Below are 64,186 nucleotides of genomic sequence, written 5' to 3'. Positions count from 1 at the left end.
GACAACCCCTCCCTCCATCGGCAGTCCTGATCCTGCTTGAGAAACCCACTTGGTTTCTACTCAGAACCGGCCACTCATTAATAAGCAGAAAACTTGTTTTTTTTCCACTTTGGATTCTGCCCGACTCTCCCTTCTTGGGATGATCTCATAATTAACAAATAGGGACACTCTGAGAGTGAAAAGGGCCACTAGTAATAATTACACTGCTGTGGCCTAGAACTTTCCGGGGAGAAGCAGGATGCATGGCCACTCATTTCTCCCACTTTGTGGACAGGACAAGTGTGGCGTTCAGGTTGTCATGAACAGTGGGAAACTGCCTGTGGGCAGGAGAGGGCTGAGCTCAGGCTGTAGGGTGGATTGATGGTGGGGAGAGGCCACCTTTATGGGGCCCAGGCTGCCTGTCTCTGTAAACAGGTTGGGCTGCCCATCCTGTCTTTGGGGCCAGGCTGACCAAGCCCACTTCTTAAGCGTTGTCATCTTATCTGACTAAGGTCAAGCAGCAAAGCCCCTGAGCCAGTGTGTGGGTGACCCCAAGCCCACCACCAAAAGCCTCAAAACCAGCCCTCACTTTCCCGCCCAGAGGCTCAGGGACCCATTTTCCATTTTCTCATTTGACCCTGGGTGGATCTAAAGGGCAGGGAAGAAGGCACATGGAGTGAGGAGGTGGAGAAGACAGTGTGATTAATCACATCAAAGATATGACAGGGCTGCATATGGGAGAGACAGGGACAGTGCTGGCTGGGCAGCAACCAGGATGGCAGGTTTGGAGGAGTACTGCTCAGAGGCGCTCAGGCAGGAGAGCACCAAGGCCACAGAGATGCCTGCCCAGGGGTCACAGCTGGCTGCAAGCAGCAACGGAACGCTTCAGAGAGAGGGTGGGGCCCAGAGGGACCACAGTTTAGGGAAAAATATTTGCAATTAGGAGATTTTCCTGATTACGAAAGTACTATGTATATGTGATAGAAAACTTGGAAAATATCAAGAATAAGTGTTACTTCCCCACAAGCCCTGGCTCCCAGTCTGGTGTTCACGGGCTTCCTGGGACGGACAGGAGGTGGCCTGCGGGGTGGCAACAGGGAGGACTGATCCAGGCCCCTGAACACAAGGGGGTAAAAGTGGGAAGAGCAAGAGCTGGAGGTCTCTGGGAGAGCAGGGCCGAGCTCAGTGCCCCAGCCCACCCCTAATATCACAGGGCCCTTGCGGTGCCTGAGTCAGGGGAGCGCTTTATGAACTGTAAAGTGCTGCCTCACCAAAGGGCCTATATCACTTAGAAATGAGGGCCAGAAAGGGGAAGTGGCATTTTTAAGGACTCAAATGCAAAACCCACCAGGGGTTTCCCACCTGTCAGATGGGTGTGGGGAGGTGGAGGGTGGGGTCCCTGCAGGCCCTTACCTCTGTGTACCCTCCCCCTGCCCAGGACGCCTGGTGGATGCACTGAAGAACTATGAGATCATCTTCTACCTGGCCGGCTCTGAGGTGGCCCTAGCCGGGCTCTTCTTGGCCGTGGCTACCCACTGTGGTCTGCGCTGCTCTCGGGACATCCCGCCTGGCCCGGGTGCTGAGAACGGGGCCAGTGGCACCGAGGATGCTGAGGCTGAAGGGGACTCTGAGGCTGAAAGGGACACCGAGACGCTGCCTGCTGGTGCAGCAGACCCCGGCAGCCTTGAGACCCTGGAGGTGCTGAGCCCCCAGACCAGGCTCGTGGAACCTGAGGCAGAGGTGGGGCCCAGGCTGGAACCTGAGCTGGACGCTGGGCCCGACCCTGAGCCAGACCTTGAGTCAGACCCTAAGCCAGGGCAGCATGCAGCAGAATAACAGAGTGGCCGGGTGACTTCAGGAAAGTGGCTTCCCCTCTCGGAGGGCTTACTGCAGCAGGAGGCTGGTCTAGAGTGACCACCCTGGGGTCCAAGTCGAGGTTCCCATCTGATTCCAGAGAACTCTTCCCTCACTACCCAGTGGGCCATGGTGGCTCTGCTTCCCCCTCAGCGAAGTGAGCTGCAGATGGACAGGGTCGGGCCGTGTAACAACGCTCATAAAGCTCAGCTAAGATACTAGCGTCTCTGTTCCTGCGCCTCCTCTGTGCTCAGCCACACCGACACAGGGTGGGTGGGCAGGAGGGAGTCTGAGAGCCCTCTGGGGCCCTGGGACTGGGGTCTTAAGTCGGGCCGGAGTGAAGGGAGTATCAGGTGCGTGAGGGTTGGGGCTAGAGGTGGGCATGGCTTCTGCCGCAGCTCCACTGCCCCCGAGCTATTCACTGAAGTCTGGGGGCTTGGTGTCCTCCTGAGGTGTTGACAAGGGGTTGGCGGTAACTGCAGCTCAAGGGTGGGAGCTGGTTGGAGGGAGGGGGCCCCAGCAGCCTGTTAGAGAGCACACGGTCCCCAAGTCACAGGTGGGAGTAAACCTGGCCCTGAGCCTGGGTCTCCTGCACACTGGAGGTTGAGTGAACGACTCCATCTTGTGGTGTGCCTAGGGGTGTGGGCCATGCGGCAGTAACGCGTCCACATCCCACCTCTCTGAGAGGACACCCCTCCAGCCAAGCTCCAGGTCTTTTCTGTCTCTAGGGGACAAATCCCCAGTGTGTTGGGAGGGGGTGCTGGGACCTTGGCTGTGGATGCTGCTCCCGTGGACACTGCCGTGTCTCTGTGGGCAGCCTGGTCACCCGCTGGCCCTGGCACCTGCTCTTCCTTGTCAGGGAGTTGCAGGACTGTCTCCACTCTTACATTTTGCTTTTCTGGACCCCCAAGTGCAGGGATTTTCATGTGCAGTTCTGCTCCCTTTATGTATTCTCATCCCACAAAGGTGACAAGCCTTTCTGTCTTCTCCCAAATGTCGTATGTGGGGAGCAGGCCCCAGTGGAGGAAGACGCCTTGCTCCCGCTGACATTCCGCTCCTTCCAGCACGGCTCTGCGGCAGAGCCCGCCCACCGGTGACACCCTCTCCCACCACTCTGGCAGGTGGATCACATCTGCCATCCAGGCCCCAGAGGTGTGGGTGCCCTTGTCAGAGGCCTGACAGGCTCACACTGGATCTGGTTTCCCCGGAGCCACATTTTAGTTAACACTCACAGTGCTTCCTCGGTGGCAGCCACTGCTCTAAGCAAGCCCTTTACAAATGGGAACTCATTTAATCCTGACAGCTCATTGAGGGAGGTACAGTATCTACACTTCGTAGCTAGTGAAACTGAGGCACAGGGCAGTTAGGAACTAGCATATGGTCTGGTCCAAGCTGTGTCCCAACCCTTTCAGAGAAGCAGTATGGTCTGATGGTTTGGAGGGGACCCCTGTAGACTACTGGTGACAGCACCCAGCCCCACACTCCCAATCCTGCCTGTGAACCCCACTTGGTTTCAGCCTGGGACCCGCATGCTCAGAGCGAATAAGCAGAAAACTTGTTTTTTTCAGTTGGGACTCCGCCCACCTCTCACACCTCCCCCTTCTCAGGAAGACAATAGATCACTGTCCAAACAGCGACACTGAGAGTGAGAGGGGCCACCGGGAATAATTACACTGCTGTGGCCTGGAGCTCTCCAGGCAAAGCAGGACGCGTGGCCACCCATTTCTCCCACTTTGCAGACAGGACTGGCATGGTGTCTCAGCTGGGCTTCTCCCCAGAGCCCAGGGCAGAGCAGGTGCAGCTGGAGCAGCTGGGACACCCTTAGCACTTTCCTCCCCTCTAAGACCCCAGGTCCCCTTCCCAGCATCTGGCCTGGTCTCCCCAATAAAGGCCATTTCACAGCCAGCAGCACTGAAGGATCAAAGACGAGGGAGGATATGCACGGGCCCCACAAGGCAGAAAGCTTTGGAGTCAGGCGGAAAAGTCAAGGCCTTTAAACCTATCAGATCTGAGTTCAAATCCCACTTTGTCCCTTGTACCCGGTGTGGCCTGGAGCAAGATACTTCTCTGAGCCTCAGTTTCCCCATCTGTAAAAGGGACAATAGTGCTAACCCTGCAGCGCCACTGTGAGGAACAAGTGACGTGGACGAAGTGAACTGTCCGCAGACTGCTTCCACCCTCCTCCCTCGTGTGTGGAGCAGACGCGGAGGGCAGGTTGAGGGCGGTGGGTCTGAGGCCACTGCAAACAGCTGCTCCATCTGGGTTTGTGTTTATTAAATACAGGCCCAGTGCCCCAGCCCTTCCCCAGAAAAGTGACTGCACTGGGGGAAGAGAATAAATAAAGGCCACCGAGGTGTGTGTGGCCTGGGACAGGAGTAGCCTCGGCAAGGCGAGGGCACACAAGAGACGCTGGCCCCAACCTCAGTGACCCACCTCCATCCTCCCACTCCTGGCAGGCTCTAGGGGGCCAGCAAAAGGTGACCATGAGGACTGATCCTGAACTTTATGCCACCTCCAATCCCTCTTCCTTCTGCCCTCTCCCTCCTAAGGTAGGTCCAGAGACCAGGCTCTCCATCGGGCTGGGAGGTAGGGAAAGAAGGCTGGAGGAGCCAGTGTCCAGGTCCCAGACCATGCCCCGGCCTTCCCTGGCAGGGCAGCAGGCTCGCTGTGCTAGGACAGAGGAGCAGGGAGGCAGGCGCCCCAAGGCAGCAGGCCTTTATGCGCCACCCTGTGGTCCAGCGGCCCCGTCCCGCTCCCCTGCTGTCTTCCTCCCATTCACCCTACCCCCCAGATCCACACCCCATGGGGGCACTCAGGAGCCACACCAGCTTCCATCCTTGTCCAGGGGCCCAGCAGCCCCTCGCGCATCCTGGGACGGTTCCCTGGCTGCCGTGTCCTCATTGTTGTCCTCTTCATCCTCTCCATCGGTGAAGTCCTCCTGACTGAGGCCGTAGGCCAGCGTGGTGTGTGCCAGGTCCACCTCGATGGGGAAGACGTCGGCATCCCGCAGCACAGCGTAGCAGTCATTGTAGTACTTGGACATGGTGGACACAAAGCGCTGCAGCTGGAACACGATGTCCTGGACTGGGGCGGGAGGCAGGGCAGGGCACCGTGGCTGTGGCTGCTAGCCACCCACCAGGCCTGCCCGAGTCCCCCTCCCTTAACCCTGGGACGGGGTGGAGGCAAGGGCTGCCCAGCCAGACATGGCAGCCAGCATGGGAGAACCCAGGTCCCCAGCCCCCAAGCCAGGGGACCAAGGAGCCCTACAGTGTGTGTGGACTATGGGCTTCATCTCATAGAGCCCAAGGGGTAGGGACCCGTCCCTCACCTTTCACTCCCAGCTCTGCCAGGGCCCAGGACTTCGGGTAAGTGGCTTTATCCCTCAGGGCCTCAGTTTCCCCATCTCTGAAGTGGGGAGCCCACCCCGCCATATCAAGGATGGTGTGAGAACCGACTGAGGTAGCAGGGCCAGCCCGCCCGGTGCCCAGGCCAGCTGCTCACCATGCTTCTGATCCAGCAGCTCCATCTTCTCCAGCACGTCCTTGCGCATCTGGGAGAAGCGGGCGCGGGCCTCCTGGCGGCAGCGCAGGATCAGACGGTACTCGTAGTTGCCTGTGCTCACTCGGTACAGGGGCTCCCCTAAGGCCTGGAGGGTAGGGGGGAACACATCAGTGACCCCAGGTAGGGAAGGGAGGTCCTGCTCAGGGACAGATGGGGGCAGGGACCAGGCAGGCTGCAGAGCCACCCCACCAGCTCATACCCTCCACCACGCTGGACCTCTCAAAGATACCCCTGGCTCCTGGGTTCTGAGAGGCCAGCAACTATTAGAGGTACCTAGCAATACCTTTGCAGGAAGGAAAAAGAAAACACCAAACAACCCAAACCCCTGCCACCTTAAATCAACGAACATTTAGTCATAAGGTGCAGCCTAATACCAAAAATATTAAAAATAAAGGAAAAGCACCTCTGAGGAGTGAGGAAATTCAGAGTTTTCCCTGCAAGAGCCTCCCAAGGTCTGGGGGTGGTGGGGGAGCACCCAAGGCCAGCAGGGCTGGCACGAAGCCTGGGGATGGAGGCCCTGAGTCTCCAGGGACAAGGGTCCAGCCAAGCCCCCAGCCTCTCCCTGGCTGGCCTGACCCACCTGGGGTCCCTGGCAGGCTCAGGACACTCTGGGGGCTCTGCAAGACAGGGGGCGGGAGGGGCGTGCCTTTCCCTACCAGGGCCACGCCCCCCACAGCCTGCGTGACACTCACCACACAGCTGTATTCCTCGTCGTCCATCTCCTTCACCTTCAGGCAGTAGGACTGTAGCAGGCGAGGCCAGGCTGTCAGAGTGGCTGCGGCCTCCTAGACGCCCACCCTGACAGCCCCAAACTGTACCCCAGGCCACCCCAGAATGCTGGGCCCACCAAGGGGAGTAAACAGGCCAGGCCTCCTGGACCTGCAGATACCCAGATGGAACAGGCTAAGATGAGTCGGGGAGGGGTGGGTGGAGCACCTCACTCACACTGGCCCTGCTCTGGGGACCCTGGGAGGGAGCAGCAGCAGGCAGGGGGGCAATCATCCGGGAGGGTAGGCAGGGGCCTGAGGCCTGAGCGTTTGCCAAACTCAAGTCCCAAGAGATGCTCTGAAGAAAAGAGCTCCAGGGTCAGAGGCGTTTGGGAAGACCTTGAAGACGCACGCTGCGCACAGGCCTATCAAAGGCTCTGAGAAGGCCTGCAGCAAAGGAGCCTTGGCTTGTTTAGTGGAGCATTTTTTCTCAACTCCTTTGACCACATCTACCCATAAACATCCCTCGGCACTCAATTTTCCACCACTCACCTATTCTAAGCCTGTTGTTCAAGGTGATAGGAAAAATCTCAAGGGTCAGAGAGGTCCAAATGAAAGCACCTACCCACCCTGGCGCTCAGCCTCCTGGAGGCTCCTCAGAGTATCGGGGCAGGGCCTACACTGCAGCCTGAGTCCCTGGGCACCTTCCAAGTCTTAGTCCCACATCCTTGGATGAGACAGAGCCTTGCCCATCTTGTTGGCCAGGTGCCGCCAACCAGGCAGGCTAAATCCCCCAGGGTGAGCTCAGACCCGCAGGCCAGACCCCATCCTCCCAGAGGCCCACAGACCACTCACCAGGTATTCAAACTTCACGTCCAGGTACTTCTTGATGGTTAGGCGAGTGTCCGGGATGGCTTTGTTGAGGTACGTGTTCAGGTCTGTCAACATCTGGGAGGGGGTGTGTGGATACTAAGCCCCCATGGCCGGGCTGGGCCAGGGTGACAAAGGATGACTCTGTTGTGTCATCCCTCCCAGGGGACTCAGACTGTCAGAGCCGAACGGCACTACAGATAGCCTTGACCATTTCAATACCAGGCCATGGGTGAACTGTGACTCAGGGGTGAAGCCAGGCCAGCAGCCAGCCTGGAGCTTACACCGAGGCCCAAAGAGGCGGGTGGCTTGCCCAGATCAGCCGTGGTCAGTGGGTGACTGACTCCAACACAGACTCCTGTAGGCCACGCTGTCCCCTCTCCACTCTCACACGCTGGACCTACACATGCTCAACGTCACCTACCGGCTTGATGGTTTTCAACAGCCGGATGCCAAACTTCTCAATGCTGCGGTGGGCGTCGGCAAACTTCACAAAAGCCTCACTGGCGGCTGGCTGGGGCTCCCGTACCCCGATCACAGAGAACACGTCCCCAAAGGCTGTGCGACAAGTCTTCCTTGAAGACCACCCCTACTGGACACCCTAATAGAGATGCCAGGGGCTTACGGGGGAGAGGAGGGAGCAGCAGGGCTGGGGGCCTGGCAGGCTAGAGGCCAAGGTCTGCGTGGGGTCCACACCCCAAGGGAACAGGGTTGACACCCCGAGGGAGCAGGTCTACACCCATAAGGTGGCTGGGGCTATGACCCTGAGGGAGCTGGGTTTACACCCCAAAGAAGCTGGATCTACAACCCATGCAAGTTAGGCCTACACCCCAAGGGGCAGGGTCAATGCCCCGAGGTAGCTGGGTCTACACCCCAGAGTGGGATGGCCTTCACTCCCCAGAGTGACCAAACCATGGAGAAGGCTAGGTCAAGGTTGGAGGAGGCAGCCTTGTCTGAGGACAGAGCACTGGTCTGAGAACCTGGACATGAGTTCTACCGCCAGCCCCGCCCCTTAGGGGCTGTGTAATCATCTCTTCTGTTTGGCAAGTGGGGTGGATAGTGCCTGTCCTGCCCAGGTAAGGCCTTGTGGGGAGTGAGATCACAGACAGGGACGTGCCTCACACACTACCAATGGCAGTGCACGTAGACAGGATGGGCCAGATGCGCAGCTGGGCCCCAAGAAGACCATCTGGACTAGATGTTCCTCATGGTTCCTGTTTGTCACTATGTCCCCTGCATCTAGAACAGTGCCCAGGGCATGCTGTGGGATGGAGGGGGTTGGGTGGATGACTGTACCACAGAGCCAGCTCCCATGTAGTGCACCCCCAGGGGCACCACCTGCGCTGGTTGTGGCCTATGGGAATCAACTCCGTACCTGGATGTGGGCCAGGCTTGTGTGAGCCCCAGGGGCCCAGCTCAGGGCTAAGCCCACAATAGGCCCTCCCTGAAGGACTGGGTGTGAACGACTGGCACGGAGGAGCAAGAGCACAGAGGCCAGGGACCCCCATGTAAGACAGGGGCCCAAAACAGCCACAGTCAGCCACACATGGGCATGAAAAGACCTGAGAGGAGCCGGACCACGCTCTCACTGGACAGGGTGTGTTGGGCCCAGAGGCGCGAGGGTCGTCTGGGCTCACCCAGCAGGTCTGAGGGAGATGGAGCAGGGAAGGGGACGCCTTACCCCGATGTGTCTGCGACAGCTCATAGAAGGCCCGCAGGAGGTTCTTGGTGTGTTCCGTCATCCCTGCAGAGAAACCCAGCTGTGGGGGCCGCAGGCACCACCCCCAGCTCCCCAACCCCTCACCTGAGGCCCTCACCGGCTCTGGGTTCCCTGATTTGTCCCATGATCCCACCAGGGTCTATGGCTGAAGGCTCAGCTGCAGCCCTGGCCCCACCTAAGTAGCCCTAATGGAGAGGGCGCCAGGACGGTGAAGCCACGGCAGGTGATCAAGGCAGCACAGACTTTGTCTATGGAGGGGAGGGGAGTCCTGGGGACTCGTCACATTTGTATATACTATTACTTGAATTTTCATCAGTATGTAGTACTTCCAAAATCAGAAAAAGGGTATACCTTAAAGAATTTCTAACAGCCATGGTCCTACAACGTTGCAGGCTGGCATTCCTGCTCCCCACTGCCACCATCTTTACACCAGGGCTCCCCAGGACCAGGACACTTTCTGGACCAGGACACCTGCCCCTTGCCCCCCAGGGCTGCCAGCTGTAGGCGCCATCCTCCCACCTTTGTACAGCTCAGCCGTCCGCTCCAGCTCCTCCAGCCTCTTGACGAGCCCATCTGTGGGGACACAGAGAGAAGTGGTCAGTTGAATTCAGCAAGCCATGGGGGAGAAAAGGCGGCCCAGGGGGCCAGGGCCAAGTGTGGGCAGGGAAAGGTGGCCCCCCATGAGACTGGGTCCCAGGGAGGGGGTGATGGCAACTCAGGGTCAGCGGTTTCAGAGGTATTTTGTAAACAGCCCAGCACACCCAAACAAGAGGCAAGTGGGAGACACACAGGGCTGCCCTCAGGGCCCCGAGATGAGGCCCCACCCAGCAGGCTGAGGCAAACCGAGGGGGCAGATGACTGTCAATGAATCAGGTACTTGCAAAGATCGTGAGTGAAAAACCCCAAGACCAAAACTCATGGGTCTCCCTGAGACCAGCAGAACGAAGCCCTTTGCCTGGCAGTCAAGGCTCCCCCCATTTCTAACACAAACCTGGCCAACAGCCAAGGAGGAGGCAGTCAGACAGAAATAGAAAGGATAAGCCAGAGGAGACGTCGCTAACGCAGCCACATACAGTCCCTACCGCAGAAGCTACCGTGAGTGAAGCCTCAGGAGAAGGGATGGCACAATTTGGGAAGGAGAAAGAGAAATTCAGGGCTTCGAGGAAGCACTCACACTGGAGGGAGGCCTTGATGACCGCATTTGCGTTGCAGGTGTTTACTGAACATCTACTGTGCGACGGAGCCCATGGTAGGCCCGGAGAATGAGGGGGCGGGCTAATAAGACAAGCCAGGCCCAGGACCCTCGGGCTGCCCCTGCACTCTGTAGGGGGCCTCTGTCTTGTTGAGGGCGAGGTGCCACCCACCTCCCCACAGGAGCACCGGAGCAGGTGAGGGGCACGTCAGTGGCTTCCTCACCAGATGACTCGTCTTAGTCCTCAACAGCAGTCGGCGGGGCAGGGACCACCCTCCGACTCCCGTTCACAGAGAAGGCCAAGGAGCAGAGAATAACACAACCTGCCTGAAGCCACAAAGCTAGGCACTGTCAGCACAAGTGCTCTCTGTCACATAGTCCCTTGTGCTGACCTCGCTGGGGATTTCCGACCAGGAGAGAAGGGGAGTAAGGAGGTTGAGTCTGGGTCTGGGCTCTGGGCAGGGGAGGTGGCTTGGGTGACAAGGCTCTGGGGGAGAAAGGCTTGGGCTCTGACGGAATCAAGGGGGCACCTTGGGGTCTTCAGGAGGCTTCGGCCACCCCAGCTGGCCTCAAGGCCCCGGCTCACCCGCGCCCAGGCGCCGGGCCAGCCTGCAAGGCCAGAGCCACGTAAGCGCTGTGCTGTTGTTTTTAGCTGGGTCATGGGACATCATGACAGCTTCAATTTTAGAAATCCTATTTAAGGCTGGGGAAATTGCAAGGTTTGGGGGAAAAATACAACAACCAGTTCTAATTTCATCTCCACGCATGGTAACTACAGTACCAGGGATTTATAGGCCCTGAGAGGCTGAAAATAGCAGCCACCACTTTTGTACCATTTGGAACACGCTCAGGCCCCACCCCTACGTCCCCAGCCAGTAAAGTGCTGGTGTGTGTGCCCAGCTGAGCCGACACTTCACATAGGTATTTATATCGAGGCCCCCCACGCACAGCAAGACTGCTATTTATAAATTAGGCTGGCGATGGTGGGAGCAGGACTGTGTTTTACTGGCCACCCAGGGTGACATGTGAGTGTGTGTGTGCATGCGTGTGTGCACATGTGAGTATATAGTTTTTCCCCTGCTGCAAGGTGGGCAGCCACTTAGGGAGCCCTGGGCAGAGCTGCTGGTACGAGAACAGCAGCGCCACCTCCTGGAGAAAGACAGGATTGTAGCGGGCGGCCCAGGAGCAGTGTGGGTGCTGGGGTGAGGGGTTGGATGGGCACACAGAGATGGTGGGGCTGTGGCCTGGTAAGGTGAGAGCAGCTGAGGGCACTGGGGTAGAAAGCCCGGTCTCGCAGCCTGGCCCCGGCTCTGCCTTCACTGGCTCAGGGGGCTGGAAGAAGGCCCCCCCCACTCCTCATCTGTTTTCCTCATTTGTGACCTGGGCATATTAATTTCCAGGGGGCACAGCTGACAGCTATGGATACTCTCTGGGGCGCTAAGAGATGGTGACTACTGGCCCCACAGGCAGAGGCCAAGGCCAAGCCCGGGGAGCCACTTGGGCTTGGTGGGTAGCCACGGTGCTTGAGTGGCCAGGGCCCAGCCTAAGCGGGATGAGGGGACTCACCATTGCACAGGATGGCCCGGCTCAGGCCCAGGGCATCTGCAGTCCCCGAACTCATGTTCTCCACCAGCCGGTGCTTTACCTTCTTCAGCACTGGGGCCAGGAGAGAAGGAGCCACAGGGTCAACTCTGCAGCTGGGCCCCGGCTCATCAGGATACACTGGGAGCAACCACTGGGGCAGAAGAGGCTGAAGTGGAGCTTAGTACTTGGGTGAGCCATGATGCAATGGGGTACCCCCAAGAGGGCGGTACTGGGCCCCCTGCCCCTCTCATTATCTGCCTCATAGAAGTGGGTGAGGACAAAAGGAGGTAAAAACATCAAGGCCTTCACCAGGTCTGGTATGCGTGTCTGCTCCCGGCTATCACAGATGCCCAGAGCAGCCCGGGCTCAGCACAGCCAACAGCTCCCTGGGAGTCTCTTCCCCTTCACTCTCCATGTTCTAGCCTGGGGCGCCCAAGTACGAGGGGAGCGGGGGGAATGGTCAGTCTCTGGCTGGTCAAAGTAATGGGCACAGCGACAAGTGACTCGGACCCAGACTCAGCTTTGGCATGGGACCAGCAGAGTCCCTGGAAGGGCACAGGGCTGGGACCAGAGGGCTTGGGAGGAAGAATCTCCAGGACAGAGTCAATGTGCTCTTACAAACCAGGAGGCAGCTCTGACTCTAGGGTGTTGGCAAGGCCACTGGGCTCCAGAGGCAAGAGTCTGGGGGGCGTGTCTCATCTGGGGGCGCAGGACCCTTGGGGCCTCTGCCCTTATTGTAAGGCCAGGTGGCTGGCTCAGAGGCCTGTGAAACTACTGCCCAGCCCAAATCTTCAAATTTTTCCACAACCTGGGCCCGGCGCCTCCAGCAGAAGGCATCCTGCCCCTGCCCCACGCAGAGGGTGTGCTAGAGGCAGAGGACTGGCCTGTGACCCCTGCCCAGGCCCAAGCTCCAGATCAGCCCCTCAGCCCTCCTGGGAGCCACCGGGCAGAAGAGGCCAAGGAGGGATGCTGGTGGGTCGGAGGTGTTCAGCCGGGGTCAGGCCACCCTCCCTTTCTAAAGTGCAAGGACCCGGGCCTGGAGAGGCCAAGGGGCTAGCCAACAAAGGACAACCCTAGAAAGCAAGTTTCCAGAGGAAGGAACCCGGCGGGGGGTGGAGGGGGGGTGGCAGTGAAGCACACACTGTGAGAAATGAGGGGCAGCTCCCTGGAAACCATTGGAGGGACAGCACCCCAGTCCTCCCGGGCCTTTCAGATCTTCTTGGTCAGAAAAAGTCAAAGAACTCAGCCCCGTAACTATCAATGCTTGTTACAAAGCGGCAGAGCAGAGGCCGGGCTTTCCTCTGGGCTGGGGGCTGGCGGGGCGCGGGCCCGCTTACCGATGTCCAGGGACATGCCCTGCTTGGGGTCCGCCTGCAGCTTGTTGTAGTGGATGGTCACCTCCCCCTGGAAGAGGACAGAGTTGTGACGGAATCTCCTGGACCCCGAGCCCCACAACGGTGGGACCTGTTGGCCCCAGAATCTGTGGGTCATGACAGAATCCTGGGTTCTGGTAAGGGGCCAGAGCAATGATGCATTCGGCCCCAGCAGGCGGAGGGCTGTGACAGGGCCCTGCATGTAACCCATCTGCTCCCAGGTCCCTCCCTTCTCCACTCTACATGCCGGGTGCAGGGGAACCAGCGGGAATGAGGGTGGATGGGGGTCCCAGGCCTCATGAAGCACACGGTCTAATGGTCTCTGATGGCCTGTGCTCCAGTCAGCCTGGGCGCTCCTGCCCTCCCCAGACCACACTGCAAGCCTCTGCTGCACCATTCCCCTACAACAGCCTCTTCCCTGCTCTAAACCCTTTGCGACTCTCTCCACTCATTCAACAGGCATTTCTGAGGATCTTCTCTGTGCCTGGTGCTGCGGTGCGAAGGAGAAGGGGCAGGGCAGCCCCAGCCGCGGGCTTAAGCCCGGCAGGGAGGCCAAGTTCCTCCCAGAGACTGTACAGAAGAGGGCTTTGAGGGGAGTGCCACCTGCCCTGAGAAGCCTTCCCCGGCCACGTGTGGCCACCATGGTCACTCTCTCGCCTGCAATCCTAGGCCCTTGATCTTGGGACTGAATCCATTCAAATATAAAACAGGACTTAATTAAGTTAGCCCTGAAGGGAAACCAAAACTACCTGACGCAGGCTCTGTCCCGGAGAAAGCTCTGAGTTGGAAGTGGGATGCCAAACGCTTCCCCAGACTGCAATACAGAGTGTACTGGGGGGGCACCCGGAGAGCAGCTGAGGGGTAAAGCAGAGCACTGCAGTGGGGGTCTGGCCTGGACTCTGAATCACCTCCTCCCTCAGGACACCAATCCCCAGGGACGCTGAGCCCTGGCGGAGCTGGGAACTCCCTTTGTCAATAGTGTCATGGCTGTGGACAAACACGGGGAGTTCTTGTCCTCGTGAGCAACAGGGGGCCATGATGTAAGGAGGGACAGTGGGAGACAGGCCTGGGAGGACAGGGAGGGGGCCGATGAGCAGAGATGGGGGGATGGTGAGGAGGCAGAGCTAGAGGAAGGGGGCCCACAGAACCCCTGCTGAGAATCTTCATTTCTAACAAGTTCCCAGGCAATGCTAATACTGCTGGTTAGGGACCAGCTCTGAGAACCATTAGCAGAGCAGTGGTGAGAGTAGGGTGGATGGATGGGACCAAGGAACTAAAGCACTCAGCCAAGTTCAATTTATAAGCAGTGAATCCCAGCTTGATTCTCAGACTTTTAAATCATCCTGTGGCTTTGTACCTCCTTCACGCTGGTTCTTTCACAGTATTGGTTTCCCAGGAACCAGTAGCTGCAAAATCTCTAGGAAACGGCAAGAGGGCTGCATGCCTGCTTCTGGGAGTAGGTGCTAGGGTGCTGCCTGCCAGTCTGGGAGGGCTCTAGGGAGAGAGGCCCTGGCCTGGAGCAGTGGGGTGGGGCAGGTGGGCGAGCAGGTGGCAGGGCTGCAGAAGAGAAGGCCAGCAGCGTAACTGGGAGCTGCCCTGGAGCCCAGAGGGGTCCCTGATCTGAAAGTTCCTACAGGGAAGGGAAGCGGGGGGTCCCCTTTCCCTCTCACCCACTTCCAGGCTCAGCATGGCCTGGCCAACATTGACTGAGTGTCTACTGACGCAGGTGGGTTCACCTTGGCCTTCTAGCTTCAGCTCCAGCCCTGACTGAGGACAAGATGGCTGGCCCTGAGGCAAGGTTCAAGTCTGTCAGCTCCCCTGGGAGCCTGAGGAGGACAGAGGCCTGGGGGTCTTGTTGCCCACTCTCTTGCCAGGGCCCAGGACGAGTCCTGGAGCACAATCGTATTTACTGACTGGACAAGGGATAAACTGAGCAAGGCTAGTGTGTGGCCTGGACCCTGATGTGCTGATGCGGGGAGCAGTGCGAGGGCTGGACCCCCTCCCAGGCCTGCGGGGCCTTACCTTCACCTCCTGAATCATCTTCGCCACCTCCACCTTAGTTTTTCCTTTGATCGACCTGCCATTGACACCAGTGATCTCATCTCCAGCTGCCACAGTGCCGTCCAAGGCTGCCGGGGTGTTGTCAAACACCTTGGGGAACATCAGGAAGGTGCGGATGGGGTGAGAAAGGAGAACTGAGGGGAAACTAGTGCAGGCAGATATGTCATTCCCTCCACCCCAACCAGTACCTGGCTCTGCCCTGATCTCTCCTCCAGTCTCTAAGTGGTGCTCAAGAAGGGCAGGGGTCAAGAGCTCCTAAACAGACATCCTTAGGGGGAGGGGAAGGAGGCAGAACCTAAACACAAATTGATGAGACCTGCCTTCTCTAACACCAAATACACCAAACCTTGCACACCCAGTGACTGTTTGTTCCACCAAGGTCATTTCTTTGATAGATTTTTCCAACCAAGCTGACTCAGAGGCTCAGAGAATCTCTGGTCAATTCCTCCATCTCACCTTAGGTCCCAAAGAGCAGCCCAGGGCTGCCCTGAGCATGCCCACATGCGTGCCAGTCCTTTTCCCCCGGGGACTCCTTCAGTGGGTCAGCACTCATTGCCTGTGAGATTGGGTATGTTTGACAAGGGTCAACCACATGAGTCGTGCTTATGATAAGGGGAGTAGAACTGACGCCGCTGAATTGTGGTGTTGACGAAGAATATTGAATATACCATGGACTGCCAGAAGAACGAACAAATATTGTATTGGAAGAAGTACAGCCAGAATGCTCGTTAGAAGCAAGGACTTTGTCTCACATACTTTGGACACGTTATCAGCAGGGATCCGTCTCTGGAGAAGGACATTATGCTTGGTAAGGTAGAGGTTCAGCAAAAAAGAGGAAGACCCTTGATGAGATGGATTGACAGAGTGGCTGCAACAATGGGCTCAAGTATAACAATGTTTGTGAGGATGGTGCAGGATCAGGCAGGGTTGTGTTCTGCTGTACATAGGGTCACTATGAGTTAGAATCGACTCGACGGCCGTGAACAACAACAAAAGGCTGCGTAAGTGTATACAGAGATAGGCACAGAATATTAAAAAAATATATGTAGAAAAAAAGACCACTGGGAGAGAGACCAAGATTATTTGCAGTGGTTATCTGGCATTGCCTGCCCTCTATCTTATTTTTAGTTTCTAAACTTTCCAAAGTATGTAGACAGAACAGTTTATAATAAAGGAGAAAATATAATAAATAAGCATTCTTTCTGTTACAGTCCAAAATCACACTAAAAAAATAAATAAATAAAGGTTTAAAAAAAAAAGTACAGGAGAGGAGACCACCACAGCAGAGGAGACCATTACAGGAGAGGAGACCACCACAGCAGAGGAGACCACCACCGCAGAGGAGACCATTACAGGAGAGGAGACCACCACAGGAGAGGAGCCACCACAGCAGAGGAGACCATTACAGGAGAGGAGACCACCACAGCAGAGGAGACCACCACAGGAGAGGAGACCACCACCGCAGAGGAGACCATTATAGGAGAGGAGACCACCACCGCAGAGGAGACCACCACAGCAGAGGAGACCATTACAGGAGAGGAGACCACCACCGCAGAGGAGACCACCACAGCAGAGGAGACCACCACAGCAGAGGAGACCATTACAGGAGAGGAGACCACCACCGCAGAGGAGACCACCACAGCAGAGGAGACCACCACAGCAGAGGAGACCATTACAGGAGAGGAGACCACCACAGGAGAGGAGACCACCACAGCAGAGGAGACCATTACAGGAGAGGAGACCACCACAGCAGAGGAGACCACCACAGGAGAGGAGACCACCACAGGAGAGGAGACCACCACCGCAGAGGAGACCATTATAGGAGAGGAGACCACCACCGCAGAGGAGACCACCACAGCAGAGGAGACCATTACAGGAGAGGAGACCACCACCGCAGAGGAGACCACCACAGCAGAGGAGACCACCACAGCAGAGGAGACCATTACAGGAGAGGAGACCACCACCGCAGAGGAGACCACCACAGCAGAGGAGACCATTACAGGAGAGGAGGCCACCACAGCAGAGGAAACCACCACAGTAAAGGAGCCCACCACAGCAGAGGAGACCATTACAGGAGAGGAGACCACCACAGGAGAGGAGACCACCACCGCAGAGGAGACCACCACCGCAGAGGAGACCACCACCGGAGAGGAGACCACCACCGCAGAGGAGACCACCACCGCAGAGGAGACCACCACCGCAGAGGAGACCACCACCGCAGAGGAGACCACCACCGCAGAGGAGACCACCACCGCAGAGGAGACCATTACAGGAGAGGAGACCACCACCGCAGAGGAGACCACCACCGCAGAGGAGACCATTACAGGAGAGGAGACCACCACCGCAGAGGAGACCACCACAGCAGAGGAGACCATTACAGGAGAGGAGACCACCACAGCAGAGGAAACCACCACAGTAAAGGAGCCCACCACAGCAGAGGAGACCATTACAGGAGAGGAGACCACCACAGGAGAGGAGACCACCACCGCAGAGGAGACCACCACCGCAGAGGAGACCACCACCGCAGAGGAGACCACCACCGCAGAGGAGACCACCACCGCAGAGGAGACCACCACCGCAGAGGAGACCATTACAGGAGAGGAGACCACCACAGCAGAGGAGACCACCACAGTAAAGGAGCCCACCACAGCAGAGGAGACCGTTACAGGAGAGGAGACCACCACAGAGGAGACCACCACAGCAGAGGAGACCGTTACAGGAGAGGAGACCACCACAGCAGAGGAGACCATTACAGGAGAGGAGACCACCACAGCAGAGGAGACCACCACAGTAAAGGAGCCCACCACAGCAGAGGAGACCATTACAGGAGAGGAGACCACCACAGAGGAGACCACCACAGCAGAGGAGACCGTTACAGGAGAGGAGACCACCACAGCAGAGGAGACCATTACAGGAGAGGAGACCACCACAGGAGAGGAGACCACCACAGCAGAGGAGACCACCACCGCAGAGGAGACCACCACCGCAGAGGAGACCATTACAGGAGAGGAGACCACCACCGCAGAGGAGACCACCACCGCAGAGGAGACCACCACCGCAGAGGAGACCACCACCGCAGAGGAGACCACCACAGCAGAGGAGACCACCACAGCAGAGGAGACCATTACAGGACAGGAGACCACCACAGTAAAGGAGCCCACCACAGCAGAGGAGACCATTACAGGAGAGGAGACCACCACAGGAGAGGAGACCACCACAGCAGAGGAGACCATTACAGGAGAGGAGACCACCACAGCAGAGGAGACCACCACAGCAGAGGAGACCATTACAGGAGAGGAGACCACCACAGCAGAGGAGACCACCACAGCAGAGGAGACCACCACAGGAGAGGAGACCACCACCGCAGAGGAGACCACCACCGCAGAGGAGACCACCACCGCAGAGGAGACCACCACCGCAGAGGAGACCACCACCGCAGAGGAGACCACCACCGCAGAGGAGACCACCACCGCAGAGGAGACCACCACCGCAGAGGAGACCACCACAGCAGAGGAGATCACCACAGCAGAGGAGACCACCACAAGCGAGAGATGTCTGAATGACTTTGGAAGACAGGGCAGTGGTGGCAGAAGAGTCAGCAGCATGAAGGACGCGGGACTCCAAGAGCCTGCGGGAGGGGCTCACCGAGAAGAGCCAATCTTTGCTGGAAATTGCCAGAAGGTCAGGAAGTGGCCCTCTGGAAACAGCCACAGGTGGATGGGAATCAAGGTGTAGAAACCGGAGGGATGCACTCAGCTCCCCCACACCCCAGCAGAGCCCGGCACCTCCACTACCCCTTCTGGTTCGGGCAGGGGAAGAGGTGGGAGATTTATCCTCTAGGGAAGCTCTCAACAATGGGGCCTGGGGACAGAGGCAGCAGGGGTAAGGCACTGGATGGAAGAAATTGGGGGCCAGAGGATGTTTACGCACTGAAGGGTGCGTCCCAAAGCCTCCCAAAGCCCAGCAGCCCCCAGAATGCTGGCACCAGGCTCACTGCCTTCCTGAGGACACCGAGCCACCACAGGAAAGGCTTTGAGACTCAGACACCTGGAAAGTCCCCAACATAGCTGGTCTGCTGCCCGACCACCCCCACAGGAAAAGCCACCAGTTAACAAGGCCTACCTACACACAGAACTTCAAACCCTATTTAGGGTTTCACTCTTAAATATCGAGACAGACAAGGTTTATGGGGCATCTGAGGGAAGCTTCCCACAGGAAAGACGCCCAAACATGTAAACAAACAAAAAAAGGACCGCAGGAAACTAAACCTCGCAGTTAACATTTTCAAAGTGATTAGAGAAATAAGAACAGGATGATGTCAAAAGGATCAATCAGGAAATAAGAAAGCTCTTGGAAATGCAAAATATAAATTAAAAATTCCAAAGAAGCTATGGAAACCAAGCAGAGGAAAGTGAAAAAGAGATGGACAATGGGGGAGGGAGGAGGGAGAAGGTCAATCCAGGAAGCCTAACAAATAACCAAGAGGCGTTTCACAAAGAGAGAAGAGAAAACATGGAGGGCAGAGAGTCATCAAAGAGAAGCTTTCACGGAAGAAAGACAAGATGCCTATCACTAAAAGTGCCTCTGAAGACCCAGCACAACAACCAAATAAAGGCCCATGCCAAGAGTCACCATCATGACACTTCAGAATACCAGCGATAAAAAGAAGTACCTCAAAGTCCTGAGTGCAGTCCTGGTGGTGAATGGTTAAGAGCTCGGCTGCTAACCAAAAGGTCGACAGTTTGAATCCACCAGCTACTCCTTGGAAACACTATGGGGCAGTTCTACTCTGGCCTGCAGGGTAGCTATGCGTAGGAATCCACTCAACGGCGATGGGTTGGGTTTTTTTGGGTTTTGTTTACCCGAAGGCCTTGGTCACCAGACTGTCTAACAATGTGACTTGTAACAGGGGCCACATGGTATTTACTCTACCTCAGGAGGGGCTGGGGACTAAATGTTAGCCATGTGGTATCAGTTCTACCTCCAGAGGTGTTGGAGATCAAATGTAGCAGCTCTACTGCCAGAGGACCCGGAGACTAAAGATCAGTTGTGCAGGCAGCCAACTGTGGGGCCCCGATAAAACTCTGGACGCCAAGGCTTGAGTGAGCTTCCCTGGTTGGCAATACTCCATGAGCACTCTCACACATTGTTGCTGGGAGGCATTAACACTGTCCATGACTCTACAGGGACAGGACAACTGGAAACTCCGTGTCTGGAACTCGCCTAGACTCTGCCTCATGTGTCTCTTCCCTTGGCTGATTTTAATCTGTATCCTTTCCCTGTAATAAACCGTAACCGTGAGTACAAAAGCCTTCAGTGAGTTCTGTGAATCCTTCGAGCAAATGATCAAATCTAAGGGTGCTCCTGGACACCTCGAACATGCAATTGGTATTAGAAGCGAAGGCAGTCTTGTAAACTATGCTCCCTCTAACTCTGCACCATCAAAATTTAAGTGAAAGTTATTTTCAAACTTGATTTTCATTCTAGAATTTGACCAGCTGAATGTGAAAGAGAATATGGGAATAACAACAACAACAACAAAAGACAGAATAATGGTATTTTCAGAGATAAAAGGTCTCAAAAAACTTACTTCTCATGTGCCCTTTCTCAGAAAGCTAAAGGAGGGTGTGCTCCACCAAGATGAGGAAGTAAACCAAGAAAGGGGGATTCCAGAGATGAGCGATTCCAACAGAGGAGAGAAATGATGGGAATTCTCTGAAAGGATAGTTATGCAGGAAGGGGGAGCAGTCAAGGAAGAAAAACCACAGGGGGAAAGAGATTGACAGAGAAGGGGAAATGTTTGATTGTGGAAAAATTTTTAAAGTACAAGAACAATACGAAAAAAAAAAGAAAATTTTAAAAAAGAGAAAAAGTTGAATTAAGAAAAGAAGCATAATCATAGAAGGTCACTAAGTTTGGTGGAGACCAGTCTGTAAAAGAGTCAGTATATTAATATTCCACTAGCGTGAGAGCTCTGGAAGGGCAGGGTCTTCGTCTTCTTCACTGCCCTATCCCTACTGCCTACCACAGAGCCTGGCCCAATGTAGACACTCAGAAAACAGTTCCTGAACGAAATATTTGTTGCATTAATATTGATTTAACCAAAAAAGTACAATAAACTATGTTGGGAAGATGGGGTGAGAAGAAACAGTGATTTTAGAAGACAGCTAAAGTTTCATCCGCTGGACTAAGAAAATGCAACAGGTAACATTCTCAGTCGATAGGTCCAAGTGTAACAGAAGCGCCTTAATGAGAAAAACGGAAGTCCACACTAGAACAAACAGCCAACATGGCAAAAGTGGTGTTGCTGCTGGGACTGGGGGACCCGAAGGGGAACAAGCAGTGGATGGCTATCATTTCACATAAGACTTTTAGTATTCTTGACTTGTTAAAGCAACTCAAATAATACTTCGATAAAAATAAAACCTAGTATTCAAAAATCAATTCTATTCCTTTATAATCACAGCGGCGGGAGAGGCTGAGGATGCTCATGGCAAAGATGCCAGGCTTAGGGGAGGCCTCCCTAATACCTTCTGGGTCACAGGAAGTCAAATCATTCATGAAGTCAGAACCCCAAGCAGAGGCAAGACCGGATTCTAGAAATCTGTCTTCAAAGCCTAGAAGTGACTCCTTAACACCTTTCCAAGACTCACAGAGAGACCACAGTTTTCCCACCTTCTACCATCGGGCAAATCTGCTGCAAAAGACCTCTTTAAAGTGTTGAAAAGCAAAGATGTCACCTTGAAGGCTAAGGTGCGCCTGACACAAGCCATGGTATTTTCAATCGCCACATACGCACGTGAAAGCTGTACGAGGAATAAGGAAGACTGAAGAAGAATTGAGGCCTTTGAACAGTGGCGCTGGAGAGGAATATTGAATATACCGCAAACTGCCAAAAGAGCAAACAAATTTGTTTTGGAAGAAGTACGACCAGAATGCTCCCTAGAAGCAAGATGGTGAGACTACGTCTCACATACTTTGAACATCTTATCAGGAGGGACCAGACCCTGAAGAAAGACATCATGCTTGATAAAGTAGAAGATCAGAGAAAAAGAGGAAGACCCTCAACAAGATGGACTGACACAGTGGCTGCAACAATGGGCTTAAGCATAACAATTGTGAGGATGGCACAGGACCGGGCAGCATTTTGTTCTGTTGTGCATAGTGTTGCTATGAGTTGGAACTGACTTGACAGCACCTAACACCACCACCAATGGCTACCTAGCTGAGAGAGTTAGCACACGGTAGAATCAAGGACAAGCATACAAGCATGTTTGAGGTGGGACGCTTCCTTTCAGGGCTGTAGAAAGATTGCTGACCCCTCTGGGGTCTAAAAAGCCTGTGAGTGGCCATCTAGGATACTCCACTGGTCTCCCCCCTTCGGGGGCAAGGAAGAATGAAGAAAACGAAAGACACAAGAGAAATTTGTCCAAAGGACTAATGGACCACATCTACCATGGCCTCCACCAGACTGAATCCAGTAAAACTAGATGGTGCCCATGTACCATCACTGACTGCTCTGACAGGGATCACAACAGAGGGTCCCAGACAGAGCTGGAGAAAAATGTACAGCAAAATTCTAACTCAGAAAGAAAGACCAGACTTGCTGGCCTGACAGAGGCTGGAGAAACCCTGAGAGTATGGACACCCTTTCAGCTCAGGAATCAGGTCACTCCTGAGGTTCACCCTTCAGCCAAAGACTGAACAGGCCCATGGCACAAAACAAGACTAAAGGTGCACACCAGCCGTGGGGCAGGGACTGGAAGGCAGGTGGGAACAGGAAAGCTTGTAATAGGGAACCCAGGGTTGAGAAGGGAGAACCCCATGTCATGGAACAACGTGTGTACTATTAGATGAGAAACTAGTTTGTTCTATAAACCTTCATCTAAAGTACAATAAAAAATAAATAAAGCATTTAAAAAAAAAGAAAGAAAGATTGCTGACTCTGACCAGCCATGGGGTCAAGGACGCCTCCCAGCAGGCATATCCCCAACTCCTGAGTCACAGCTGACAATGGCAACATCAGGGCACCCTTCTCTACAAGGAACCACAAAGTTGTCCCTTACCCCTGGCAGAGCATCTGGGAAAATGGACAACGACTATCAAAATAACAGTGCCTACTGTCTAGTGAATGCTTACTAAGTGCCAGGCATTATGCTCCGTCATTTTATTTAACCTCACAACTCAAAGATACATATACGTATTTTACATTCCCATCTTTCAGGTGAGGAAACTGAGGGACAGACAGGCTAACCAACTTGCTAGTAAGCAGAGGAGCTTACATTAGAACTCAGGCCATTCTTATTTCAAGATCTATCCACTACACTTCGCTTGAGTTCGTACCCAAGGCCAAAGGTTTCATAGATTCATTAAAGCCATTTTTATTGCATGTCCACTGCATTAGGTGCTGACCACAGCAAACGAGCAACACAGGGACCCTGTCTTCATACTGCAAAGACTCTGGAGAACAGCCAGGTCTAGAACAAGTGGCAAACCAACCCATGATTACAGACAGTGATAAATGCTGACAAAAAAAAAGCACAGATGGCAAAGATAGAGAAAAACAAGGGCAGACCTACTGAGAGGGCAGGCCTCTCTAAGGAGGACACTTTTCATTTATTCACTTGTTCAAGCCCGCTACCTGAAGACTGAGGAGCCAGCTATGTATGCAGGGTGCAGAAATGAACCTGCCTCCATCATAGCCAAGCAAGGAGGTACTCACCCTTTCCAGGACCTCGCCCCACCTCCAAAGTGCCCAATACCTGGACGATATAGAGGCAGGGGCAGTACTGGGCCCCTCCTCCAATGCTGATCCCGATGAGGTTCTGGGCATCCTTCTGCAGGGTCACCTTCCCAGGCACGGTAGGGATTCCACTGGAAAAAGAAGAGCAAGGCTGCATCTCCTGGAAGAAGGATGACTGGAAGACACAGGGCAGGGGGTGGGTCCTCCAAAACCCCCGAGAGGCTCCAACTGTTACATAACCTTTGCTCTGCCTCACTTGACCAGAAAGGCAGCATTTTGTTTTGGAAAGTGCACAGCTTTTGGAGTCATGCCGATGTGCAATGAAATCATAGATGTACCATTTATCAGCTATGTGATATGGGTAAGTCACCCTCTCTGCATCTCAGTTTCCTCATCCATAAAATGGGAATAAGACCACCTTATTATCAGAGTTATTGTGAAGAAGTGCATGGAAGATACTTAACCCCAACCCAGCACATAGCAGGCACCCCATAAAAAGTGGTTCCCCTTCCCATTTCTTCATTCTCTGAGATTTTACTCAGACTCTGTCCTTGTCACCTTCCTAGGCACATATGGGACAGTATGGCCACCTCCTCTGGGAAGCCCTCCCCTGTTCAACCACCCACTTCCCATCTGCTCAATTACTCTACATCTCAGTTTTTACTATATATTAGCACTTATTTATGTTTCATGGTAAATATTCTCATTTATTCACCTATTCATTCAAAAACATTTGCTAACGCCCTATGATGTCAAGCACCTTACTAAGTACTGAGCAGTGGCATCACTAGGGTGGTGCAGGAGGTGCAGACCACACTGGGTAACACTGTCAGAGGGGGTGACACCAAAATGACTGTCTATAAAATTGTTATGCAGTGTTTCAGCAGAAACTTATTACGTTTTATAAAAATATCCCTGCAGTTACAACAACAAAAACCTTTTTTCGTAGGCCCAGCTTCCATGTATCGATATACCCATAAGGCTAAAACTCTATGCTAATTCATTTTTTGAACTGTCTAGTGCCCTGCGGTCAGAGCTGTCATTATTACCCAATTACAATGACACTCTGAACCACGTGGTTTTGTCTGCATGCGCTACAAGAACGCGCTGTTGTTTTTGTTGCTACTGGTGTTTTTACAGTCACTGATATTGTCAAGTTTTCTGGTGTTCTAGCTACAATATTGTGGTAATTACTATTTGTGAACCTATTATCAGTAACTTTTTTTGAGAATGAAGTAGTAATTAAAGGAAAAGAAAGAGTGATATACGGAAATCACAATTTAGGAGTAACATCAGTACAAAAAAACATTGCTAAGGATTCTGTATGGACTGGTATGGGAGAAGGTCCATGGAGGGGTGACATCATGAGTTACCGCACTGGGTGACACCAACCCTAGTGATGCCACTGGGGCTGAGGACACAGAAAGGCATTAATTGGGCCCAGCCCTTGCTCTCATGGAGTATATATTCTAATGCAGAGACAAACCTAAGTTTTAAAACTCTGTCCCACTAATTGTCTAGATTGGGAAGGAAGGTATGGCTATGACATTTCTATTTATTCTTCAAAACTCAGCTCAAGCCTCCGTAAAGCCTTCCCTGAACACCCCGGCAGAAACACTGCTCCATCCGCACGGCTCTCCTCGAAGCCAGGTCACTCTCCATCAGGGCCCTTTCAGCCCTGAGCTGTAGCTGCCAATGTGTCCACAGACCCCTACAGATGGTGAGCTCCTGGAGGGCAGGGTCTGTTTCTGTTTCAGCACAAGTCCTGACCCACCGCAGGGGAGCAAGAATTTGTGGAACCGAGAAGTCCAGGAATCTGAGGGACCCGCCGCTCCCTCAGAGCACTCCCAGGACTTGGGGGAACAAAATACTCACAGTTTATCCTCCTCGATGTCATAATCCAAGTCTGCAAACATGGTTCCGAGAGTTGGGATGGGCTGGCTAACTGCAAACCTCGGTAGGGGAAAAGGAAACTGGATCCGGGAGAGAAAGGAGGGTAGGGTTTAAGGAACCGAAGTGCCTGCATGCCAAACCCAGCCCCGCAGATTTGGGAGACCTGGGAGAGCCTCACGATGGAGGGTCCTGGCTGGGGGTGGCGGTGATTCTTACTAGGTACAGAGAGGAGCTCCAGGCCAGGATGAAAGGCTCAAATTCCAAAGCCCGCCCAACGGGTCTCCAGGGCCTTGGGGGCCGCCTCTGTCGCTCACCGAAAGCGTCGGTCCCACAGCCGGGACCCTGCCAGGCTGGCACCTGAACCTACCTGCCGTTCCACCTGTCGGCGGCCGCGACTGTCGCGTCACTTCCGGTGAGACGCGGAAGTCCCGCCTTCCCTCTCCCTGAGGTACTCGCCCCAATCCCTGCAGGCAGCCTTTCCGTCTCTGGCTCCAGGGGCTTCCAGAACCAGGAAAGAGAACAAGTATGGACGGGAGCTCGATGTTGGTTTGAAGAAGCGGAACAGAGAAAAGGTCTGGAGGAGCTGACTGCGCTTAGCCCCGCCCCCTGCCCTGTCGCCGCCGCCATCTTGGTAAGGGCAGGGTTCTTCCCAGGTTCCTCAGCGGAACGCAGGGGACCACGCTGTCCGGACGGTTGCCGTGGCAACGAAAGCATCTCTGGGCGGGGGCTCTCGGACGAAGTTCAGTGCACTACAAACCCTGAGACCCTCCTTTTCACATTTTCAGCACCCGGGCCTAGACCAAGCCTGGTGACGCCTTTACTCGAGTGTCAACTGGAAGGACGCTTTGAAATCTCAGCTCTACTTTCACAGCAGGAAACTGAGTTCCAGAGAGGGGAAGTGATTTTGTTCAGTGCCACCCAAAGGTGAACTTGAGCCTGAGACACCAGCCGCCCAGTCCAGTGTCCTTTAAGAACGAGACACTAAACTGGGAGTCAGGAGACCTGTATTCAGCGGGTCTGCTATTAAGGACAAATCAGACAAGTTAAGTTACCTTCCCTTTACATGCCTCAGTTTCCCCATATATAAACTAAGGACATGGAGGTAGAGGCTTTCTATCATCCTCTCCAGTTCCAGACCATGGTATTTGGTGAAAGACTCCTCATACCCTCATCTCCTTCCTTAGTGCTGAGGAGCAGTTCCCTGGGGGCCCAGCGAGGGTCACAGCCCCCATTTACCTGTGGATCAGGAAACGCCATCAGTACTTCCCAGCTGAGGAGTCCGAATCTCATGTCCCTGCCAACCTCTTCTGCCACTGCTGTTGTGTAAAACGAGTTTCCTGGAGGAGGTTGGCTCTCCCAGCCCTGGCGTCCACCTCATTCAAGGAGCATGGGGGCCAGGCCTGCCCACCTTCCTTCCCTAGCTGTCCCAGGGGCTGTGGAGGAAGGGGAGATGGAGGAGGATGATTACCCATGTACCCCAAGCCTGGTGGAAGTCCCGGCCTCTCCCTCCTTGGGGAGCTAATGCAGGTCTCAGCAGATCTGTGCCTCTCTGCAGTTCAGATCCCTTTCACAGGACTTTAAGTTTAAAGTTCCCTGCGCCCCTGGGAGGGGAGAACAAGTATTGTCAACCACAGTTTTCAGGTAAAGAAACTGAGGCTCAGAGAAGCAGCTACCCCTCTTGAAACAGGTGGCTAATGGCAGGGCTGGGGCTGGAACACTGGGCTCCCTCCACAGGGCTGGAACCACTGAGCCCTGTGTTTAGGCCAGAATTTCTATTTTCAAAAAAGCAGCATCTTCCACCCCAGATGCTTTAACATGCATTGTGGCTCTTCCACCCCAGGACAACCTGAGCTCAAGCTTGGGCTCTGCCGTTTTGTAGCTGGGAATCTTGGGCAAGTCGCCCTTTGCCTCTGAGCCTCAGGTGTCCGTAGAGCGAGGCTAATGGTCCCTCCCACGATGGTATTTATAAAGATGAAGAGAAAAAAGAGAAACGGGGGTGAAAGAGTTGCGTGAGTGGTTCACATGGCACAGATGGTTGCGGTTGCTACTGTCTGTCTTAGTCATCTAGTGCTGCTGTAACAGAAGTGCCACAAGTGGATGGCTTTAACAAAGACAAGTTTATTCTCTCACAGTCCAGTAGGCTAGAAGTCCAACTTCAGGCCACTGGCTCTAGGAGAAGGCTTTCTCTCTCTGTCGGCTCAGGAGGAATATCCTTTCCTTCCCCGGGTCTGGGAGCATCTTGGTGCAGGAACCTCAGGTCCAAAGGATGCGTTCTGCTCCCAGCGCTTCTCTCTTGGTGGTGTAAGGCACTCCTGTCTCTCTGCTCACTTCTCTCTTTTATATCTCAAAAAAGATTGGCTTAAGACACTAATCCTGTAGACCTCATCAGTATAACTGCCGCTAATCATCTTATTACATCATAATGATAGGATTTACAACATATAGGAAAATCACATAAAATGGTGGCAATCACACAATACTGAGAATCATGGCCCAGCTAAGTTGACGGATATTTGGGGGAGACACAACTCAATCCATGACACTGTCATTTTTCATTTTCATTATTTTGCCCAACCACTTCCGAAGGCAAAGCCCATGGCACGGTTTGAGGGCCTTAGTGTGCTGGGGCCCCTGCCTCAGACACATCTGAAGGCATCTTTAATGCAGATTCCCAGACTCCCTCTCAGACCTATTGGAGCAGTCTCTGGAGATGGGACTTTGGAGGAGGCTGTGTTTTCACAAAGCTCTAAAGGTGACTTCATGCCCCCTGCAGGCTGAGGACCTCTGTGTCCGGGGCCCAGAGGTACAGTGTGCAGACTCAGGGTGGGTCTATTTGAGCGCCCCAAGAATCCTTCCCCAGGGTCCTCACTGTCCAGGAGGGTGTCCAGCGTGTTGTGTGGGCCCAGAGGTGGGCTCCTGCCCAGGCCAAAGGCCAGAGAAGGCTTCCTGGAAGAAGTGACATCTCAGCTACTGGTACACGGGCCAAGAAGAGGGGAAGGGAGACAGAGGCAGAGGGCACAGCTGGTGCAAAGACTTCCCGTGACAGGCAGTGGGGGTTTGGGGGGGACAAAGCATAGTCTCTGTCCTCAGGGGATCACAGTTTGCAGAGCTGACAGGCATGGTTGAAGACTAACAAGTGGCTGGTGGGAGAGAGTGAACCACCACCTCAGCCAGAGTCACCGGTCAGGAGGGGCCTCAGAGAGGACTGTTTGAGCACTTTCCTCAGGATGGGTAGGATTCTGGGGGGTCAAAGTTGGGGTGACAACATTCCAGAAGGCTCTGGCTAGTCCTCAAACCTTCAATCTCCGAGCTTGATTTTCCTTCTCCCCTGCTGCTGCTCTGGAGCCTGTCCAAGGCAGGCAGGTGACCTCACAGGAAGCCCAGGCCCTGCCACTGGAAGCTGTGTGGCCCAGGCAAGTCCTAGCTGTGCCCCCACTGGGCCTGGGTCCTTTCAGAGAGTTCCGCTCTCAGTCTCACAGTCAACGCTGAAAATGCTTTCCCAGCCTCTTATTTCCGGGGAAGTGCTGCCACCCAGTGGTCATTGGGAGAAGCCTCTCCTAGAATCCCAGAACAGCAAGGCGAGTCCCGCCCTTTGCACTCCTGTCACTATCTCGTCCCCTCCCAGCTTGGGGCTGGTTGAGGAGACCATGAGTCTTTGCAGGCTGTGGGCGGTGGGTGAGGCTGGTCATGTGCATACCACACTGTGACTGACCTGCCTGCCCTCAGCCGCTGCTGCAACCCCAGCACAGGGCCTGAAATACTACTTGAGTCACTGTCTGGCATCAAAGGCCCCTGTAAAGGTCAAGAGACCAAGGGTGGGATGATGGAATTTGGTTCAATTCATCATCAGCAGAGAAGTTTAGAGCATGGGCTTTAAAGTCAAGAGATCGTCATGAGAGTCTATAGAAGAATCCAGATCAAAAGGGGGAAATTTTAGAACAGGATTTCAAATTCTTATGGAATCTAGACTTTCTGGAGCCATGGAGGCTGGATGAATTCCTGAAACTATTCCCCGGAGATAATCTTTAAACCTTAAACCAAAAATATCCCCTGAAGTCTTCTTCAAACCAAACAATAATTTAGCTTAACTAGTAAAGAATGTCTGCCTTGGGCCTTATGCTCGTTAAAGATCTATCTATATGGGATCTAATTGACAACAACAACATGAAAGATTAGACAGGAACCTCAGGGGGGCAGTGAGTTTATGTTAATGGGGGAGGAACAACTCAGAGAAGGAGAACAAGAATGGTTGCACAAGTCGGAGAATGTCATCAGTGTCGCTGAATTGTACATGTAGAAACGGTTGAATTGGTGTATGTTTTGCTGGGCATATTCTCAACAACAACAAAATAAATAAAAATTTTCAAAGAGTTCGTAACGATGACAATAATAGCAGGTAACACTTATGGAGCAATTACTATATACCAGGCAATGTGTTAAGCAGTTTCCATTCATTACCTCAGGTAGACTTCACAACAGCCCTCACAGGTGGGTCCTGTTCATTCACTTATTCAGTCATCGATAAATATTTATTGAGCCCCTACTATATCTGGGCCATGAGCACAGCAGGGAACAAGACGGGCAAAGTTCTACCCTCACAGAGCTTGTGACTGGGAGGAGGTAGGCAATAAGCTGGGAAACAAAGAAATGGGCGACTTTCAGCTGGTAACGAGAATTATGAATACGTAAAGGGGGGTAAGAAGGTGATGGGACTAGGGGGCTTTTAGATGTGGTGGTCAGAAAGGGCTTCTCTGACCAGGTGACCAGAGACCTCTGTGAGAACACCAGCTTACAAAGACCTGGGAAGTGTGTTCCTTCAGCAGGTATGACCTGACACCTTCATACCTTCCAGGAAAGGCCGGGCTGGCTGGAGCACACCGAGGAGGTGGAGGGGGCTGCGAGAAGAGGTCAGCAGGGGCCAAATCATGTGTCATCATTACCCCTACTTCACAGATGAGGAGACTGAGGCTCTGAAAGTTCTGCAACATCTCCCAGCAAATTCATGGGAGGGCCAGATTTTGGACCTGAGGTGTCTGACCCAGACCCCACCCTCGGACCCCTATGCCTTCTGGTCTGTGGTCGTGAACAAGTGAGCCAGCCTTCTTATCTGCCCAAGCAGGCTAACTCCCCCACTTCAAAGCATTGAGTAAGAGCCCAGTGGGAAAGCTCACGATTGTGAACTCATGGGGAGCTCATAGGGTCGCTGGACAGAGCATTGGCTCAGGTGGCAGCTGGACCCACCAGCTGTGTGACCCTGGGAACATCGACCTCTCCGAGCCTTGGTCTCTGTGTAAAATGAGTATCCTAAAAGCCCAAGAGCTTGTTTTAAAGTGTAACTCAGGTCATGACATTCCCCTAAAGTCCTCCAAGAGCTCAGCCTGATTCCTCCTTTAGCCCGTTCACTTTCTGTTTCAGGGCCTCTTACTGGTCCTAGAACATGCCAGAATGTTCCCACCTCTGGGCCTTTACTCTTGCAGTTCCCTCCGCCTGGAACACTCTTCCCCAGCTATGCTCACTCTCTCACCTCACCCAAATCTCTACTCCAGTATCACCTCCTTGGAGAAGGCCTCTCTGAGCCCCCAACTAAGGTGAGGCCCTTGGCTATGTCTCCATAACACCCTATTTCCTTCCTGGCCCACAGCATAGTTTGTGGTTGAGCGGTTGTATGCTTGCTTGTTAACCAGCTTCTTGTCTCTCTCTCCCCACCAGGCTGCAGGCTCCCAAAGAGCAGGAACCTGGCCTGTTCGGGTCACATCCCTGTCCCCAGCACCTAGCACAGTGCCTGGCATATACTAACACTCAGTGCATATTTGTTGAATGAAGTAATGACTGTGCCATTGAGAGCAGGTGGCCGGAGAGTAGGCAGTAGTCAGAGAGAGTGGAGCCCTCAAATGCTGGAATAAGGACCTGTGGCTCTCAACTGCCTGGCACTGGGGAACCATGGGAGGCTCTAAAGTAGAGGAGGGATAGAACAGTCAGATCTGTGCGTTGGTTGAAGCTCATGGGGCAGACCAGAAAGGCCTGTTTGTGGAGGTGAAGGGCCCTGGTACACCATAAGTATATGGGCCCAGGTCCCCTTAAGGACAAGAAAGCATCTCTCACCAGCCTGGCAGTGAGTGGATGGAGGCCAGGGAGAGGGCTTAGTGTTACTCAGGGGCATTTTTTTGTTAGATGCCGAAACCAAGCTTTGATGGAGTGGAGGACCACACTGCCCTTGGAGTACAGAGTGACTCTCTCCTCCTCTCTTCCCCACGCCTCCTCCAGTCCCTGCCTCTGGCCAGAGGTGGGTGTGGGCTTCCGTGAAGGCTTAGTCCCCCCAACAGCCTCCAAAGCAGCTCTATTCCTGGCTCTGCTTAGCATGTAATGGGCTGACCCCCTGACCTTACCTCCTCCCCCCACCTCCAGCGCTCTGCCCCCAGGATTAGGTCAGTGATGAAAGCCTAGGGAGCCTAGGGGGGTGGGCTCCAGCTTGGGGAGGAGAGGGACAGTGCCTGATTGTTCCTGTCCCCTGGCAGCACAACGAGAGCGACTGGCTCCTCTCTCTCTCCTTTCTCCTCTCTTTTTTTTTTTCTCCCTCTCTCTTCCCTCCCTTTTCTCTTCTCCTTTCCACTTCTCCGTTTCCTTCTCCTTCTTCTTCTCTTGTTCTAACTCTCTCTTTCTCTCTGTCAGGGGTTCTCAAACTCAACTGGAAAGTTATTACTCACTCCGCCTCCAGAGATTTTAAGCCAGCCAGTTCAGCACAGGACCCTTGATTCAGACAAGGGGCGGGGGTGCTGGGGGCTGAGGGGCTGGGGGCTGGGGGAAGATCACTTTGGAAAGAACCAATGATCAGAGCCAGAAGACCTCGGGCATCTGGACCTCGATGACCTCAAGCATGAAATGGAGTCTTGGGATGCTGCAAGCAAGGCAGCCCACAGGAAGGTCATGAGGACGGCACATGAAGACAGATGTGAATGTGTCTTGTCCCTCCTTTCCCCTGTGATCTGCCGTGCCCCCTCCCATCAATATTCACATGTTCATGGATCTCTGTTCTGTCCCATGCTCTAGGTGTCCATCTCTGCACCAGTAAACACCATACTGACCTAGTTCCTGTAGCTTTACAGAAATGCCTTACACCAGGCTTCACAATTATCACTCACGGCCGCTCCGTTTCAGCCATCTAAACTCCGTTTCAGCCATAGCCCTGTCCAATCCCCCCAGCCCTGCCACAGTCCTCATTATTACAAATACTGTCCGTAAAGTAAATTTGGGGTGTCTTCTTTAATGTCTTCCAATTATGTTTTTGTTTAGCTTTTATTTTGAAATAATTATACATTCACAGGAGGTTGCAAAAATAGTACAGAAATGTCCCATGTACCCTTCACCCTGCTTCCCCCAATGGTAACATCTTACATAACTAAAGCTCTTTATCAAAACCAGGAAATTGACAATGGTACAATCCATAAGCTTTAGTTAGATTTTACTAGTTTAACATGCATTTATTTGTATGTGTGTGTGTTTGTGTGTGTGTAGTTCTACATAATTTTATCACATGTGTAGATTTTTTTATAGATTCATGTATCACTGTCACCAAGGTGCAGAACTGTTCCGTCACCACAAAGATCCCTCGTCACACCTATCTCCCTCCCCTCTCCCCAAACCCTAGCAACCATTAATCTGTTCTCCACCTCTATGATTCTGTCATTAGAGAATACATATAAATGGAATCACACAGTATGTAGCTTTTCAAGATAGATTTTTTTCATCCAGCGTAATTCCCTTGAGATTCATTCAAATTGTTACGTGTATCAATAATCCGTTCCTTTTCATTGCTGAGTAGTATTCCGTGGTATGGATGTACTAGTTTGTTTATCCATTCTACTGAAGAGCATTTCAGTTATTTACAATTTTTGGCAATTACAAATAAAGCTGCTGTGAACAATTGTGTACAATTGTTTTTGTGTGGATATAGGTTTTCATTTCTCGGGGATAAATGCCCGGGGGCGTGACTGCTGGGTCATATAGTGTTTAGTTTTTTTTTTTTTTTTGTATGTTTGTTTTGTTTTTTTAATTGCCAAACTATTTTCCAGGGTGTCTGTACCTCAATCACGTTTTGCACTTTTCTCTGTAAATATTTTATTAGATTTAATTTTTGCTATCACTGTAAATGGAGATTTTTTTTTTAATTAGATTTTGTTTGCTGCTGATGTTTATAAATGCAATTACTTTTTGATTAAGGTATAATTCATATACCATAAAATTCATCCTTTTAAAGTGTACAGTTCAGTGGGTTTTAGTATATTCACAAGGTTGTACAACCATTACCATGATCTAATCCCAGAACATTTCATCACCCCCAAGAGAAACCTGTGCTAATTAGCAGCCAGTCCCCATCTTCCGCTCCCCCGGCCCCTGGCAGAAACCCTGGTGGCGTTGTGGTTAAGAGCTACGGCTGCTAACCAAAAGGTCTGCAGGGCAGTTCGTGTGACCAGTAATCTATTGTCTTGTCTCTATGCGCTTGCCTATTTTGGACACTTCATATAAATGGAATCCTATAATGTGTGGCTTTTTGTGTCTGGCTTCTTTCACCTAACGTAGTATTTTCAAGATTCATTGGTTGTAGCTGCAATTACTTTTTAATATTTATTTGATGTAGGAATATCCTGTCAGTTAAATTCCTTTTGTAGTTCTAACGGTTTGCCTGTACAGTCTTTTGTGGCTTCTGTGTAGAAAATCATCTCATCTGCAAACAACGCCAGTTTTGCTTCTTCCTTTCCAATCCCTACACCTTGTTCTGTTTTGTTCATGTCCCACTTTCCTGATGAGGACCTCAGGTATGACGTTGAATTGAATCACGAAGGAGACTCAAACTCATTTTGTACCTGATTTTTTTTCCTATAATTTATTTTGTTGTTGTTGTTGTTGAGGATATGCACACCAAAAACACAGACCAGTTCATGTTTCTGTATTACAATTCAGTGATATTGACCACATTTTTGAGTCGTACAACCGTTCTCACCCTCTTTTTCTGAGTTGTTCCTCCCCCATTCGCATAAACTCACTGTCCCCTGAGGTTTCTATCCAATCTTTCGAGTTGTTGTTGTCACTTTTATCCCATACACCAAAAAAGAAAAAAAAAACAAACTTGTTGCCATGGAGTCAATTCCAACTCATAGTGACCCTATAAAGCAGTGTAGAACTGCCCCATAGGGTTTCCAAGGAGTACCTGGTGGATTTGAACTTGCTGACCTTTTGGTTAGCAGCCGAGTTCTTAACCACTGCGCCACCAGGGCTCCTTAGTCCTCATAGATAGATCTTAAAAGAGCACACTGCTCAGGGCAGACATTCTTTACTAGATAACCGAGACTGTTGCTTGGTTTTAAGAAGCCTTCAGAGGATATTTTTGGTTTAAGGTTTAAAGATTACCTTAGGTTGTCCCTGATTTTAAGGAACGTACCCATTCCCCCCTAGAGAACAATGTGCGTGCTGGTTTGGGTGGAGAATCAAATGTGCCAGTTCAAGGAAATTTCTTTCTACCCCAAGTTTGCCGAAACGTTTTTATCATAAATAGATGCTGCCATTTATTGTAAGTGCCGAGATGATCGTATGGCTTTTCTCCCTGAATTTATTAATGTGATGAATTAGATTAATAGATTTTTAAATGTTAAACCTTGCATTTCTAGAATGAGCTCAATTAGGTCATGATATACATATACATATGCATATTACATATATATAACATATGCGTGTGTGATATACATATACATATCACATATATGTAACATATGCGTGTGTATATAGAATTATAATAACATATAGTTGTTGCTGGATTAGCTGAATCTGTTGCTGAATATTTTATTTTGGATCCTGGCATCTAATTTCAATGGTCCTTTTGAATGTGCTTTTATAAATGGGAAAAAGCCGTCTGGAGTCTATAGCATCTTTCTTCTTGTGTCTTTCTCAGGATCTCTTTGGCTGTCTCAGTCTCTTTCTCAGGGTCTCTCGCTGTCTCTCCGTCCCCCCCCCCCCCCCCCGCCACATACTGCTTTGACCGGCGGCGTAGGGGGAGGTTGGCAGAGGGCTGCTGCTGCGGGTGGCAGAACCTGTGATCTGGAGAACGTGGGACCCTAGGCTTCAGAAGGGCTGTGACTCGCCAAGCCAGCTGAGGGGTCTCACTCCTGAGCCCCTCCCTGAAGAGACAGAAACCCTCCCCTCCCTTCTCCTTCTTGCCTCCCCTACCCCCAGCCCTCCAGAGGAAGTGGCTAAAAAGGGGCCCGGTCAGGGGTTAATGACCCCTTTGTGCTGGGCTGACTGATGGCCTAGCCTGTCAGGGGTGGTGGCAGAGCATTAGCAGCCCCAGGGAGGCCCCCTCCACTCCCCTCCAGTCGTCATTCCAGGCCTTTGATAACTGTTGGGGCCCCGCCGTCCCACTATGGAGATGCCAAACCAGCCTCTGTAGTGGGGCCTCATCTGCTGAGACCCCAGATATAGCTTTCCATCTCCTCTGCTCCCCACCCACCCCCATTCTCTACCCCCACCGGGTGCTGCAAGTGGCCACAGCCAGGGTTCTGGTCCAGGGGGCTGGCCACGCTTCTGGCCCTTCCCATCTTGGGCACCTGGCACAGGGCGTGCCATGCCAGCCCTGCCCATCCTCTGGACTGTCATGACTGGTCCTCAGAAGTAATAAGATGAAGACCAATTCTGCCACTTTTTTGGATGGGAAAACTGAGGGCTAGGACTTGGTCAAGGCTCCACTCAGGAACAAGGCCAGGAATAAAGCCAGGTTCTATGACTTCCTGCTCAAATGTGCCAGGACTGAGACCAGGGCTGGAGAGGCCGAGGTAATCAGAAGAAGTCTCTCCTTCGAGGGGCTCACAGGCTAGTGGGGATGGGGAGAGTCAGCATGTGAACAGAAAATGATAGCCAGTGTGGTAAATCATCCACGCAGAGGATTATGGGTGCCAGAGAAGGAACCCCAAACCCAGCCAGGAGGTCAGGGACGCTTCCAAAAGGAGACGATACTGGGGCTGATTCCTAAATGGCAAGTAGAAGTTAGACCAAAAAGCGAAAGTGGAACAGCAGGGAAAGGCATTCCAGCAGAGGGAACAGTATAAGCAAAGGCCCAGAGTAAAACCAGCATCATATGTACAAGAGACCCAGCAGTTCAGTGGTGAGAGATGAAGCCAAGGAGGTCTGCCAGGGCCAGGTTCTCCAGGGTCACACATGCCATGTTAAGGAGTTTAGACTTGGCAGTTTGTCACTGGGTGGGAAAAGAGTCAAGAGCCAAGATCAAACACGGCCTCTGTTCATCTAGTCGTTCATTCTTTTTTTTTTTTTTTCCACTCATTCATTCTTCGGTCATTCAACTCATTCAGCAACGAGATGACCTTGGGCAGGTCACCTTCTCATACCTCATTGAACAGCTTCTCACAAGCAGGTCCTGCACTGGACTGTCTGTTTCCAGACCCCAAATGAAACCTGGAAGCTCTGGGCTGGATGAACAGACACACCGCCACCTGGGGTTCTCTGTCTGTCTTAACATCCTGAGGCTGGGGCAGGGCAGGGAACTGCATGAACTGATCCCTCCACCCCAGAACGTTGAAAAATGGGGTGGTGGAGAACAGAAGCTTAAAAGAGATGGTTTCAGGGTGGACAACATGAAGGTTTCTTTTCAACACCAGGAAGCAAAATTTACAGGACTATTTCTGCAGCAGACGCTGCCATTACCTTCCCAGTATCCATCTTCCTTGCCTTCCCAGATGCCCTTGCATCTAGCAGCAACAAATGTCCCAGCTTTGACTGATGCGGTGTCGGCAGATGCCTGATAGGGATTTCTTTTTGCTCTCCTAAACACCATCTGGAGCCCTGGTGGCGAAGTGGTTAAGAGCTCAGGCTGCTAACCAAAAGGTCGGCTGTTTGTTTCCACCAGCTGCTCCTTGGAAACCCTATGGGGGCAGTTCTGCTCTGTCCTATAGGGTTGCTACGGAACGACTCAACAGCACACAACGACAAACACCACCTATACCTCCTCCTTTTGACACTCATTTGACACCTTTTTTTTTTTTTTTTCTGCAATAACTCCCATTCTACCCTCCCTCCAGTCCTTGGCAACCACTAACTAACTTTGTCTCTACGCAGGGCTTTGAACCATTTGAAACATTTCAGCCGTGGTCGACGGAAACAAGGGTAACGAATACAACCAAATCTCTTTGCACTATAGCAACCAAATCTCTTGAGCATCGGATTTAGACCCGAGTAGGAAATAAGCAGTGGTGCCCTGCTCAAAGGTGGTGGCCAGCCATGCTCCGAAGTCACCACAACGACTGTACAATTTTATATTCCAACAATGCGTAAGGTTACAATTTCTCCACCTTTGACAATGCTTGTTATTTTCCAATTTTCCAATCATAGTTGTCCTAGCCCGTTGCCATCAAGTCAATTCCAACTCATAACGACCCTATAGGACAGAGTAATACTGCCCCACGGGGTTTCCAAGGAGCGTCTGGTGGATTTCACTACACCACCAGACCTCCATTAGTCGTCCTAATTAAAATTTAAAAAATTAAAAAAAAAAACCTGTTGCTGTTGAGTCGTTTCTGACTCATAGCAAACCTATAGGACAGAGTAGAACTGCCTCATAGGATTTCCAAAGAGCACCTAGTGGATTCGAATTGCCTACCTTTTGGTTAGCAGCCATAGCCCTGATCCGCTATACCACAGGATTTATAGTCATCCTAGTGGTGTGTAAATATTTGTTTCATATATTTTGGGCTCTGTTGTATCGTCTTGATGAATTTACCCTTTTATCATTCTGTAACGTCCTTGTCTCTTGTTTTTTACTTAAAGTCTATTTTGTTTGATATTAATATATTCATCCTCTTTCTTTTTCACTTTCAACCTACTTGCATCTTTGGATCTAAAGTGAGTCTCTTGTAGACCGCATACAGTTTGGATTTTTTTTTTTAATCTATTCTGCCAATCTCTGCCTTTGATTAGAGAGTTTAACTCATTTATATTTAAAGTAATTACTGATAATGAAGAATTTTTTTATGTGTGTGTGTTTTAGGTAAAAGTTTACAGCTCAATTTCTCATTAAAAACTTACACACATACTGTTTTGTGACATTAGTTGCAATGTCCACAATGTGACAGCACACTCCCCCTTTCCACCCCAGGTTCCCTGTGTCCATTTGACCAGTTCCTGTCCCTTCCTGCCTTCTCAACCTACTTTTGGACAGGAGCTGCCCATTTGGTGTCATATATCTGATTGAACGATTCCTCGCATCTATTATTTTTTGTTTTATAGTCCTGTCTAATCTTCATCTGAAGCATGGGCTTGGGGGATGGTTTCAGTTCTGGATTAACAGTGCGTCAGGGAGCCATAGTTTTGGGGGTTCCTCCAGTCTCTGTCAGACCATTAAGTCTGGTCTTTTTACGTGAATTTGAGTTCTGTTCTACATTTTTCTCCTGCTCTGTCCACGACTCTCTGTTGTGTTCCCTGTCAGGGTGGTCATTGGTGGTAGCTGGGCCCCATCTAGTTCTGGTCTCAGGCTGATGGAGTCTCTGGTTCATTTGGTCCTTTAGTCCTTTGGGCTAGTATTTTCCTTGTGTCTTTGGTTTTCTTCATTCTCCTTTGCTCCGAGTGGAATGGGACCAACTGATGTATCTTAGATGGCCACTTGCAAGCTTTTAAGACCCCAGATGCCACTCTCCAAAGTGAGATGTAGAACATTTTCTCTATAAGCTATGTTATGCCTGAAGAACTTATTGTTGACATTTCACTATTTGTTTTCTCTGTCTTAATCTTTTTTATCCCTTATTTTCTCCAGTGCTGCCTTTTTTTTTTTTTTGTAGTGAACAATTTTTATTCCCTTATCATTTGCCTTTTGTATAATTTTTTAAAGATATTTTAACTGTGGTTACCGTAAGATTTACACTGGTCATCCTAAATTTATGACAGTCTAGTTTGGATTGATAGCAACTTAAAAACATACAAAATTTCTGTTCCTATACAGCTTCATTCCCCCAACTCTTTATGTTGATATTGTCACAAATTACTTCTTCATACATTGTGCGGTCAAAAACATGTATTTATAATGCATTTGTCTATTATATCATGTTAAAAAAAAGAAAAGAAAACCAAACCCATTGCCATAGAGTCAATTCCGACTCTTAGCGACCCTATAGAACAGAGTAGAACTGCCCCATAGGGTTTCTAAGGAGCACCTAGTGGATTCAAACTGCTGACCTTTTGGTCAGCAGCCATAGCTCTTAACCACTACATTACCAGCATTTCCATTATATCAAGTAGAACGTAACAAATATACAAATCAAAAATAAAACTAGATTTTATATTTGCCCATGAAATTACCTTTGCTGGAAATCTTTATTTCTGGAAATCTTTATTTCTTCATACAGTTTTGAGTTACGATTTAGTGTCCTCTCATTGTGACCTGAAGGAGTCCCTTCAGCATATTTTGTAGGGCAGGTCTAGTGGTAACAAATTCTTTCAGCTTTTTTTTTTGTCTAAGAATAACTTAATTTCGCCCTCATTTAAAGGCATTTTACAGAAAAAAATATTCTTTTTATGGTTACAAGGGTGGGGAGGGAGGGAGAGGGGATATTCACTAACTAGATAGTAGACAAACATTTTTTTAGGTGAAAGGAAGGGATAACACAGGGATAGTCAACACAACTGGACTAAACCCAAAGCAAAGCAATTTCCTCAATACAACCAAAAGCTTCAAAGGCCAGATTAGCAGGGATGGGGGCACGGGGACTATGGTTTCAGGGGACATCTAGGTCAACTGGCATAACAAAATGTATTAAGAAAATGGTCTGCATTCCACTTTGGTGAGAGGCGTCTCAGGTCTTAAATGCTAGCAGCAGCCACCTAAGATGCATAAATTGGTCTCAACCCACCTGGAGCAAAGGAGAATGAAGAACACTAAAGACACAAGGTAAATACGAGCCCAAGAGACAGGAAGGGCCACATAAACCAGACACTTTAAATAGGTCATCTTTTTCTGTTTCTCTGTATACTTTGTAATTGTTTTTTGAAAACAGAACATTTGAATAATATAATGTGGTAACTCTGAAAATCAAATTTCCCCCCTTTCTCAGTGTTGACTATGTTTTTTCTTTTCTTTCTTTTTTTTTCATTGTTGAAGGCTGTGGCAGTCCATTGGTTTAGGACTTTTCCAAACTCTTTTTGCAAAGACTGGATTACTTCACATGTGTGTTCACTTATGTCTCTGTTTCTTCAGCTTATGTTCAGTTCCTGTTCTGATAGAGATTTCCTTGAATACCAGGAGTTAGAAAGAAAGAAAAGAAAAACAAACATATGAAAGAAAACCATAGGAGAAAAACACCTCTTGTAGTCATTTACAGATTAGCTCTGTGCTGGGGTACTCGCCTCAACACCTAGCCAGGCTTCTGCAAAGCCCAGAGACCAACTGAAAGTGAAAATTTAGGATTACCTCAGGTCTTTTCTGAGCATGCATTTTGCCCTGGGCATGTGTATGTCTCTCCAAGTTATACATTGCACCTTTGAATGCCCCAATCTATCTACCAAAGAAACTCTTTCCCTGACTTTTTTTTTTTTTACCTTGGCCTTAAGCTTTCTGCGTATGTCTTCATTGCCCCAAGGGGCCAGAGTTTGCCTTACAGTGCTTCAGACTAGGCCTGCCTTGCCTCCATCCTGAGGACCTTGAGATAGGCAAAACAGAGACAAGTGCTTTGCTTCGGGTGACTTAGGTAGCCACTCAACAGATTTAATAGACAAACAATAATTTGTGAATGAGGTGTGCTCTGCTCACTTCAGAACAAAGGACCAGGGTCCCAAGCTGAAAATATGGGGTGCCACTTCAAGTCAACTGCTGAGCCAGAGCAGGGGTGGGGTAGGAGCCAGTATCAAAAAGCTACAAAGCTTTTCTACTATTTTGACATTGTCTGTTTCTTGATTCATCTTTCAGGGGGTTGCTGTAACCCCCCAACTATTCATCAGAGTTCCAACAAGGTTAGTTCTGACAGTTTCTGCTTTTTTTTTTTTTTTTTTTTAATGTTTCTATGGGAAGACAGGAACATGGAGCTTCTTACTCTGCCATCTTGGTCTTCCCTTCAACAAATTTTTTGAGACCCTTCTATGTTCTAGAGCTGTGCTATCCAATATGGTAGCCAATAGTCACATGTGGGTACTGAGCACTTGAAACGTAGCTAGTCCAAACTGAGATGTGCTGTAAGGGTAAAATACACACTGGATTGCAAAGACAGTATCAAAAAGAAAAAAAAAAAGTAAAATATTTTACTAACAAATTTTTTATTGTTGACAAATTGAAATAATATATCGCATGTATTAAGTTAAAGATTTTGTTAAAATTTATTTAATCTGTTTCTTTTTACTTTTTTTAATTGTGGCTACTAAACAATTTAAAATTACAAATGTGATTTACGTTGTATTTCTTTCTGACAATGCTAGTCTAGGCATTGAGGATACAGCAATGACCAACACAGGCAAACAATAAAATCCTACCGATGTTCATGGCAGCACTATTCACAATAGCCCAAAGGTGGAAACAACCTAAATGCCCATCATTGGACGAATGGATAAATAAAATATGGTACATATATACCATGGAATGCTACTCAGCCAGTGAGAGAAACGAAGTCTTGATACATGCTACGCTATGGATGAGCCTGAAAACATCATGCTGAGTGAAATAATTACAAAAGATAAATATTCTATGACTTTACTTACGTAAAAAGACAACAAGCAAATATACACAGTCCAAAGTTTATCAGTGGTTACCAGGGGTAGGAAGGAGAGAGAAAGAGGGAAGGTTATTGCTTATGGAGTACAGGTGTGTAGTCCCCAACCTATGACTGAGTTCAATTCCGGCAACTCCACTGTAAGCCGGTTCTTACATAAGTCAAATACCTCATTTTTTTTTCATTATTATTACCTTTTATTATCAGTATCTTTATAAATCATAACACTGAACATCTGTGAGTGAACTTCGGAGAATGATAACATCAGCAAATTACATCGTGCTGCAACATTGTATGTAGTACATATTACCACACAAAGAAAAAAAAAACAGACAGTCATTAAGTGTGGTTCGTCATAACTCGAATATGTCGTAAGTCGGGGACTACCCATACTAAGTTTTGTTTTACCATGATGGAAAAATTGCATTGATTAAGGATAAGTTTGCACAGCCAATTAATGTATTGCTGCCAATAAGTTGTACACCCATAAAATTTTGTATGGGTAGGATTTGCGTGATAGATATATTTACAACAATGCTTATGTACAACCAAACGCGTCATGGGATGTGGTTCCTTGGTTTGAAGGTTTAGGGCCATGGTTCCAAGGGACATCCCAGTTAATTGACCTAATATTGTGTTGAGTGCTTCTGTTCTACCACCTCCTAGTTTGTTGCTTAGTGCCTGGGGACTTAAAAGCTTGCAAGTGGCCATCCACGGTACTACAATTGGTCTCTATTCACCTGAAGCAATAGAGGAAGAAGGAGAGTAGGGAATAGGAAGAGGATACGGAATGTCTGGCTAACTGCCTCCACGAACACCTGCCTCCTTTGCCATGAGACCAGAACTGGATGGTGCCTGGCTACCGTTACTGAACATTTTGATCAACGATTTCATACAAGAATCCTGAACAAAAGGGGGAAAATTTAGAACAGAATTTCAAATTCTCATGGATTCCAGACTTTCTGGAGCCATGAAGGCTGGATAAACCCCCAAGATAATCTTTAAAAGTTAAACCAAAAATATCTCCTGAAGTCTTCTTAAAACCAAATAATAGTTTAGCTTAACTAGTAAGGAATGTCTTCCTTGTCAATAGATAAGTGGTAACTTTGGTGAACAGTAAGACAATACACAATACTGGAGAAGCCAGCACAACTTGTACAAGACAAGGTCATGGAAGTTCCATAGATAGATCCAAACTCCCTAAGGGACCAAATTGCTGGGCTGAGGGCTGTGGGGACCATGATTTCAAGGAAAATCTAGCTCAGCTGGCATAACATGGTTTATAAAGAAAATGTTCTACATTCTACTTTGGTGAGTAGCATCTGGGGTCTTAAAACCCTGTGAGCGGCCATCTAGGCTACTCCACTGATCTCACTCCTTCGGGAGCAAGGAAGAATGAAGAAAACTAAAGATATAAGAGAAAGATTAGTCCAAAGAACTAATGGATCACGTCTACCACGGCCTCCACCAGACTGAGTCCAGTACAACTAGACAGTGTCCGGCTACCACCACTGACTGCTCCATCAGGGATCACAATAGAGGGTCCTAGACAGAGCTAGAGAAAAATGTAAAGCAAAATTCTAACTCAAAAAGAAAGACCGGACTTTCTGGCCTGACAGAGACTGGAGAAACCCTGAGAGTATGGTCCCTGGACATCCTTTCAGCTCAGTAATGATGAAGTCACTCCTGAGGTTCACCCGTCAGCTAAAGATTAGACAGGGCCATAAAACAAAACAAGACTAAAGGGGCACGCCAGCCCAGGGGCAGGGACTGGAAGGCAGGAGGGAACAGGAAAGCTGGTAACTGGGAACCCAGGTTTGAGAAGGGAGAGTGTTGACATGTCGTGGGGTTATTAACCAATGTCATAAAACAATATGTGTACTGTTTAATGAGAAACTAGTTTGTTCTGTAAACCTTCATCTAAAGTACAATAAAAAAAAAAAAAGTCTGCCTTGAGCATTCTGCTCTCTTAAGAACTATCGCTATGAAATCAAACTGACAACAGCAACTGAAAAGATTAGATAGGAACCCTAGGGGTCAGTGAATTTATGGTAATGGGGGAGGAACGGCTCAGAAAAGGAGGGTGAGAATTGTTACATAACTTGAAGAATGTAATCAACGTCAGTGAATTGTACAGGCAGAAACTGTTGAATTGGTGTATGTTTTTGCTGTGTATATTCTCAACAACAGAGCCCTGGTGGCACAGAGAGGTTAAGAGCTTGGTTGCTAACCAAAAGGTCAGCAGTTCGAATCCACCAGCCACCCCTTGGAAACCCTGTGGGGCACTTCTATTCTGTTCTATAAGGTCTCTATGGGTCGGAATCGACTCGACGGCAACGGGTTATACTCAACAACAAAAAATAATATATTAAAAAAAGACTTACTATAAAGAGACAATAATTAGGACAGCATTTTACTGACATTAAGAATAGACATAAAAAAAATAAATAAGAATAAAATCCTGTTGCTTGCTTCTGTCTTCTGGTACTGCAAGCCCAGCCCTGAAGTCACTTTCTCCCTGTGCCTTCATCCCTGCCCATTGCCAGGCCTGTAAGATCAAGTTCTTTCAATGACACCCTTATCCCAGGGCCACAGCATTAACTCAAGCAAAATATCCTTCTTCCGCACTAGACTGGGAGCTCCCTGCAGGCCCTTCAGATCTAACTCTGCTCCTGACAGACAGTACAGTGATGATGGGAAAATTGTGTCACCCCTGAGCATGGGGCAGGCACTGCTCCAGGCCTTGCATTGCCCTGTTGCTTCACTTATAGTTGAGGACACTGGGGCTCAGAGAGTTTGGGTAGCTTGTCTGAGCCCACCCAGTGTGGGTGCCAGGATTCAGACTGGTGAGTGGGTTCCCCCAGGACCTGCCCCTAACACCCAGCTGGAGAAGTCTCACTCATCATCCATGCCCAGGGCCTCTGACCCTCATCTGAAACTCGAGCTTTATTGCTGCCCACCCTGTGCCCAGTCCCCTCTCCTCCAAGACCCTCCAGCTCTTCACCCCTCACACCGTCTTTGACCATATTGGGTGTCCTTCACCTATCTGGCCCCTCTCCATCTCAGCTTGAGATGACCCTAAGGAGGGGTGACCCAACCTGTCTGTTGACCTCCTCCATCACAGAGACAAGGTCTGGGGCCTGGGAAGAGGGTAGCAGAGCCAGGGGGAGGGGAGCTAAGAGCTGCCAAAGCCATGAATGGAAGGGGCATGGTGGCTTTGGCCAAAGAAGGCCTGGAGTGGGGTGGGGCAGGCCACCAGCCGCCTTCTTCCCTCCACTTTTGGTGTCCCACCCCCATCTCACACCCAGGGGACCCCTTAAGTGTCAACACTCATCTCTATCCCTGGCCTAGACCATGGGTCGCTCACAGACCCCTGGGCACTAGGGCAGATGGGCCTCCTACTCTCACTGGGAGCATGGAATCCACCTGATGGTGGCCACCAAGGCCACACTCCACATGCCTCCAGTCCAGTACCTGCAGGGAGGAGGGCTCGGAGAGGGGCAGAACACCATCCCTCCCAGAGCCTTCTCCCCAGGCCCTTCAGCCCTCCTGGACTCCCCTGCAGACACCAGTCTCCCTCTGTGGGAGAGGCCAAGGTGCTAGGCTTCTGGGGTTATCAGTTGGCAGGGGGTCTTGCTCCTCTAAGAGCCATTGAGGCATTTTTTCTACCTCTATGCAGCCCCAGAGTAAACACTGCCGTCATTGTCATTACTTGACACGTTACCATTTCTGGGAGGGCTCTCCTCTATCCACCTTCCACTCAGCCTATGAACTCATTTTGTCCTTGTCCAGATCTCCAGCCCCGATCTCTCTCCAAGACTCCAGACCTCCCCAACATCTCCACCCAGACGTCCCCAAGGCCCCTCAGACTCAGCACGTCCTCGCTCTCTAAGCCTGCCTGTCCTGTTGTGTCCCTCACTCAGGAAATGGGATGACCTTCCACCTGGTCACCTGGGAGTGTCCTTGACCCCTCCCTCCCCCTCCCATGCCCTTCCTCTGCCTCCAAGTCGGGACACCCCCATGTTTCCCTCCCTTGGCCGCTGCCCTGACCACACTCCATCACCAGCTCTTGTGTCCTGTGACATTTTCCTCCATCCCCTACTGGACAAAGGGCCTTGGGCAAGTCACTTTACCTCTCTGAGCCTGTTTCCTGGATGATAGAATAGGGATGAACAAAATATATGAAGAGATTCAGCCCTTGAGACATGATACGGTTGTTGTCATTGTTATTCTCTCACCTGGATGACCCAACAGCTCCTAACCGGGTGCCTGCTTCTCTCTTCCTGCATACACACCCTGCAGACCTTTGGTAAAGGTACCAGTTAAGAACTACTGACTCTGGGCGGGGCACAGAGGTAAGCCTCCCACATGCTGCTTTCTTTAACTGTCCTGACAGGTCCAGAAGGCAGGTGCTGTCACACCTCCTGGAGTCAAACCACTGCCCCAGTACTGCTGCTGGTATTTGTGTCTTAATGCAAAACATTGATTGAGCACCAACTGTGTGCTCTAAGCTAGGTTCTGGGGACACAGCAGTAAACCAGACTGGCAGAGACCCAGCTCACGTGGTGATGATCTTTCAAAAACTCAAATCTGACCCCTTTAAGCCCTTCAGTAACCACCCACCCCACTGCCTCAGGATCCAGTCCCTTATCAAGGTATCCCGGGTCCTCAGCATCATCCCCTGCTGCTCTCTGCAGCCCACTTTCCTCACATCCATCCTCCCCTCTGCCCACCTCTCCCACCTCCCCAGCACCCACTCTTCACTCCAGCACAAGGGCCTGGTGGGGAAGACCCTCTACCCCATCACTCACACCATTCACCTTCTTCTTGTCCCCAGCTTCACCCCCATTTCCCACCCTTTCTCTCAATTTTATTGCCTGGGGAGCTTTTACTTGCCTTTTGAGGCTCCACTCATGGTCACCTCCTCCAGGGAGCCTTCCCCAACCTCCTGGATGGGTTCTGAGCTCCTTAGTGTTCCCAGGGCCCAGGGGCCTGTCTCCCAGCACACTGGCTCTTTACTGAGTTCTCTCTCTGTGGCTCCTGGAAGGCAGTCCCTGGGTGGCAACAGACTCTCAATAACTGCCCTCCCCCATCTAACCCATCACCAAGTCTGCCAGTTTTACCTCTTCTTGACCACTGCCCTAAGGCCCAAGCCCCAGCATGGAGGTAACAGGACCACTGGCACCATGCCGGAGCTTCCTGAGCCGTTGCCTTGCTTTGTTTCAGGCTTCTGTTCACGTGGGGACTGTTGTGAGTGAGATGGAGGAAATCAGAATGTTTGAGGCTGCAAGCACAACCTCCCCAGCGGAATAGCTTCTGTGACTTCTGAAAAGGGGCAGCAGTAGCTGTGACCTGCCTAAGTGTCTCCTTCCACCCCCTCCCCAAGCACCCCCGGCCCTCTCAGGGGGTGGGTAGGGCAGCAGGTGCAGGCAGGGCAATAGCCCTGAAAGAGGTCACTAGAGTTGGAGTCGCCTGGCTGAGCTCCAAGTGCTGGCTATGCATCCTCTGTGTGCCTCAGTCTCCTCTTCTGAAAAACGAAGTCATCAGCCCATTGCAGCGCTGTTGTGAGGGAACGTGCGAGGGGACCGCGGACAGAAACTGTTCTCGGAAAGCAGATACTTCGTTGTCTGCCTAGTTTCCTGACGCATTCATCTCAGACACTTTGTTTCCTTTTCAAAAAAATTCCAGTAAATTTGGTTGCAGGCTTCTGCTGAAGGCCCAGCCCCATTATTGTCGTTTCCCATGGGTCAGGGCATACTCAGAGGGCGCGTTCTTGGAGAGGTTGGAGGTGGGGGAGGTGGCGCAAGCATGCCACTTAGTCCCAGCTGCAGCGCCTGCTCAGGGAGCCCCTGGGACACACACTCAGCACTCTGAGCCTCAGTCTCCACCTTTGTAAGGTGGGAGTCCCTCCCCTCAGAAGGCTCCTGTTTGGTTAAGTGAGATAGTGGATGGGAAGGTGTTTTGTCTCAGAGCAAGGAGGCGGCCTGAGGTGAGGCTGATGGGTTCCCCCTCTCTGGAGGACAGAAGTTGCGCCACAGGAAGTCCCGCTGCGCCCAGCCACCGCCACTGTGGCTTCACCCATCCTAAAAGCCTCACAGAAGCCCCGTGGCTGCCTGGAAGAGCAGTTCTCAAAATGGCCGCCGCGGCCGCCAAGGTCCTTTCTCCTCCCCAGGCGCCTTGGGAAAGGGAGGGCGCCACGGCCACGGTCACTCCTTGCAGCCCAGGGGTACAGAGTGGGGCGGGAGGCATGGGGAGGAGGGAGTTGGGGTGGGTGGGGGGCCGGAGAAGAGCCAGAGAAAGGGGCAGGGAGAGGAACAAAAGGTCCCTTTGTGGCGCAGGGCAAGAGGGAGCGCATTACCCAATGCCCAGAAGCCATGTTGGTAACAAGAGATTCATTCTCTGCCTCACTTGGAAAACAACTTGGAGCAGAGAGAGACAGGGAGAGATTTAACCCCATGGGCGCGGGCACAAGGGCCCCAGGCCGCTGTGGGAGGTGGGGACGGGGCGAGGGCATGCTTGGGGGCCTTTCAGTCCCTGAGCAGCACAGTTTCCTGTCTCCCAGGCCTGGGCTGCGGTGGACAGAACCAGACTCCCAAGATGGCCGCTTGGCTGACTCCCAGTAGGCGTTGGACCCAGGGGCTGCAGCCGTGGGCTCTTCCCACTGCCTGGGCCTGGCCAGACCTGACCCCCTCCCCAGGGAGCCCCTACCTCCATGCTCTAGGGCCTGGCCCACTCCAACCTTGAGGGTACTGTGCCTTGTTTTAATTTGATGTTGAGCCTGCAGAGGACAAGGGCCCCCTCTGAATTCTTTGTCCTCTGGTGTCAGGCCCCAGGGCTGGCCCCTGGTCCATGCATACCTTGCCCCGTTTTTCTGACAGAGGACTTACCTTCTCCTTAGCAAGCCCCATTTCATTTTTACACAGGTTTCACTGTTAGAAGGGTTTTCCTAACATTTAATTAAATCTCTGCCATTCTTCTTCCCCCCTCCCACCTCTACCCACCAGCCCTGATTCTCCTTGTTGAAGGGTCCTAGAGTCAATTCCAACTCACGGTGACCCCATGTGTGCCAGAATGGAACTGTCTTCCATAGGGTTTTTGGTGGCTGATTTTTCAGAAGTAGACTGCCAGGCCTTTGTTCCGAGGTACCTCTGGATGGACCTCCAACCTTCTGGCTAGTGGCCGAGTGTATTAATCATTTGCACCTCCCGAGGACTCTGTCTAATAAGGCAAATACTAAAAGAAGTAACTGTTCACGAAACACCAGCTGTGTGCTGGGCACTTCGCACAGATTAACTTAATGACCCATTGCTACCTTGGGGCCAACCTGGCAGAAGTGAGAAGCTGTCGCCTCTGCTAAGGGTATTTGCTCAAAAGGTACCTGGTACAGGGCTGCGTGTAGGAGGCTCTCAAGGAACAAAAGATCATATGATTGCTTTTGTTAGCAGAGTAAAGAAAGAGGTCCTTCCGTTTAACCTTCCTCCCTTTCCTCCTTCCTTCCTTCCTTCTTCCACACATGCTGATTGAACACTGGCTGTATGTCCAGCTGTTGGGGATATACTAACAAAACCAAACCCATTGCTGTTGAGTCGATTCCAACTCATAGCAACCCTATAGGACAGAGTAGAACTGCCCCACAGGGTTCCCAAGGAGCGGCTGGTGGATTCAAACTGCCGTCCTTTTGGTTAGCAGCCGTAGCACTTAACCACTCTGCCACCAGTGCGCCACTGGGGATATGGAAGAGGACAAAAGAGACGATCCCTGTCCTCAGGGAGCGGATATCCCGTCAGAGAGATGGACAGTAAATAAGGAAATATTTTTGTTATGTTATCTGTAAGGTAATAAAATATTATGATTTTTTATAATATAGTGTCAGGTAGTAATAAGCTCTCCAGTGAAAATGAAAGCAGGATGAAGGGAGAGAACATGACGGGAGGGGTGTTAGGTTAGAAACGGTGGTGGTCAGGGAAGGTCCCTGCAAGGGTGTGACATTCAACAAAGATCTGAATGAAGGGACAAAGACTATCTAGGCAGTTCCAGGCAGTGGGAACAGCACGAGCAAAGACCGTGGAAGGGAATGTGCTGGTGAGTTTAGGAACAGTTAGGAGGCCAGTGTGCAGTGGAGAGAATGAGGGGGTCACATTATGTGGGGTCAGAGCACCCCATCCCCACACCACCCCCATGAATGCTAGAGGCCCGCTAGGTGTGAGAGGAGCCCTTAGGGGCTTTGAGCAGTGGCGGTTGGTCTGAGTTCCATTTCAGCAGGGACTCTGGCTGCCGTGTGGGCAATGAACTGTAGGAGGTCGGGACGGAAGCTGGGGGTCCTCCCAGGACTTTAGCTGCGGCCCCCCAAACTACACATTCCCACCCTCATGACCCCTCGTCCCCTGGTTGCCCACCGTCTCCTTAACACTGTCTGATCCTTCTTCCAGTAAGGGGGTCCGTGTGCTTCAGGAACGGTGTCCCACAGGGCAGTTCACTGATGGCAGAATTCCCAGCATCTGGTAGAGGGGAGCCGTGTGAGGAGGAACCCTGCCCATGGATGCCCTGGTTTAATAAGGAAGTTTCTCCTTTGGAAGTTTTTAAAGTGTCACAAAAGGTCTTCACAACATTCCTGCCCCTGAGCCCCTGTGCTGTGACATCAGCAAGTGGCCCAGCAAGCAGGGGATCAGCTTCCCCCCCTCTGACCTCAGGCCCGTCCCTGGCCCCAGAGCCTCAGTTTCCTCAACCGTAAAACCACACCTGCCTGGAAGGCTTTCCGGGTGCGTGAAAAGCAGGCAGCTTGTTCTTTAGGTGGGAAATGGAGGCTCTGGGGGTGAGGTGGTCGCTTATGGCTGGGAAGGTGCTGGGCTCTGGTGCCAGGCTCCCCTGGCCTGCAACTGCGTGTTCACGGTACATCTGTTTGTCCCCTCAGTTCAGTCCTGCTCTTTAGGAGCAGATGCATGTGAAGTGCCTACTGCCCGCCAGGCTGTGCCTAGAGTGGTGGGGTGGGGTGGGGCAGTCACTGTAGAAGTAGTGACAGCACTGGGGTGGGGGGGCTTCACATGGGGTCAGTAGGTAGCAGAGGGAGGCTGCATGGCTCAGAGGAACAAGAGCAGGACAGATGGAGGGCTCCAACAGAACAGAAAGGAAATGCGTACCTACCATGACCTCTAGCTCTGAGTGAAAGACCCCTACGTTCCTGTCTGCCCCCACAGACTTGCTGGGGGCCCTTGAGCAGCCCCTTCGCCTCTTGCACCTCAGCATCCTCATCTGTCGAGTGGGCCCCCAGTCCCTTCTGGACCCACTGGTTGGTGGGGAGGATCCAGTGAGGTGGAAGATGGCCATGCACTGGGCTGGATGTAATGCCCTCAATGAAGCCACTGTTGATGGCAGCGAGTGGCTATTGAGCACCTACTGGCTCCAGGCATGTGCACCCTTCACAAAATAACCCAGCACAGTGAATGTGTGCAACACACAGTGCTACGGAGGGGCAAGAGAGAGGGAGATGGCAGGGGCAGGGACGGCTTCCTGGAGGAAGCACCATGTAAGTTGTGCGTATCATGGAAGGGTAGGATTTGCAAAGGCCAAGAGGTATGGGGAGAACCTGTAGGTAGAGCCAGCACAAGTCAAGGCACAGAAAAGGAGTCAGCTTGGAAAGCAGAGAAGATGATGTCAGTCCCTGCCCATCAAGGTGGGTGGGCTCCTGGAAAGCCGTGGGTGCTGGTCAAACCAAGGCAGGACCTCCAGATCTCACCTCCCACCGTTCCCAGCCTTAGACTGGGTTCCTCGTCTGGGCCTTTGCTCAAGCCCTGCCCTCCACCCCAGAGCGCTCTCCCAAGGCTTTGCTGGCTGATTCTGACTCCTTGTTAGGAGCTGTGAGGGGCAAATCCCCTCTGGAAAGCCTGAGCCCCAGGCCAGATCGAGAACCCTTCTCCTTCTCCTGGGGTCAGTTCATTCTGTCAGTCGGGTGGGTGACACCCCCCACCCCCCCGGGCCTACTCCCATGCCAGACCAGAGTCCTTAGTAATGTTTTTTGTACGAATGTTACTCATAAACCCCGTATATCACTGAATGTAATGGCAATAGTAATCACATAAACAACTAGCAAAATTAAAATTACGCCTTTAAATTACAATATCATACACATGGCCTAAGTGTATTTATATTTTATAGTTTCGTGTGGTAAAGTGAAAATTTGGTAAGAAAACAAAAGAATTTGAAGTAACGTTTAAGAATCATGTCAAAATTATGTTCACTTTAACATTAAACTTTACCACCACATGAAATACATTAATGGATTAAAAAAAACAAAAACATTAATGGATTAGGCTTGTGTAATCAATAATGGCCCAAATAATGTAGCAGTTTTAGACAAATGCGTATGAAAATATATTCATAAATGAAATAATACCATAAAAATAAACAGGCACACACATAAACCAGAGACCACTTCAGCCTGAGACCACAAGAACTAGATGGTGCCTGGCTACTACCTATGACTGCCCTGACAGGGAACATAAAAGAGAGTCCCCGATGGAGCAGGAGAACAGTGGGATGCAGACCTCAAATTCTCGTAAAAAAGACCAGACTTAAAGGTCTGGTTGAGACTAGAGGGACCCCAGAGGTCATGGTCCCTGGACCCTTTGTTAGCCCAAGACTAGAACCATTCTTGAAGCCAACTCTTCAGACAGGGATTGGACTGGACTATAAAACAGAAAATGATACCGGTGAGGAGTGAGCTTCTTGGCTCAAGTAAACACATGAGACTATGTGGGCAGCTCCTGTCTGGAGGGGAGACGTGAAAGCCGAGAGGGGACAGGAGCTGGTTGAATGGACACAGGGAATACAGGGTGGAGAGGAGGAGTGTGCTGTCTCATTAGGCGGAGAGCAGCTAGGAGCACATAGCAAGGTGTGTATAAGTTTTTGTGTGAGAGACTTACTTGATTTGTAAACTTTCACTGAAAGCACAAAAAATAACAATAAATAAAATAAACGGGCACAAATGCACAAGCATTTCAGTACTTAGTGTTAACACCTCAACTAAATCAGAACTTTCCTTTCCTGGCCTGCAAAGCTTCAAACTTGCGAATGACTTCATTGAAATCAGCGCCTTTCGCCAGCTCACTTTTTAATGTGTCACTATTTTTTTAAACCATAATTCAAACTTAAACCCTGAAAATTTCATTGAAGTTAGATGTATATTTGCAAGACAGTGATGTTTTTAAAGAAAACTTTTAAAATACTAAAATTAAAAAAAAAGAATTTAAAATTTAAGTTATATTTCTAAACATGTATCAAGAAACAAGCATTTCCACCACTTCATGTTTTAAACTGTCAGTTTCTCTTTTTAGTGATCAAAGAATTTATGATCAATAATTGGTATATGTCTTTATTATCGATTTGAATTATAGAATATGTGATATAGTTGTGAATTGCTTAAATGTAATATTTCTTAGATTATGTGCATACTGACAACAAAGTTGTTCTGTAAAATCTTTCTACATTGAATTACGATATTAGTTATAACACTATTAGTAGCTGAGAGGAAGCCTTTTTTAATTTTTCTCCTTTTCCTTTAATTACTACTTTATTCTCAAAAAAAGTTATTGATACAGGTTCATGAATGCTAATTACCACAATATTGTAGCTAAAATATCAAAAAAATTGACAAAATCAGCAACTATAAAAAACACCAGCAATAATGAAAAAACAGCACGTGCTTGTAGCGTGTGCAGACAAAACCGCGTGATTCGAAGCGTTGTAACTGGGTAATAATGACAGCTCCGACCAGAGTGTATTACAAGGTTCAACAAGTAAATTCGCAAAGAGTTTTAGCCTTGTAGGTATATTAATATACATGAGCTAGGCTTACAAAAAATGTTTTTGTTGTTATAACTCACAGGGATATTTTTATTAAAAAATAATAAATTTCTGCTGAAACACTGCACAAAAATTTTATAGACAGTCGTTTTGGTGTCATCTCTCTGACTGTCATCTGGTGCAGACTGAACCCCTGGACCCCGCTAGTGACAGCACTGCCAAAGGGAAGCTACTATTATTATCCCAATTTACAGAAAAGGAAACTGAGGCTCAGCGAGACAACATCATGGCCAATGGTGCATAGCTGGTGTCAGAGTCCGAATTCTACCTGGGAGAGAGGACCAGCCCTTCTTCGCTCTTCCACTGCCTACCCACCTCACCCTGGGACCAGCACTGGGAGGTTACTGATTCAATTACTAACCCCCCAGCCCAGGCGCCACACACACAGGCAGAAGCTGAAGCCCCGAGAAGGCTGGGACTTGCCTGCCGCGCCACCACCTAGCCAGGAAGTGGCTGAGCAGACTCTGAGGCCAGGAATGGCTGACCCACCTCCTCCCTCAACAGATCTGAGGAGGCGCCGACAGGACGTGGTGGAGGACCTGCAGGGGTGAGTGGAAGGAAAGAGGCCACAGCGACCAGAGCATGGGACAGCCCTGGAGGGCAGGAAGGAACACCAGCAGGGATGGCCGGTGTGTGGCCCAGGGAAGCCAGGGTGGCCAGGCCCAAGATGGGGCAGCAGGAGGAAGGGAAGCTGGAGGAGGTTGGGGGGAGCAGGGAGCTAGGAGGTACTGCACTAAGTTCTGGGGCCCCAGGGCACCCCACCCAGTCCAGGATGGGCCCCAGGTACCTGCGCCCCAGGACTGTGCTGGAAGTGGGTCAGGCAGCGTCATGGCCTTTCCACCTCACAGAACCAAAGGGGTTGGGGACCAAGTGGGAAGCGGGCTTAGACAGCACAGATCACACGGGGAGTCACCCATGGGCCCGGTGCCCTGGTCCCACGTCACACACTCGCCTAGCGAACACAGGACGGAAGCCTCGAGGCCCTTCCACGCGGCACTGTCGTCATTTGGCAAGTCACATGGGGGGCAGGCAGGCGGGGGCCCTGGCGCCTTCCTGTGGCCTCCCCGCCTCCGCCCCGCCCCTCAGGATCCTGCCACAGCTCTTGGAAAACAACTAAGGAAATCAAGTGGAAACACAAATCCGCCACCCAGTCCCTCCACTGCCCCAGGCCCAGACTCCCCCAGCGTGTCCGGGGTGGGGGCTCAGCCCCAGAGGCCTTGCCAGCCCAGCGTTGTTTTCCTTGGCGAGGCTAAGTGGGCACCGTCGCTCTGTCCTGGGCTCCCAGCGTCAGGGATTGTCATCCAGTCTGGTCGCACAGAGCCAGCCACCCCCAGAAGGACCTCAGGGCCCCGGGGCTAGAGCCCCTCCTTCCCTAACCCAGCAACCTCCAGATTCTGGGATCCAGGGCCAGGGAAATTCCAGGCCTTGCTCTGCCAAAGACTAGTTGGTGACTTGGGGCAAGTCCCTCCCCTCTGTGGGCCTCAGGTTCCTCATCTGTGAAATGGGAACAATAAGCCCTGTCCATCCCACCTCACAGGGCTGGCAAGGAAAGGCAGGAAACAATGAAGGACAGCACTGTGTAAAGTGCTGGGGCACAGATTGTCACTTCAATTTTTCAGAGAGGATTTTCCCTCCAGGTTGGAGAAGTCAGCCCCACTCTGGGAGCTTGAGTTACTGATGGCAACAAGGGTCCCTGAGGTTGTTCACCCTGACCAGCAGGGGCCCCCTTCCCTGGCCATTGAGCCCTCTGATCACCAGCCTCCCAAACATCTCAGCCCCCCTAATGACTCCATGCCCACTCTCTTTCCTCGGCCTGAAATACCCATCTTCAACAGAACCCCTCCTTGTCCTTCAAGACCCAGCTCAACCACCTCTGCTCTGTGAAGCTTCTGGATCCAGGGCAGTATATACAGACTGCCCCTTGTATACGCCTGTGGTATGGAACTTGTGGAGTACGTGGCATGACCCATTTTGTGTTCCCATAAATGAGTGTACTCTGCATGGGCAGGGCCTGGGTCTTATCTCTCTGGTTTCCCGGCCTCGCTCAGGGAGCTCAATAGATGTGAGCTGAGTGTGTGCGTGGGTGCCGGCTGTAATACCCAAAAGGCTTGCAAGGAGAAACTCAAACAGATACTTGTACACAAATCTTTATTGTAGCATTTTTCACAAGAGCTGAAAGGTGGAGACAACCCAACTACCCATCAACAGATGAATGGATACACAAAACGTGACGTATCTATACAATGGAATATTATGCAGCCGTAAAGACAAATGAAGTCTTGATACACACTATGACACGGAAGAACCTTGGAAACATTATGCTGAGTGAAAGAAATCAGTCTCAAAAGGACAAATACTGTGTGTCCCCACTTATGGTGAAACCTGTGAGGGCCGGAACTCAACCGGACTGCCTTGTTTTTCTGAGTCTCACAAGTTTTCTGCCTCTGACGGGGCGCGGTCTTACCACTTTTCTGTCCCTCTCTATTTAGTGGAAAATATTTTAGTTTTCCTTCTCTGACAGTTTTCCGCTTTACACAGGTTCTGGCTTTTGCAGGTTTGACTGTACAGTATATAAAATACTTAGAATAGGCAAAGGCTTATCAGGGGTTATCAGGGACTGCAGGGAGGGAAAAGGGGGCACTGTTGCTTAAGGGGCACCGAGTTCTTTTCTGTTGGTTGTTGTTAGTTGCTATCATGGCAACCTTACATATAACAGAATGAAAGCGTTGCCCAGTCCTGCACCATCCTGTTACGTTTGAACCCATTGTTGTGGCCATTGTGTCAATCTATACCATGGAGGGTTTCCTTCATTTTTGATGATCCTCTACTTTACCAAACACGATGTCTTTAAAAAGACAAATCCGTTGCCATCAAATCAATTCCAACTTACAGCAACTCTATAGGGCAGAGCTGAGCTGCCCCATAAGGTTTGCAAGGCTATAACCTTTGCAGACTGCCACACCTTTCTCCCTCAGAGCCGCCAGTGGGTTCAAACCACTGACCTTTCAGTTAGCGGCTGAGCCCTTTAACCACCGCACCACTAGGGCTCCTTGAGGATGTCTCTTTAAGGGGGTGAAAAACATTTGAAAGGAATAGTGGTAATGTTTGCACCACATGGTGACTGTTAGTAATGTCACTGAAAGGTATACTTAAAAATGGTTAAAATGCCCCGAGAGTATGGCCCCTGAACACCCTTTTAGCTCAATAATGAAGTCACACCCTTCAGCCAAAGATTAGAAAGGGCTGTAAAACAAAATGAGACTAAATGGGCGCACTGGCCCAGGGGCAGTTACGAGAAGGCAGGAGGGGACAGGAAAGCTGGTAGCAGGGAGCCTAAGGTTGAGAAAGGGAGAGTGTTGACATGTAGTGGGGTTAGCAACCAATGCTACAAAACAATACGTGTATTAATTGTTTAATGAGAAACTAATTTGCTACGTAAAGCTTCATCTAAAGTACAATAAAAAAAAAAGTAGACTTAGAGGAATAAAGGTAAAAAGAGGTACTAGGCTTTCATCGTACATTAGAGGGAGACCTTGAAGTGTGGGGATGTGGGGGTGTGGGGCTGTGTATGTACAAGAAGATAAGAATGGGGCCTAATTGTCTGATGTGTTCCCCACTGTATCCCTAGTACCTAATGCATTACCAGGACCCTAGAAAATCTCAGTAAACATTTGTTTACTAAATGATTAAAAAAAAAAGGTTAAAATGGCAAATGCTTCGTTATGTGTAGTTAACACAAAAACAAAACAGAAGGAGTATCTGGCTGATACCCAGTTTCCCCTGGACCCATTCCTGGGTCCAGGAAGCAGCTCCTTGCTAACTGATTCAAGAGGCACTAACTGCATGATTCGGCTTCAGCCAGGCAGCAGCTGTCCGTTCCGCGACCTTCCTGGAGCTCCACTGAGAGGATGGCGGGGGTAGAAGGTGCAGCGCACTGGTTCGCAGGGAGTGGATGCGATAACCCGGACTTCAGACCAAGGCGGAGGCCGCAGGGACTAGAATACTTGGGAGGGGACAGCGGATGTGAGCCACGTTTTGAAGGAAAAACTGTCATGGCTGATGACTGGCCGAGAGGGGATGAAGGGTAGGGATGAGTCAAAAGTGACTCCCAAGTGTCACGCCTGGGTCACTAGAGAAGAGTGGCGCCATTGAGGGCAGGGAAGTGAGGGGGGCTGGTTTGGGGGCAGGATGGTGACTCGGTTTGGGACATGGACTCACAGCATTTTCGGGATAGAAAAAACTTCAGAATCTTCCAGGCCAAAGAAAGAAACCAAACCAGTTTCCACTGAGTCAACTACAAGTCACGGTGACCCCATATGTGTCAGAGTAGAAATGTGCTCCGAAGGGTTTTCAGGAGCTCACTTTGCTGAAGCAGAGTGCCAGGCCTTTCTTCCTGACCACCCTTTTGGTTAGCAGCGAGTGTGTTAACTGTTGCACCACCCAGGGACTCATCCAGGTCACACATAAGGGAATGGAGGCTCAGTGAGGAGCAGCAACATGACTGGGACACCTGTGGGTCATCAGGGCCGAGTCTGGGGGCCTGGCCAGGGTCAGTGCCTCACCTAAAACACAGGTCCAAGGCCCATGCCAGAGACGCAGCAGCGAGTCAGACCCCATTCCCCGACTCAAGGATTCACTATCCCATGGGGGAGACAAATGTGGCTATAATTACATCCTGCTCCAAGGGTACCCACGAGGCATGATAGGGCTCAGAGGGCCAAGTCCGCTTTGGGGTGAGGGGTGGGGACAGGGAGAGTAGCTGGGGAATAATAATATCACTATTATCAGAAGTAGGCTCCTGTACCAAGTACATCATACTGAATCTTTGCATTCATTCTACGAGCTACATAGTATTATTGTCCCCATTTTACAGATGAGGTTAAGAGAAGTTCAGCAGCAAAGGAGAATGAAGAACACCAAAGACACAACGAAAATATGAGCCCAAGAGACAGAAAGGGCCATATAAGTCAGGGACTCACTCCATCAGCCTGAGACGGGAAGAACTAGATGGTGCCTGGCTACCACCAATGACCGCCCTGGCAGGGGACACAACAGAGAATCCCTGACGGAGCAGGAGAAAAGGGGGATGCAGACCTCAAATTCTTCTTAAAAAAACCAGACTTAATGGTCTGACTGAGACTGGAGGGACCCCAGAGATCATGGCCCCCACACTCTCTGTTAGCCCAAAACTAAAACCATTCCCGAAGCCAACTCTTCAAAGATTAGACTGAACTATAAAACATAAAATAATACTGGTGAGGAGTGTGCTTCTTAGCTCAAGTAGATGCATGAGACTATGTGGGCAGCTCCTGTCTGGAGGTGAGATGAGAAGGCAGGAGCTGGTTGAATGGACAGGGGAAATACAGGGTGGAGAGAAGGAGTGTGCTATCACATGGTACGGAGAGCAACTAGGGTCACGAAACAATGAGTGTATAAGTTTTCGTATGAGAAACTAACTTGAATTGTAAACTTTCACTTAAAGCACAATAAAAAATAAAGTAAAATAAAAAGAGGTTCAACAGATTGCCCGGGCCTCATAGGCCTGATGGTGCCCAAGCTAGTGCCCTTAATCCCACGTCTTGGGTTGGGTTCTTGATGGATGCATAGGAGTTTTCCAAGTGACAAGGAGGGCAGAGATCATACCAGGCAAAGGGATCAACATGTACCAAGGCCCAGAGACCCACCTTTCCACAGGCAAGATTTGAGGTGTTGGAGTTACATCCAGGTGAGGCTACTCTCCTGCCCTCACCCTATCCCCAGGCCCTGACTTCACAGGACCCCCCGTCTGTGCATCCTTTACTGATCTGATGGATTTGTCAGGTGAATTGTGGGGGGCTGTTTCCTATCCTCAGAGAACCATTGCCCACGCTCCCCCAAGGCCTTTCCAGCCCAGTTCTGCACCCCACGTGTATTACTCACATAATTCCAGAACCCTGCAAAGCAAGTCCGCCCAGAGGAGTAGGGGATCTGCCTGAGGCAGCCTGCACCTAAGCGGCTGAGCGAAGGCTAAAACTCGCAAGACCTGGCCCTTGACCTTGGACGTGTTCACACAGGGTCCCCTTGGTGCTCTTCCATCCTTGGGTTTCCACTTGCAGGCCACCCTGGGAGTGAACTAGGAGAGAAGGAGCGTGGAACTTTTGGGAGTCCTGGGCAGCTATGATTTATAACTCAGGGGTGCAGCAGTGTGCTGGAGCCAGCTCATACCAGTTTGTGACAGCCAATTGTGAAATTTTCAGGAATTTTCCAGGCCTGTTGATGTCACCAGGGAAGCTTGAAATCTATCTGGGTGGGAATTTTGACACCTTAAAAATCAGCCAAACGCTACACATCAGCCCCTCTGGCCCCCTAGAGCCTGTTCGTAAGCATTCACCAGCATACCACTGCCCGGGATCCTGGCTCCTGGCTCCCCTGGAGGCTTCTGCGTTCTCTCAAGCTCCCAGAGTCTTGGGAAACGATCTTACTCAAAATCCATTAACATTTCCCTCTTGCCACAGATTGAAGCCCAGATCCATTCCTGGGCTTCCCAGCCGCAGCATCGAGCCCAGCCAGTCTTTCCGGCTGCATCCTGAACTGCACACAAGAACAGATGATGCTGACTCAGCCCTGGCTTCCCAGCCACCTCACCTTGCTCATGTTGTTCCCATCTTCTGGCACACACCTCCCCATCTTGGACTCTTGAAATCCTCCCCTCCCTGTAAGACTTATCCAGAATCAGTGCTCAGTAAATGTTCATTGACCAAATGGAAGGGGGTTGGATTGAGGGACTCTAACCAGGGCTGACCTGATGTCTTGACTGGGGCTGAGCCCTGAGAAACCCTGCACTCAATTCCCTGCCTCAGAACAGAAACCTACAGAACCCTCCTGCTTCCCCAACCCTGCATTTCTCTGAGGGAATGGGGTGATAATGGAGGACAAACTGGCCACTGCCCTCAGAGGTGGCAAAACCAGGAACTAACTCAACCTGCTCATTTAGCTAGAAGCAAACTCCTTCATTCCCTGGTCAGCCTGAAACTCCTCTGCATTCTTCAAACCCTAGCCCAGCTGCCACTTCCACTGAGGTCTTGCCCAGATAGAGGTCCTGCATTACCCCCTTGCCCCTCTGCCTTGCACACTCTGTGACTGCTGTATGTGTGTCCCTGGGCAGTGCTTACCTGTCCATATCTCCATTCCCCCACTAAACCACAGCCAGCTGAAGCAGGGCAGGCCTTATTTAATGAAGAGCCCTTAACCTGACACCAGGCAGCCTTAGGAACTGCTTATTGCATTGAATTGAATTGACTCCATCGCTGCCTTGCTGTGAGACCCCTGGCAAGTCATTTCCCCACACTGGGCCTCAGCTTCCCCATCTGCATAAACTAGACTTGGACTAGGGAAGCACCAAGGACCTCTCATGTTCTGTTGTAGGATTCTGCAAATCAACACCCCTACCCCCATCAGTTTCTAACCTTCAAGTCTCCTTTCCTAACCTCCCTAGGTTCCTGTGGGTGGCACCCCTTCCTAGCCTGCCTTCATCCCTCACAGACCCCAGCCCTTGCTTCCCAGAGCCCAGAATTCCATTTTTCAGGGACTGTCTTCTCTCAGACTGTGAGCTTGTCTGAAAGGGCAGAGGCCACCCACCACCCAGCCCTGCCCACCGGCCCAGCACAGTCAGCACCATCAGTGCCCATCAGAGAGTTGGGATGGGGCATCCTGGCCTGAAGGGCTTTGGCGAGTTGGGGGAGTCCCTGTTCAGACAGGCCCAGAGCCGCCTGCCCATGGCAGGGAGCCCCCGCTCAAGCCTCTGAGGCAAACAGCCACATCCCCTTCTCTTCACGTTTCACTCCAACCTACAGCGGGTGTGTTTGCGCCGGAGTGTGCAGGGACGCTGTGTGGCCTGTCCTTTCCCCAATCCCCGCCTGCCCCTCCATCTCTCGAACAAGCCCAGACACACACACACACTCACAGGCTCGGGAACTCACTCATCGTATCAGTCACCGTGTGCTGACATGTGGAGCACAGGGAGGTGTCAGTCACACCATCAGGGTGTGCTGCACTTCGGGGTGTGGTGACCACTGGAGAGAACTTGTGCATTGTTAGAAGGGGCTCCAAATCCCTTGTGGGTCCTGAAATTCGTTTACCAGGGGCCATCCCCCATCCAGAGACAGTGAAAGAGAAGCCAACCCAACCTGCCACCCTGGCCCAAGCACCTCAAGGTTCTCACGCGGCAACTTCCCGGCCACTCAGCTTCAGGCTCACTATCTCTCATGTGCTCACGGGGCCAGGGACGGGGTCAGAACAAGCTGCGGGACATTGGGAGGAGAAGCCAGTGCAGGGCTGCCAGGAACGGGTGGCTAGTCGCCATGAGTCGGAATCCACTTGAAGCCAACTGGTTCTGTTTTGTTTTGTTTTGGTTTTTGCTGCTGTTACGGGTATAGAAGAGAAGTGTCCAGCCCTGCTTGCTCCTTTCCCCAAGCACGAAGGGCTATGACTGCGTGCTGGGGGAGAAGCCCAAGGTCCTTGTCCTCATTGAGTTCATGAAGATGGGGGGACTGGGGAGGGGCAGACGGAGAGCGAGAGCAGCTTACAGCTTCTGTGCGCCCAATTATACCTGTCTCTGGGTGTGCAAGGATGGCTCAGGGGGCCAACCCCTAAAGGGGAGTATTGGGAGCTATGAGCATCCCCCAAAAGGGGACATGTGACCGCAGAACAGTGAAGAGTGTAGGGAGCAAGTTCCAGGCAGAAGGAGCAGCCTGAGCAGAGGTGGGGATGGTGCTGACCACCGCCCACAGAGCAAGGAAAGAGGACAAGGGCCTTTGTGAGCTGGTCTCAGCCCCCTGCCCCCTCACTATGCACAGGTCTCTGGTCCCCACACATAATGACACATCCACCTTTTCAAACCTCTATATCTTTGTCCAGGAGCCCTGGTTAACCATTCAGCTACTAACCAAAAGATCAGCAGTCTGAATCTACCAACCGCTCCTTGGAAACCCTATGGGAGCAGCTCTACTCTATCCTATAGGGCTGCTACGAGTCGGAAGTGACTCGACATCAATGAGTTTGGGTTTTTTTTTTTTTAATATCTAAAGAGCACATGAACTTGGCATGCTTTGCTAGAATCATGGGTGCTTCTCCCTCCCACCGGGTTGGGAGTGTTCTGAGACCCGTAGTGGGAACATGATACAGATTTGTTGAATGAATAATGAATGAATGAAGGGAGTGACGACAATGTACCCCCTGAACACTGGTGATTCACCTGATGACGGTCCCATGCTGGCACCCCATGACCACACCACGCAGCCCACTGGGACACTGACATACACCCAGCCAGGCCATCATTGTCCCAGCAAGCCGCCCGCAGCCCCAGCCACATGGAAAGCTGCTCTGTCTCCCCGTTGGCCCCCTCCCCACTCATCTCCCCACCCACGCACACTTTCCCCCTTGCCTGGGGCAGCTGGTGGGAGAGGGAGGGGGCTGAGGTGGGGCAGGGCCCGAGGGGCTTGGAGGCAGCCGGGCAGGGGACGGGGGAGGCTGGGAAAGTCCAGGCTGTCTCCTGGGGGGGCGGTGGGCAGCATGGTGGGCGCTTACAGAGATGGAGGGAGGGAGGAGGGTCGCCGGCCTGGTACAGCTGCGGTCCCCTCCCCAGCAGCCTGCCCGGGTGCAGAAAGGCCTCTTTGTTCTCTGCCTTTAAAGGGTAAGAGAAACACTTATGCATGGCAAATTAGCCCAAAAATGTATTTCTCTAAAACACCCAATTGTCTCACCAAGCCTGCAGCTGCAGGGAAGTTCCAGGGAGCCAGGGGAGGGGGCGGCTTTGGGGTGACCCTGGGGGACAGAGAGAGGCGGCGGGGAAAGAGGGGCCATCTCGCCTTCCCGCCTCTGTTCTCAGCATCTCAGAGCTGCAGACAGCACAGCTGGGGAGGGCTCTGGGGTCAGGGAGACCAATCCCCTGGTGTTACAGAAAGGGAAACTGAGGCCCAGAGAGGCAGTGTGAGTAGTCTGTGGTCACACAGCAGAGGCCGGCTGGTGGCAGAGAAAGAGCTGGATCCCAGGTCTCTTAGACCCTTTT

The 64,186-nt window shown here is 51.2% G+C and overlaps 2 protein-coding genes across 4 annotated transcripts in view; one reads left to right on the top strand and one right to left on the bottom strand.

Moving 5' to 3' along the window:
• SLC16A8 (solute carrier family 16 member 8) overlaps nucleotides 1-1,976 on the top strand; it is a 5,624-nt gene extending 3,648 nt beyond the window's left edge. The window contains exon 5 of the mRNA XM_049881600.1: nucleotides 1,418-1,976. Coding sequence (XP_049737557.1) covers nucleotides 1,418-1,815 — 398 coding nt within the window. The 3' untranslated portion in view covers nucleotides 1,816-1,976. The remainder of the gene's footprint in view (nucleotides 1-1,417) is intronic.
• Nucleotides 1,977-3,643: 1,667 nt separating this feature from the next.
• PICK1 (protein interacting with PRKCA 1) lies at nucleotides 3,644-26,116 on the bottom strand. 3 transcript variants are annotated; one of them, XM_049884414.1, is made up of 13 exons: nucleotides 25,905-26,116; nucleotides 25,520-25,617; nucleotides 23,664-23,775; nucleotides 14,863-14,991; nucleotides 12,805-12,871; nucleotides 11,450-11,539; nucleotides 9,211-9,264; nucleotides 8,653-8,715; nucleotides 7,396-7,529; nucleotides 6,957-7,049; nucleotides 6,087-6,137; nucleotides 5,335-5,479; nucleotides 3,644-4,917 (listed from the first exon to the last, which is right to left on the bottom strand). In XM_049884414.1, the coding sequence occupies exons 2-13, from the start codon at nucleotides 25,558-25,560 to the stop codon at nucleotides 4,646-4,648; spliced, it is 1,251 nt and encodes a 416-aa protein (XP_049740371.1). In that variant the 5' UTR covers nucleotides 25,561-25,617; nucleotides 25,905-26,116; the 3' UTR covers nucleotides 3,644-4,645. The 3 variants fall into 3 exon arrangements, with proteins under 3 accessions (XP_049740371.1, XP_049740370.1, XP_049740372.1); XM_049884413.1 differs by lacking the exon at nucleotides 25,905-26,116 and adding an exon at nucleotides 25,754-25,897; XM_049884415.1 differs by lacking the exon at nucleotides 25,905-26,116 and adding an exon at nucleotides 25,852-25,879.
• Between the last annotated feature and the right edge of the window lie 38,070 nt (nucleotides 26,117-64,186).

This window comes from Elephas maximus, chromosome 4, assembly GCF_024166365.1.
Source record: "Elephas maximus indicus isolate mEleMax1 chromosome 4, mEleMax1 primary haplotype, whole genome shotgun sequence".
Taxonomy (NCBI): Eukaryota; Metazoa; Chordata; class Mammalia; order Proboscidea; family Elephantidae; genus Elephas; species Elephas maximus.
This window is presented reverse-complemented; position numbering and strand designations above follow the sequence as displayed.

What these genes read in the sequence shown, in the direction of transcription:
- PICK1 (XM_049884414.1), bottom strand. Translation starts at nt 25,560, where the DNA reads ATGTTTGCAGACTTGGATTATGACATCGAGGAGGATAAACT. An exon ending in GACATCGAGGAGGATAAACT is followed by an intron (nt 23,776 to 25,519) that starts GTGAGTATTTTG and finishes TTCTTTTTCCAG; the next exon opens with TGGAATCCCTACCGTGCCTG. An exon ending in GCTGCTGGATCAGAAGCATG is followed by an intron (nt 4,918 to 5,334) that starts GTGAGCAGCTGG and finishes CTCCCGCCCCAG; the next exon opens with TCCAGGACATCGTGTTCCAG.